Source organism: Heteronotia binoei, chromosome 12 (assembly GCF_032191835.1).
Source record: "Heteronotia binoei isolate CCM8104 ecotype False Entrance Well chromosome 12, APGP_CSIRO_Hbin_v1, whole genome shotgun sequence".
NCBI classification, from domain to species: Eukaryota; Metazoa; Chordata; class Lepidosauria; order Squamata; family Gekkonidae; genus Heteronotia; species Heteronotia binoei.
The window spans coordinates 22,560,616-22,632,466 of NC_083234.1; the positions used below are offsets into that span (position 1 = coordinate 22,560,616).

Consider the following 71,851-nt stretch of genomic DNA (forward strand, 5'->3'; position numbering starts at 1 on the left):
AATGAGTTCCTGCTGTGCTTTTTCTACACACACACACACAACCATGATATTAAAAGAATTGAAGCTGATAGTACATTATGATGATATAAGCATTAACCTACTTATTCTGTGTAGCGACCAAATGTGGCTTCATGTCAACATGAGCTCAGAACTAAATGACTACAAACTGTGTTACAAATGGTAAAAATACCAATCTCCTTCCCACTGCTCCTCATAGCTGAACCATCCAAAAAGAGTATGATGCAATGTAAGGAGTGATAGCTGGGGTGGTGAGGAGGGGCAAAGAGGGCAGGAATTGGAGGTAAGTTAGCCATACTCTAGTTGGGGCCTGGAGATTTCCTAGCATTAGAATTGATCTGCAGTTGTAATATCAGTCCCACCCTCCCCCACTCCGAGAAAATGGCTGTTCTGGAAGGTAGACTCTATGGTCATATACCCCGTTGTGGTCTCTCCTCTTCCCAAACCCCACCCTCTCCAGCAGGGCCAGCCCTAGATTACCTGGCACCCTAGGCAAGGCTAGCATCTGACACCCCCCTGCACTGATAATGTCACTGAGTCACATAGGGGCACCCAATTCGGCATCCCAGAAGGCTGGCGCCCTAGGTGATCACCTAGTTTGTCTAGTGGCAGGGCTGGCCCTGCTCTCCAGGCCTCACTCCCCAGATCTCCAGATATTTCTCAACACAGAGTTGACAACCACAGCATTCACAAATACATTCTCCTGATGACACTCTCATAGTCTGAACTCCTAGGATGATTGATGGAAACCCTATCATTTTGCAATACAAAGCATGTTTCTTCCAAAGTGAAATCTGGCTCCTGAAACAGTTTGAAATGAACTGGCAACACTAATTGGTGGAAATCAGCACCCACTCTACGATGTATTAGGGGGAGTGCCTATTGCTTTTGGAAGAAGTCAAGCCTTGGCTCAAGTTTGAAAGAGACCCTTTCCATCAGGTTGTCCCTAGTAGTTTGAAATCATTATTTCATCTTCATATCCTTTCAGAGGACGGACAGAGCCTCACTATCTTCCAAGTGGCAGCTGCAATAGCATGCATCGATTTTCATACATTTGTTCCCCACCACAGACAAAGGAACAAAGTGCATTTCTATTGGTGAATTTACCTGTTGAAAGAAAATGATTAACAAATACGGATTCAGTTTGTGGACATGCAGCTGGTTACGACAAGGCAAACACAGGGAAAGCAGAGCTTGTGACAATTAAAACAGCCTGGTTGGATCTGATATAGTTTTTGTACGGCAACAGAGATGAGTCAGGAACCCCATACAATATTTTGTTACATCACTGCAGATAATCACAATTGTTTTTAAAACAATGACTTTTGTTGGCAAACGCAATGTAGTTGTTTTTAATGGGTTCATCCCCTTTTAGGGTGGGGGTGGAGAGCATTTAGCTAAATTCTTTTCCCACTTGCAACTAGCCCAGGTGCTTCTGGCACTGGCAGTACTCTGGAATCCTGTAGCTGAACAATGGTGACTTCATAACAAGGTCTGAAAGGTTATGCCTAAAGACATCACTGAGAGTGTACAAGGATGGTGAGGGGTCTGGAGACCAAGTCCTGTGAGGAAAGGTTGAAGGAGCTGGGGATGTTTAGCCTGGAGAGGAGGCCGCTGAGAGGTGATATGATTACCATCTTCAAGTACTTGAAGGGCTCTTATATAGAGGATGGTGTGGAATTGTTTTCTGTGGCCCCAGAAGGTAGGACCAGAACCAACGGGTAGAAATTAAATCAGAAGAGTTTCCGGCTCAACATTAGGAAGAATTTCCTAACCGTTAGAGCGATTCCTCAGTGGAACAGGCTTCCTCGGGAGGTGGTGGGCTCCCCTTCCTTGGAGATTTTTAAACAGAGGCCAGATGGCCATCTGACAGTGATGAAGATCCTGTGAATTTAGGGGGAGGTGTTTGTGAGTTTCCTGCATTGTGCAAGGGGTTGGACTACATGACCCTGGAGGTCCCTTCCAACTCTATGATTCTATGATCTCCAGTTTACTGCAGCCTTCCACAAATAGACCAGGCCTTCCTGACTGGCTCCAGAAGAATAGTGAGTGAGTTGTTGTGCCAGAGCATTTCTACAGCCCCTTAAGTGGCAAACCCAACCAATGCTGCTTCTCCCCTCCTCTTCCCATTCGTAGCAGTGACTCATCACTGAAAAATCTTCTTCTTAAGGGCCCAAACAACAGGTAAAAAGGGCACCCATGCTTGAATCATAGCCCATATAGAGTTGCCAGCTCTGGGTTGGGAAATTCCTGGAGATTTGGGGATGGATCCTGGAGTTTGGGAAGGGAAAGGACCTCGGCAGAGGCCAGCCTCCCAAGATGCTACTTCTCCAGGGGAACTGCTAGCTACAGCTTGGAGACCTATGGCAATTCTGGGAGATCTCCAGGTCCCATCTGATGGTTGGCAACCCTACATTATGGGTATTATTTCCAAGACAGAAATAGCAGGCAGGACTGTAGTGTTCAATGCTCCCTTTACCCCTTGATTCTCCCCTACAAACACATCTCCCTTGGCTCTTTTTATCATATCTTTTCCTGGCCTGTTCTGATACCAGGGGAGCGACCATTGGTGGAGGGAATCAACCGACATGGGGAAAGCCAAACATGTTCTTCTTGTTGATTCTACTATGTAGGTCTCCGTCCTGTATTCATGTTTCCTTGGCAAATGAGGTATGTCTCCCCATTTTTTCTCCTAAAGAAAAATAAGGTTCGCCTCACCTTGGAGTAAAACCAATATAATTCTCTCCTCCACTGCTATAGTGGGCAGTAAATAGGAAGGATGTACCTCTTCAATTTTGCTGGTGTGATCTTGGATCAGTCACAAGTTCTCTTGGAGCTGTTCCTCTCAAAGAGCAGTTCTCTCAGACTCTCTTAGCTGCACCTACCTCACAGGGTGTCTGTTGTGGGGAGGGGAAGGGAAGGGGATTGTAAGCTGCTCTGAGACTCCAAGTGAAAGGTGGGGTATAAATCCATTGTCCTCCTCATCCTCTTTTTCTTCTTATTCTTCTAATATCAGAAATATAGGCTGCAGTGCAAAATGTTCAGAGACCTGCTTGTTGGATCAAACAACTTTGTTTTGGACTAGGCAGTATCCTAAGTGGAAGTTTTGTGTTGCCTCTCTTTTTATTTAATGCCTTTGGCATAGTTTGCTAGTCTAAAAAATTGATTGATATATTTAGAACAGGATACTGGTAATGTGCAATCAGATAGTGAATTTCTGTTATTTTTTGGTGTTTTTCAGGACTGGGCTTTCCTTGTTTATTTATCTCTCTGTATCTTATCCCCTGATTTACTTTTGTGGTGTGAAAGTGCTTTTGTAGATCCCAGGCCTTTTCCATTAGCTCTCCCAAAGGCAGTTTGCATAGATGCAATGTTCAGCCACATGTGTGACTGTGGTTGCCAACCCCCAGGAGGATCCTGGAAATTCCCTGGAATTATGAATGCTCTCCAGACAGCACAGATCAGTTCCCCTGGAGAAAATGGCTGCCTTGGATAGTAGTCACTATGGCATTATACCAGCTGAGGTCCCTTCTCTATCTCCAGCTGCACCCTCCAGGCTCCAAACTCAGATTTCCAAGGATTTTCCGACCCACAATTGTCAACAGGCCTGTAGCTATGGGGATGCTGGAGATCCAGACCCCACCAGTCAAACCCCTGTTCCACCTTTCTGGCCCCTCCAATTAGTCCCCTGTTGCTAATGTATTAGGACTGTCTCAGAGCTGCTGTCATTTGAGTGTCATCCTCAGCTGCCAAGCAAGCCAGATTTGGCATGACTCCAGGCGGGGTTTTCCCTGCCTGGGAGGTTCCCATCCCGCCGGCCCAGATTGGGCTAGCAGGGGAAACCTCCCCTGACGTCATCGGTGTGATGACATCACCTGGAAGTGATGTCATCACGCCAGCAACGTCGCATGGTGGCCACTCTAGGCATTTCCGAGAAAACTCTATGGTTTTCCCGGATGCTCTAGCCATTTGGGAGGGAAAACTCTATGGTACAATAGGTACCATATGGCGACACTGGGGACTTGGCAACCCTAGCTCTGCATCCCCCTTTGCTTCCTACTCCACCCTGCAGAGGTGAGTGGCTGCATAAAGTCCTGCCCAGGAAAGCCCCGGTGTGGGCTAGCATACAGGCCCTGAGCCCTGGCACCTGGTTGCCAGAGGCACTGCTGGGGAGGTGATAGCATTTGCCTTCAGTGGTGTGGTGATCCAGGGATGGCAGCTCAGAGATGGGGATGCTTGCCCCCACCCCCAAGGGGAAAAACTTCTCACTGCCCCCACAAAAATGTGCCCCACTAAATGAAAATCCCGGCCCTGGCCCCCACCAAATGAAAAATCCTGGCTATGGGCCGGGTTGTCAATCTTACATGGGATGTTGAATTTATTCTAAGGTGCACCTTTAGTTTATGAGGTCCATGGGTCCTTTTGTAGAAAAAGAGGTTCCAGAGCTCATTAGAACAACTCATTCGCCTATCCCACACACCCCCTGACATCACCAGAATGTGTACTAAATTATATTAGCTCAGCATGTACCTTGAAATGCTTCTTGAATTAGAATTGTCATCATAAAACCTTACTCTCACTATACTTTTTAAATTGCTTTCTCCTATGTGGCCACGGTGGCCTGATGCTGATTTCCATCTGTCTGCTTTATGTGCTTATTTTCTCATGTTTTTGTGTGGGGAAATATTATAAAGTTTGTCACATCTTACAAATCAGCAAAATTCTCTCAGGGGGTCTGAACAATGGAGCGCAGACGCAAGTATTTTTTTGCGGGGGGTGGGGGGAGAGAAGGAAAGAGCACAATAAAATTTAGAGCTTCCGGTGCTCCGCTCCTGTGAGCTCCTGCCCAAAATGAGGCCTGATTAGGTTCAACAGCGAAGCCAAGAAACCTGGCTAGTACCCTTGCATAAACTGAGTGCATTCTAAACCATGCAGGGCTTCAACAGCAACTGTTCCTTGGCAGCAGATAGATGTGGAAATGATTCCTGAAGCTGAGACGTTTTACAAATCACTGACCTGAATGGCCACATGTCAAGGTGGCGCCATGTCTCAGCTCAAGTTTGGTGTAGTGGTTAAGTGTGCGGACTCTTATCTGTAAGAACCGGGTTTGATTCCCCACTCCTCCACTTGCACCTGCTAGCATGGCCTTGGGTCAGCCATAGCTCTGGCAGAGGTTGTCCTTGAAAGGGCAGCTGCTGTGAGAGCCCTCTCCAGCCCCACCCACCTCACAGGGTGTCTGTTGTGGGGGAGGAAGGTAGAGGAGATTGTGAGCTGCTCTGAGACTCTTCGGAGTGGAGGGCGGGATATAAATCCAATATCTTCTTCTTCTTCTCTCCAGTCAGCACATATATTCATTTCTGATGGATAGTGATACAGACAACTTGGATGTAAACTCAGTGATGAACACAGATCGGGTTTATTGTTCATAATAATAATCCTGCCTTTCCTCCAAGCACCACAAAAGGGCATCAATAGGGTTATCCTATAATAATAAATAATTCTGTGAGGTAGACCGAAGTATTCAAGGCTAAGTGAATCTGACCTGAATCTTAATTTATTTTTTTAATTTATCTTATTCCATTTCTATCCTGCCCTCCCCATAAGCAGGCTCAAGGCAGAGGCCATCATAAAACCACACAATAAAAACCATTAGATAATTAAAATGCATCTTGAATAATCAGCATATCAGCATTAGCTTCCAACACCAGCTGTCTACCCCAGGGGTGTCAAACATGCAGTTCAAGGGCCAAAGCAGGCCCCTGGAGGGCTCTTATCAGGCCCTTGTGCTTTCTTTCTGTCATCAGCTTTCATCTCCCTATATCTTACTTCCTTCTGCATAACAGCTTGCTTTGCAAGGCTTGCTCAACTGCACAGGAGCTACAGAGCAAAACCTGTGTTTTCTCCATTGGCTGAGGTTCCTCCCTTGGGGAGGAAGGGGGGAGGAATAGCTGACTTTGCCAGGCTCTCTCAATTGCATAGCAGAGCTACTGAGCCAAGCCTCTCTTCCTTCTATTGGCTGAGGCTCCCCCCCTGCAGTTCCCTGGGGAAGGAAAGAAAGAGCCAGAGCTTTCTTTGCCCAGTTTGCTGGGAGAAATACAAAGAAAGTATCTTTAAGACCAATGAGTGCTAACATTTTAAGCATGTTTTAAGTTTTTAAAAATATATATATTTGTGTTTGTCTGTGTTCTGTATAAAATTTATATCTCTGCTACCTAATGTTAAATAGGTACACATATGGCCCGGCCCAACATGACTTGGCCCAACCCGATGTGGCCTGGCCCAACAAATAAATAAGACCTTGTCAGATCTGGCCTTCATAACAAATGAGTTCGACACCCACGGTCTACCCTGTGGTTTTCTGGAACTCCCATAATATGCTTAAACTTGTACTGTAAAAGATCTGTTCACACAGTGTGACAAATGATGCTTACTGATGTATGTACATGTGGAACAATAAGTCCCAAGTACATGGTGCATGCACTTTTATGACTTCTGTAAATCTGCACTAATTGCACTCTCAGGTTATTTTTTTAACTATATCTCCTATCAGTCATGCAATTGGGAAGTCCATAATAGTATGCCACTACATTCCTGACAAATCTCAACAATGTTGCTGCAAACCGTTCTTTCCCTAAACTAGCATCATTAGACAATTCTAGACCAAAGGTGTCAAACCCATTTGTTACAAGAGTTGGATCTGACATAAATGTAACTTTGTCATAAATGTAACTCTGACATAAATGTAACTTTGTCAGACTGGCCATGTGTGCCATAAAATGCACTGCCAAGTATGAAAGATATACACTTTATCAAGGACACAGGCAAAATCAATTAATGAGACTATTTTTTTAAACTCAAAATACAAACAGGCTGAAAACACTCATACAGTATTTTCTTGCATCTCTTACAACATCTTCCTGGTGCCCACTTTCCCCGTCCATTACTCATTAATACTGGGACAGTATCCAGGTACATAAAGCCCCGCCTTTCTCAACTGTCAATAAAGATAATGACCAGTTGCTCATGGGACAGATAAGAGCCCTGGATGGGCTGGTTCCAGCCTGTGGATCTTATGTTTGACACCCTTGATCTAGACAGTATCTGCAGTGCCTGATTTGCCTTTATATAAAAATACAAGAACTCCAATATATAAACTTCAAGATAAGTGGATTTAAGATAATTTGGGAACTGCTGGCTTCATCTCTCTGGAACAGCAGAAGACCTTTTGGGATCTCTTTTTTTGATTCTTCTTGTTACAGTTTTATATCTTTGGAGTTTCAAGAAGGTTTGATGTTTCTGGAAGAGATCCACAAAGGCGATGTTCTTGACTCACTCTTCATCAGATCCATTTAAGAGGGCAGCACGAACGTCCTTTTCACCCCGCTTATTCCTCAAATGAAGCTTGATTTCTGATTCTCCGCTGTTTGTCAAAGAGTGCTTCTGGATGCAACTGAAATGTAGGAACAATGACACAGTTTTTGCCAACCACATGGCAGTGCTGTTCAAATAACTAGTAATGTCTTGCCAACAGGCAACTGCAGACTTGTTCAGCAGCTGTTCATATTGCTGGATTCAATCTCAACATTTCTCTTATTAGTTTACAATCTGATTGGGAGTGTTGAATGGGATTAATTGGACTGCTGAACAGATTAGCTAAGAAGTCTGTGGCATCCATAATCATAATGTCCTGCAATCGTAGCCTGCTGCCACTACCAAACTGCAGTGAGTGACACCCCAGATAGTCTGATTCTAGGATTTCTGAATCAAGTTCTATTTTAGGGACTGGGTTTGTCAGAATCCTGGCTGTTTCACCAACTGAAGCCCTCGTTCTGGACTTAGACTTTTAAAATGCATCACTCCAGCTAGGGTGTGGTCACACGTCACATTAAAAGTGGGTGTGTAGCGCTAAAATTTGAACCGCTGAATATTGATTCGATGCAGGGTTGTTCAGACGAGCATCCAAGAATGAGACTCATTCTGTTGTTGAACGATCAGACATCCAATACTATCACACTCTTTTCTTGAAGCATGCGTGATCAGATGGTGATTTCTGGGAGGGGGGGAGTCCATTGAACATGCACCAACTGTTTGGAGGTGGGAAATCAAACGTTGCTTCAGAGGCAGGGGGGAAGGGAGAAAGTTTCCAGAATTAACATTGCCGATTCAAACCAAGGAACTGCCAGGAATTACTTTCCTAGAAATTGGCAGTGACAATGATATCTGGAAATCCTCCACATTGGAAAAAAAAAAGATTTTTTTCCTGTTCTGAATAGTGGGATAATGTCCCCCCCCCCTCCGATCCTGTATTGATTGGAGAAGCAGAAGCGTCACCTCAGATTCCCGGATGATCTGGCAATGCGCATCTCTGCTGGGGCTTTTTAAAAAAAAAAAAGTTGGGAGGAGCGGTAAACATTCCAAGGGGCAGTATCACACGTGAGCTGTCCAAACAGGAAAAAGCTGATCTTGTGCCGCTTTTTTGAAAAAGGGCCAGACTTTCTGCGCTGTCAAATTAATGCGGCACTGATCCGCAGCAAGTCTAAATGACCCTGGATGATGCTCAATTGCCAGATGTTGATGTCTGGACGAACATATTTAATCCATCAGCGAGACGGAGCTGTGTCGCCACTAATGGTACATGTGACCGCACCCCTAGTGTCTCAAAATTATATATATATATATATATATATATATATATATATATATATATATATATATATATATATATATATATATATGGAGTTCTGGCTGGCTTGGCATCAGGGGGTGTGGCCTAACATGCAAATGAGTTCCTGCTAAGCTTTTTCTACATAAAAAGCCCTGTGTGTGTGTGTGTATATATATTGTGGACCTTTAATTAAGAACTGTGAGCGTTTTCCCACATAGCTTACCTCGGAGCGACCTCTTCACCGCGCAGCGTCTGCGCGTATTTTGCACCAACTGCTCCGCATAACCAGGAAGAGCCGCAGCTTTTGCGTTGCAGATGTAAACCGCTAAAAAACAGTTTACATCTGCGACACAAAAGCCGCGGCTCTTCCTGGTTATACGGAGCAGTTGGTGCGAAATCTGCGCAGACGCTGCGCGGTGAAGAGGGACGTCGCTCCGAGGTAAGCTATGTGGGAAAATGCCCTGTGTTTTTACAAAGAATCTTTGAAGATTGATAGAGCTGAAATAAAAACAAAAATGAATTCAATTCCTACCTGGAATAGTAAGAAATATGTTTAAGAGAACCAGTACCAAAAGTTTCAATTAACCAAATTCTAAGCAAAAAATGGTGCCATTTTTTTTTTTTAGCTGATCTCAAAAAAGTGTGATTTGCGTTAATTGTACTAAGTACTCCTTATCTCCTGTATACATCTTAGGCTGTTGTTGTTGCCTCCTGGAAATAGCAAACATACAGATAAGCCCAAATGGATATGTGACAATTGTCTCAGATGTTAATAGATATACTGTATAATAGGCTGCATCCAGACCAAACTTTCCGCTAATGGAAGGGGAACTGTAATTCCTGCCAGTTTCCCCTTCCTGTTGCAGACTCCTGATGTGACCATGAGGAGCAATGGCCTGCCAGGGGTGCAGCAGGTAGTGTCTCAATAGTATAGCAGTCAGATACGTTTGTGTATTTTTTGAAAATGTAGTTCTAATCTCTGGCTTGATGGGATGAAAATACCCAGACTGACCCTTCTGGACATGGAGCAAGTGCCGCTGTGGGTGTGGTGGGGAGGGATTTGCAAATTTTCTGCATTGTGCAGGAAGTTGGACTAGATGACCAGGAGGTCCCTTCCAACTCTATGATTCTATGACCCCTGCTTCCAAGTATAGCTTTTAATATCATTCTGTGGGCCCAAAACCCACCCAACAGCAAAGGCTTCTCTTGTTCTGCATTAGTTTAAACACTTATTTATTAAAGGGGATTGCATAGGCAGACATGCCCCTTTTTTTAATAATTTTTTTAAAAATTATAATTTTATCAAATATTTCTTTTCTCCAGAGATTTTGAAATGATGGTCTTTATCTAGACTGCCTCTTCAGAAGTCCAGCCCTTTTTGGACTTTGCCCACAGAATTACATGTTTCCTCAGCTTATTAATGGTGCACAGTTGAATGGCGCTATAACAATGGGGCATCGTTTCCAAGACTGGCCATCTCCAGCCACTGTCTTTCATAGCCAGCCATATGCAATGCCTTCTTGCCTTGCCAAGAAAAAAGCCAATAAAAACAGGGGTCTGCAAAACTCACCAGGAGACCAGAGTGTAGTTCACAGCCAGAATGAGGAACGCAAGGGCATAGTGCCAGCAGAAGCACATGGTGATGAACATCACATTGGTAGGATCATTGACATCCCAACCTGGGCCTCCCCATGGTGGGTAGAGCACAAAACCTATCTGGGTAGAAAAGAAATGCAGTGTCATTCTACACCTTGGGACTTCGCCAGTTGGCAACTGTTTCTTAAGAAAATCCAAAGGCAGCCCACCTGATAAAACCAGGTTCCTTGCAGGAGGGCCAGGCTGGAGCGAAAAAGTTCCAGGACGATGTTATCTCGCAAGAAGACTTCCAGCAGGAGGCTGGCGGCCCCACCAAAGGTGGTGATGAGCAGCAAAGAATGGATGTGTTGATCCATCAGCGGCCGGTGCATGACGTGGAAGTAGAAGAGGAAGCCTGGAATGTACGCCACATTCTTCATTTTTATTTATTAATCTGCTTTTGTAAAAAGTATTTAACTCTCAATGGTGGCATTTCATTTTTGCTGGTGAAACAGTACAGAACTTGTGGTTTTTCAGCAGCAGTCTTTATAGGATGGGTCTTAACTAGTGGGTTGGGCTGCTGTTTTTAAAGATCCTACTTGTACTTTTCTCTGACCTGGATGGCCAAGGTTAACCCAAGCTCATCTCAGAAGCTAAGCAGGGTCGGCTCTGGCTAGTATTTGGATGCAGAGGTGGAATTCTACCAGAAGCTCCTTTGCATATTAGGCCTTGCAAGCTCTTGGAGGATTGGCTACATTAGGGGTGTGTGTCCTAATATGCAAAGGAGCTCCTGGTGGAATGCCATCCCTGGATGGAAGACCTCTGAGCTCCATGAGCAAATGTGGTGAGGGGGATCATAAATAGCTTCATGTGAGTCCACTTGTTAGCAGAGAAACTCATCAGCATCTTGTTGCTACTCTATGGATAGGATTAAGGCCAAAAGACAATTATAACTTTTCACAGATCTGCCACAGTAATCTATCTGCAAAGCCTACAGACAAGGTGATTCCTTCTAATCACGTATGCGCTGATAGAAACACCTGGGCTACCTTCACTGAACAACATTCCACATCTGATAGTCTATAGTAGCACCAACCTTCAACAAATACTGCGACAGAAAACATCAGGCGATCCAGTCCTATGGGCACTTTGGCTGAAGTATAGGTGAATATGTCCACTAATCCTGAGATGCCAAAGAACAGGTACATGGTTGTGTGTTGCCAGTTCATCAGCTTCACCCAGGTTTTAGGGTTCCCGCCATAGAGATGCAAGTGAGGACCATCTGGAACAAACTGTTCAGCCAGCATCCCTGAGTGACGGAAGCAAAGGTTAAAGAAGGACATCCCAGGATCTAGGAGTGAACACCCACCTGCTTCCTGGGAAGAGCTACAGAGACACCATCTCCAGCGCACCCAGGATGGAGCTCTGGTCCCCAGTTTGGTACAAACTGTAAACCCTTGAATACAGAAATGCATTTTGGGGGGACCTAGTAAGCCTCTTTGAGCCCCTGGGAGGGATAGTGCAGCATATGACTCAAAAAAGCAAACACACAAGTAAATCCAGCAGGTTACTTATGAGATTTATACTTGGCTTTTCAGACAGCCGTTATTTCTGAAAGGGGATTGTCTAGATTAGGGATCCCCAATATGGTGTCATGGCTGCCATGGTGCCCACCAACAAACTCCTTTCCTCGTGCCTGTCAAGCAGGGCTTTCTTCTGGTAGAAAAAGCCCAGCAGGAACTTATTTGCATATTAGGCCACATCCCTGACATCACCATTGTTTCACATAGGGTCTTTTGGTAGAAAAAGTGCAGCAGGAACTCATTTGCATATTAGGCCACACCCCCTGACACCTTGCCAAGTGCAAAACAATGGTGACATCAGGGGATGAGGCCTAATATGCAAATGAGTTTCTGCTGGGCTTTTTCTACAAAAAAAGCCCTGCTGGGAGCCAGTGTGTGATCTATAGGGTTGCCAAGTCCAACCCCAGAAATATCTGGGGACTTTGGGGGTGGAGCCAGGAGACTTTGGGGGAGGAGCCAGGAGACACTGGGGTGGAGCTAGGGGGGAGGGGGGAAATGGCGCCGGAGAGCGTGGCGAGCCGCCCCGCAGCTGCCGCCTCTTCTCCGCTCGCCGTGGCTGCTCCTCCGAGATGGGCTCAGCCTGAGCCCATCTTGAAGGAGCAGCCACGGCGAGCAGAGAAGAGGCGGCAGTGGCGCAGCGGCCTCGTCCGCTCCGCCTCTGGGGTAGAAGTGGAGGGGGGGTGGAGGCGGGCCGGGGGCATGGCGAGCCGCAAGTTTGGGTCCTAGAAGGGCCCAGATTCGCGGCTCGCCATGCTCCTGGCCTGCCTCGCCCTCCCCTTCTCTGGTTTTGCCTGCTCCTCTGAGATGGGCTCAGCCTGGGCCCATCTCGGAGGAGCAGCTGCGGGGAGGGGGCGGCAGCGGCGCGGTGGCCTCGCCCGCTCCAGGATCGGGCGGCTCGCCATGTTCCCCGGCGCCGTTTCCCCCCCCCCCGCTTCCGTTTTTTTTGGGGAGTGGGGGAAGAGGGCGGAAATCCTGGGGTACCCCGCCAGGGCGGGAGGGTTGGGAAGCCTAGTGATCTAGTGGTTAGAGTGTTGGACCCAAATGAGGAAGACCCAGGTTCAAATCCCTGCTCTGCCATGGAAGCTCATTGGTTGACCTTGGGCCAGTCCCACACCCTCAGCCCAACCTAATTGACAAATTTGTCACGAGGATAAAATGGAGAAGAGGAGAATGATGCAAGCTGCTTTGATTTCCAGTGAGGAGAAAAACGGGGTATAAATAAAGTGAAATCAGTAAACGATGACCCTGTGGTTTCAGATCACTTCTGACCTTAAAGTCTTTAAGCGTCTTTGAGTTATATAATCCAGAGGGAAAAGTGGGAGACAAATATTTTAAACAAAAAAAGAAGGCAAACCTTACCGATTACTGCACAAATTATTTTGACAGCCCCTTCAATGACTTCCAGGTGATTGAAGCAACTGTTTCCATGTCCATTTTTGTTCAGTCTCCTGTTGTGGTATTTCAGTGAGTATTTCACGGACCACCAATAGCCAAAGAGAAAGAAGAAAGAGCCAGGAAGAGCGTGGCCCTTAAAATTTGCCATTCAGGTCAACTCCCAGAAACCTAAGTGGGGGGAGAAAGTAATCATTGCAAGCACCAGTTAGGACCTGCCAGTCTCCTGGCAGAGCTTAGAGATCTCCCAGAACTGCAACTGATTCCAGACTACAGAGATCAATTCACCTGGAGAAAATGGCTGCTTTGGAGGGTTGTTTCCATGGCATTATAACCTGCTGGGCAAGCCTCTGCAGATTCTCACCTTCTTAGGCTCCATCCCCAAATATTCAGAAATTTCCCAACCTAGACTAGATTCTATATGCAGAAAAAAAAATGTTCTACAGCTCTCTCCCTTCCCCAACCTCTGCTGTTCTCAGGCACCACTTCCAACTCTCCTGGGATTTCCTAAGCTGGAATCTGTACCTTGAACCCTCTAAAAGAGTGTAAATAATTGTGCAGTGAAATTTGATGTTTAAGGGAGCTTTGTGGGGAAACTCTAGTGATGTAAGCATAATGAACAATCATTTTCTGTTTGTGACTCTCAGGACTTCCAGACTTTGAACTTTTCAGGCCACAGGGGTCTCCGACCTGTGGGCACCTTTGGGATTCTGACACAGGGTGGTGGGTCCAACCACAAAATGGCCGCCACAGGAGATGGAGGCAACCACAAAATGTCAGGGAGTGAGGTAAGGTGTAACTGAAACTCTTCAGCATTTCAGGCAGAAGCTGTGTTTAATAGGATGCCTTTTAAAACAAACGTATTGTTTAAGATCCATGTGGCTGTCGTGGCAGCTGTTGCCAAAGCAATGTCTTTTATAAGACATTGTCTTTTATCGTAAGTGTCCTGTTGAGCCAAAGCCTGATTTGGCCTTTCTTTCTAAAAGCATGTAGAAGGCACATGGAGTCACCAAGTCTGGGTGTACTTCATGTACTTGTACTAGGGTCTCTGCCTACCTATGTTCTACCAGTTTGCTGTGGCTTGGTTTGCTGGGATGGCTATTAGAAGTACACAAGAAGAGCCTGCTAGGTCAGGCTGATGGTTCATCTCAACATAGGATTTCTCACAGTGGCCAGATGCTTCCAAAAGGCCTACAAAGCAGGTGTGGAAACCAAGGTCTCCTCCTGCTGTTGCTACCTAGAAACTGGCTTGCAGACATACATTGCCTCAGAGGTACACTTAAGGTTATCAACACTGGCTTGGGAAATTCCTGGAGATCTGAGGGTGGAGAATAGGGTTTGGGGAGTAGAGGGAGGTCATTGGTTGTTGTAGACTTTCCGGGCTGTGTGAGACCCAGGGTTTTTGTTTTTTTTTAGCAGGAACTCACAGGAACGCAGCTCCGGCTGGCTCAGTGTCAGGCGGTATGGCCTAATATGCAAATGAGTTCCTGCTGGACCTTTTCTACAAAAAAGCCCTACATGAAACAATGGTGACATCAGGGGGTGTGGCCTAATATGTAAATGAGTTCCTGCTGGTGAGACCTGATGGTTTGCCAGCAACTGTGACTGGCTTCCTCAGAGGTGTAACCCAGAAAACTGGAGTTCTCTCTGGGTCAAATTGAGAAGAAGTTGGTAGGCAGGTAATTTATATCTGCTCAGACAGGTGGGGTAGGGCTGAGTCATTATCTTGTGGAAGCTTCCTGGGCTGTGACATGCTAATGGAGGAGCTTACCTGAGGAGGTTCTTTTGTATATGGATTGGCTATAGAAATTCTAATCTTATCTGTACTGCTGTTGTAAAATGTAGGACATTTTGTGTTTTTCAGGACTTGAAGCCCATTGAAATCCATAAACACAAACACACAGAGAAGCCATTGAAATCCATAAACACAATTTCAATAGGAAGGAAGAAAGTTTAAAAATGAATAGGGCATGGCGTCCAGTCCTGAAAAACACGAAATGCCCGTGAAAGCCTTTGCCAACATATAGAGGGAGTTCAGTGGGAATATGCTACCACCAGAGCTTTTTTGTAGCAGGAACTTATTTGTGTTTTAGGGCACAAACCCCTGATGTAGCCAATCCTCCAGAAGCTTTCAGGGCTCTTAGTACAGGGCCTACTGTAAGCTCCAGAAGGATTGGCTACATTAGGGGTTTGTGCACCCTAATATGCAAAGGAGTTGCTGCTACCAACCCCCCCCCCCCAAAAAAAAAAATTAAAAAAAACCCTGGCTACCATTCTAGGATTTCTGTTTCTCCTAGACTCAATTGTATACTATAAAGTCCTCCCTCCCTCATCAAGGTAGGGATGAAGCAAGCAATGCACAAATGATGACCTTTTAGAACTATCCTTTAAAAGAAAGAGGATGTGTTATCCTAGCCTGTTTTGCCTGTAATTCTGCATCTGAGAACAATGTAAAAGTGAAATGTTTCTGATGGATTTTAAATACAAAATCTGTTTAGTTCTTTTGTGGGAGGAAAATTTTTTATCAAATGGGGAAGGACTTTGTGTGCAGTCAGCCATAAGCTTCCCTGGAGTGGTGGTGCATGTTGCAACCAACTATCATGTAGCTCCTGAAATAGCCATTGGTCATGCTGAAGGGAGCTGGGAAATTCCACCAAATACCTGAGAGAGCAGAATAACCATTAACTTTTGTTGTTCTGTGACAGAACACCTTTTTGGCCTGAATAAAAGCAGACTGATCCAAATCTGAATGAGTTGTTTTAACTGGTGTTTGGCAAAATGGGCCTGCTGTGGCTTGCAGGCGCTATTCCACCCTGCCCTCCAAGTAGGGTTGCCAGGTTTGTGTTGGAAAATACCTGGAGTCTTTGGGGGTAGATCCAGGAGAGGGCGGTGTTTGGGGAGGGGCCTCAGCAGGGTAAAATGCCATAAAGTCCGCCCTTCAAAGCAGCCATTTTCTTCAGGGGAGCTGATCTCTGCCAGCTGGAGATCAGCTGTAAAAACAGGGAATCTCCAGGATCCACCTGGAGGCTGGCAACCCTACCTCCAAGGTTTTTGCAACCCCTGGTTTAGAGAGGCGTTTCTTTCTCTCTGGTAACCTGCCACCATGGCCTGAATTGTATGTATTTTTTCCCTTAATTTGAAACTACAAAAACAATGTCTGGAACCTAAGAAAGCACCTTAGCCTATGAGCTTTTGTGAGTCACTGCTCACTTCTTCAGATACCTGAACATCTATGGCTGGTTTTAAAAGAAATGGGTGTGCCATAACACCCAAATGTTTTTTTTTTTAAAGTTTTATTGATTTAAACTTCAAAAAAGAAGCATTGCAGAAGACACATAAAAAGAGGGAAAAGGGGCCTTGACAGAACGGGAAAACAGAAACCAGTACAAATATATCAATTATAATTCCACCTCCCAATAAAATGCTCAAATCATTCTACCAACAAGTATAAAAATTTCCTTAAATATTAGCTTCCTTTCTTCTTTTACCAGAATAAAAAAAAGAATATTTTTAAATAAACTAGTAAAGCAATGTAAATCTAAACAGTTCTTCTTAAACACAAATTAAATATAACCAGTTAAGAAAAAAAGATTTTTTCTTTCAAGACTGTCTCAACGTCAAATTTATCTAATTTAACTCACGCCTATAATAAGTACAAATTAAGTTGTTGATTTAGCAAACGCCTTATTAAAAGAAGCACATAAAAATCATTTCTTTGTCCATAGCAAATAACATAAAATACAACTGAATATTTTGTCTATCTCCATCTAAACCATTTCTCCAGATAACATATTAAAAGCAAGTCTGCCAAATTATCAAGTCTACCAAATTCCATAGCAATTATGCTATCTGCCTTTTCACCCTTGATCTTATTCTTACATCATTATAAGCAGTCTCACTAAATAGGCAAACTGTCAATACATCTACTATATAGAGAAATATGTTAACTACAATCATTAACATTACTTCTTCAAGATCTCCCTTATTCTTTTAAAGTTTAACATCTGTTCATTATTAATGGTTACATATTTGTTTATTCAGGAAATGAAAAAAAAGTATTTCTGACTTCCAGGGTTGGAAAATGCCGAGCTGAATTGCTTCTCAGAAGGGGAGCAGGCTGGGGCTTCTGTTCGGGGTAGTGGAGGGCAATTTAATGCCTACTGCCTACTTTTCTCAGTCAGAGATCAGTCCAAGATATGCACAGGAAACTCTGAGGAGATTTATCTTGGCTAAAAGGGAGTCCCGTGGGGGGGGGGGCTCCTTTGAAGCTTTGAGGGGTCTCTGGAGACGAGTTGCATATTCAACATCTGCAGAAGTTTCCAGAGTGATTTATTTGACATATGCTCGACAGGATCCTAACCTTCTTTGGGACTGCTAAACATCTAAAGCTATACAAGACCGGTATTGGATCTGGATAACTGCAGAAAAAGGTACTGATGACTATCTTCATTCTGGGACTATTTAAAGTTAAACAAAATAAAATCAGAAGGTGGGAAATAGAGATTCAGAAAGCTTGGAAGAAGAAGGGGAGAAGGGGCGAAATTTGAATTTTGTAAATTTAAAGGACAGTGCTAAAAAGTGGAAAGGAATTTATTGTTTTGTCTACTTGCTGTTTTGGTGAAAAAGCCGCATTGTCACAGATTTGCAGCTCTTACAGTCAACACAGGAAATACGTCAAACATCGCGAGATCTTTTTACCAGTGAAAACAGGATTTGGTGGCAAGAAAAGCAGGAAGTGTTGGATGGAAAAGGGAAATCATTGAAGCAGTTAGCCTACTGTAGGACTATATCATAGAAAAACATCAGCGGCCATTGCTAGGAGGTCAACATTTAAACAAAGTTTTTAAAGTGTTCGGGACATTAAACATTGGTGAAGCTGTTATTTCGTTGATTCCAAAGGAAGATAGAAATGTTACAAACGTAAAAAAATTATAGACCAATTTAATTATTAAATAATGACTATAAAATATATACAAGAATCTTGGCAGAACTGTTTAAACAATATTTGATACATTTTATAAAGGAAGATCAAGCGGGGTTTCTTCCCAAAAGGCAAATAAGAGACAATATCAGAACTGTTGTAAATATTGTAGAATATTATGAAAGACACCCAGAAAAGGAAGTAGCATTATTCTTTGTGGACGCAGAGAAAGCATTTGACAATTTAAATTGGGATTTTATGTTTGCAGTAATAGAGAAAATGGAGCTGGGAGAAAGCTTTATAAGAATGATAAAAGCAATATATACTGAACAACGTGCACTGTTGTTTATAATGACTCTTGAAATATTACTGATGCAAATTCAAGAAGATAAAGAAATAGAAGGATTAAAAGTAAAAGGATTCACTTACAAATACAGAGCATTTGCAGATGATATAATGTTTATAAATGAAAACCCATACAAGTCACACCTTTGTTGTTAGCCAAAATACAAGAATATGGGGAATTGGTGGGACTTGGTATTAATAAAGAAAAATCAAAACTTCTATGTAAAAATATGCAAATAAATAAGCAACAAGAATTGCAGAGACTAACAGGCTGTGAAGTTACCTCCAAGGTAAAATATTTGGAAGTGGAGATAACAATGAAGAATATTGATTTGTTCAAAAATAATTATGAGAAGCTATGGCGTAAAATGGATGAAGATATGTTAAAGTGGAATAAACTTAATTTGTCACTGTTGGGTAGAATAGTCGCAATTAAATTGAATATTCTACCAAGAATAATGTATTTGTTTCAAACTATTCCAATTGTGAAAGACAGTAAGCAATTTAATAGATGGCAAAGAAAAAATTCAGAGTTTGTGTGGGTGGGGAAGAAACCAAGAATTAAAATGAAAATTTTAACAGATGCAAAAGAGAGAGGTGGATTTCAATTACCAGACTTAAAATTATATCATGAAGCAGTTTGCTTAGTATGGATAAAATAATGGATAATGTTGTTAAACAAAAAACTCTTAGCGTTGGAAGGTCATGGAAATAAATTTGGCTGGCACGCTTATATGTATTATGGGGGGGGGGGGGGAAAGATAGACGGCTTTTTCTCTCACCATTATATAAGAAACAGCTTGCTAAATACATGGATGAAATATAAGAAATATGGAGATGAGAGAAAACCGTTATGGATACTGCCAGCCGAAGTGATAAAAATAACAGCTGAGATGGGTGAAGAAAAGTGGTTGTCATATAATCAACTATTAAAAATACAAAGTGGCAAAATAGAATTGAAAACTGCTGAAGAGCTGAATAATAAATATGATTGGTTTCAAATGCAACAAATAAAGAGCTTGGTGGAGAATGACATTAAAACTGAAGGAATAAGAAAAGAGCAAACAGAAATGGAAAAAGTTCTGCTTGGAGACAACGAAAAATTAATTTCAAAATTATATAAATTATTTTTAAAATGGTCTACAGAAGATGAAGTAGTGAAATCTCAAATGTTAAGTGGGCAATTAATATAAATAAAGAAATACAGATGGAAACTTGGGAATATTTGTGGAAGAACTCTATGAAGCTTTCAATGTGTCATAGTATTAAAGAGAACTGTTTTAAAATGATGTTTAGATGGTATATGACTCCTAAGAAATTGGCAAAGATGAATAATAAGATGCCAGACAGATGTTGGAAATGTAAAAAACATGAAGGTTCTTTTTACCATATGTGGTGGACATGTGAAAGAGCAAAAAAGTATTGGCATATGATTCAAAAAGAAATTTCTAGGATCTTGGGATATGAATTTAAGAAAGTTGCAGAGACTTTTCTGTTGGGATTACAAATGGAAAAATTTCCAAAAGAAGATAGAACTATGATTTGGTACTTGCTTTCAGCTGCTAGGACATTATATGCGCAGTTGTGGAAGCAAGAAAAAATACCAGAGAAATGGGACTGGATTGTAAAAGTTATGACATGGAGTGAAATGGACAAATTAACAAGAATTTTAAGAGACCATGATTTAGAAGTTTTTAAGATGGAGTGGAAAAAGTTCAGAAGATATGTAGAAAAAGAGTGAAAAATATATGGACATTGGACAATTTTTGATAATGATTAAGTCTTAGAAAAAAAGAAGAATATTAATTTTTGTTTTTATTAGTTAAGGGTATCTTTAAACATTAGTATTTTAAGTAAATAACACCGGTGGAGGTCAAGTAATGGGGGGAGGGGTGGGTAGAAAGTAATATATGGGATAGATAAAAGACGTTATTAATGATGCAAGAAATATAATTTGTTACCTTATGTTACCAAATAAAGTTGTTTTAACCAAAAAAAAGGAAATAAAAAAAAGAACTCAGATTCCAGAGTCCTTCTTCCCAAAGATTAAAAACTTTTAAGTTCCTTTGATTTCTGCAACCAAATTGTATCCGAGGCAGCCCATTTAATCATAGTTTATCTTTTGGTATCACATTTCACTTCTTAGTCAGAGTTCCTTGTTCAGCCATTCATCAAAGCAGAAGAAAAAAATCCAAAATCCTTTTTTCGAATGGCCTTCCAAATCCAGATTTGTTGATTGGAGTGCAGCTTTTCTCTTCTTAACATGGCCTGCCCCCTCAACCACAGGGGGAAGAATTCATCGCCATTTTCCCCTCTTCGCTTGATTTTACTGCAGCTTAATTTCCAGTCTAGTTTTGAAAGTGCGTCAGAAGAGACCATCTTACTTTTCCTTTGTTTGCTTCACAAAATATCAGTTTCCCCTTTTACTTTCACTGCCATCAATACACTCTCTTTAGTACTGGACCCCTGCAGATTTACTGTTTCATTAGCTGTCGAATCTTCTTCCCTCAGATCATTAGCTGTCAGCATAAAATAATCTCTGAGCTGCATAAATGAGATAAGATCTTCCTTCAGAGAGCTGAGATTTGCGCAAATATCTTCCATGTGCCATTTCATTAACGGTGCCATATCAAAACTCAGTCTCTTAAATCAGATTGTACATTCACTTCAAGCTCCTGTTAGTCCCCATTCTACAACAGTTTCAACTGAAGTTTTAGAAACCATTCCTTTCAGATACAATCAGGCAATAAAGACAGAACTCTTTACTGTATATCTCCTTTGTGTTCAGATCATATTGCAAATTCTTGGTAATCTCTTTGATATATATCCAATTATAGTCCAGGTCAATTTTGATTATTATATTCAATCCAGTTCAAATAGTTAAGACTGCTTGTAGCGTTTCAAGGCCTTTTGAGGTGTTCTTTTGAGCTAGTCTTCTGTTGTTATGCAGAGTGACCCATCGGGGAGTAGAATTAGAAATAACACCTACTTGTTAGGTAGAGCCGTCGCTTTAGAAGTGGGAAAAATGCTGCTTTAAAGATGTACTGGGGAAAGTGAAAGCATAAAAGCGGACGAGAGTTCTTCTTTATCTGCTGATATGCCAGCTTTCATGGTCGCAAAGCTTCAGGATGCACAGAAAGCATAGAGTGCAGTTGCCTGCTGCCCCCCCCCCCCGCGTAAAAGTCCCATGCCGAAGAAAAAGCCCTCTGGGCTTTTCCTATGGGGACATCACTTTTGTGACAACCCTCCAACAGCCAGACTCAGAGTTGCCGCAGGAGATGATCTGCAGGCAACTCTGAAGCCAAGATGACGGATCCCAGAACAACACCCGATTGTTTTGATGCACATCCTGCCAAGAGACTGTTAGGACAGAATATGGAGAAACAGAATGGTGTCTAGTTGGCAAAGATGTTAAACGAGATGCATTTTATCTCCCTATCTCTTCAATTGATATGTGGAACTTATAATAAGGAAAGTTGAATTACATTTTTTTTTTGTATTTTTGTATTTTTTATGTGCATGTGAGTGTGTTTGCACCTGGAAGTCATGGTGACCTCTGGCAACTGACCTCTACTGGGGACATGGAGGATATCCAGTAGGGTTGTCAAGTCCTCCATGGCCTCCGACTATTGTACCATAGAGTTTTCCCTCCCAAAATGCTAGAGTGCCTGGGAAAACAATAATGTTTTCCCGGAAACTTCTAGAGCGACTGGCACACCCCATTGTCGGCATGATGATATCACTTGAGGGTGACATCATTGCGCTGGTGATGGGGGAGGTTTCCCCGGTCACACAACAAGGGCCAGCAAGTTGGGAACTTCCCAGATTGGAGAACTCCCGCCCAGCCTGGGGGCTTGGCAGTCCTAATATCCAGAGAGGTGGCTGAAAAAAACCTGCCCCTGCCTCCTGACTCTGTTATTTCAAGGAGGTCTCCCATCCAAGGATTTGCAGAGCCGACCCTGCTTAGCTTCTGAGATCTGTCAAGATCAGGCTTGCCTGGGCTATCTAGGTCAGGGCCAGCTGGATTACATTTAGATGAAGGTGGTGTGGAAATTGCTAGCAGGAACATTACAAAAATGATACCACATTGGCAGAAAATAGTGAAGACCTGATATGACTCCTGATGAAGGCTGAAGCAGAAAGTGCTAAAGCAGGATTACAGCAGAACGTCAAGAAGAGAAACATAATGATTACTGGAGAATAACGCCGTTTCAAGGCGTAATAACGCCGTTTCAAGGCTGATGAAGGAATAGTAATTATTCAACATTATCTGTTCCTTGGCTTCATCATCAACCAAATGGAAGATTGTAACCAAGAAATCAGAAGGAGATTAAAACTGGGGAGGACAGCCATGACGGAGCTAGAAAAGATTTTTATGTGTAACAATGTCTGTCTGTCAGTCAGTCAGTCAGTCAGTCAACACTCTTATTGGCATAAATTAAAATCAAGACAAAGCCAATATTCAGATATACAGAGTACAATAAAAAACCAATAATCTCTCTAGCACTTTAATCTTATATTCCCTGATTCTCATAACAATCAGAAAAAACCTTGGTACTGAGAGAGTGATATGGGAACAATGATCCAATAAAAGAAGGGAGACAAGCCTCACTTCTGGGTGGCTGTGCTTGTTATGCAAAATAGGGCTAATTAGAGCATCCCATTTTTGGACTTAAATTTCACATCAAGGCAAAACATAAGCAATTGATTCTGATTCCTTACTATTAAATGGGCAGATTCTTTTGTGGTAAAGCAAATTCACAAGTCTCCCATAGAGAACCGCTGATGGGAAGACATTAAATCATGCTAGCATAAAAGCATGATGTAAATGAGGGACTGTAAACTGTGACTGATTTCCCACTCACCTTGTTTTGGTCTCATGGCTCCTTTTCCCTGCGAGGCTGCTGCTGGATTTCGCACAAGCTGCCTCAAGCCTGCGAGTTGCCCCACCCCTTTTCAAGTTCCCTCCATGGCAGACAGAAACAAGATTTCAGAGGCTCCTGCCTGCTGAGGAGGGAACTTGAAGAGAGGCGGAGCAACTCACTGGTCCGGGGCAGTTTGCTCGAAATCCAGCAGCAGCCCTGCAGAGAAGAGGGGAGTGAGAGCTGTGTAAGGTTAGTGGGAAATTGGTCTGTGTAAAATAGGCAGCTGAAAGCACCTGTCTTGATGTCACAGTGAATTGCAGAAGGGAACAAGTTTTACCTGCAAGAGACCAGAGGGTTTGTTTTTCAATGTCAAGGTGTCTCTGTTTCAGGGATATAAATACTTGAAGCTCATCTAACATAAAAAGAGAGTCCAGAGGTATGCCAATTGACTGTATTTTCCTCAAGATGAACAATGTGTCACTGACAACCAAGATCAAACTAATTTATGTTGTCGTATTCCTCATTGCTATGTATGGGTGTGAATGTTGGAGAAATTGAGAAAACCAACAGGACTTGATGGCACTTCACACACACACACAGTATTTTTATCCCCTTGTTTCAAGAGGACATGGGCGAAAACAATCTCTTCGGAAAATGAGGGTTTGCCTCCCTATGAGGGCAAGAAGATATAGTTTCCACTGATTTCCCACCCTTTCCTTTGTAAAGCATTTCTTAAGTGAATTTTTAAAATACTATAGTTTTTTTAAAAAAATAACCAAAGTGATTGTTAAAACATCTTTTGGAGTATTTTTTATCTTTTGTCACAGTTTGGGTCAAAACTATTCCAATGGAAAAACTGATAGATTTCTGGCGCTTAAAAAAAAAAATCCCATGTACTTCTGTGTTTGCAGAAAGCAAACTGTAGGTGATATCTGGACACTCTCTAGGATATTATTTACTACTGCAGAAATAACAATGCCTTACAAGGACAAAGTTAAAAAGCTCCTTCTCTGTCCATTGCCCCCATAAGTACAACTGAAGCCAGTTCATCCCAAGTATAGTTAGAGTGTTTCTCATTTGCAGGGTTGTGACCCGGTACCGGGCCACATAAGCCTCAATACCAGGTCACAAGAAAAGCCAAAGCTAGCCCCACCCCCAGCAAAGCATGAGCTCTGCTTTGCTTCCTTCCTTTCCTGTCTCTCTGTTGTGCAGAGAAAAGCTAGGCTTGAAGACTGACACAGGCCGCAAAGCCTGAGCTCCGTTTTCATTCCTTCCATAGGTACCATAAAGTTTTTCCCTCCCGAATGGCCAGAGCATCTGGGAAAACACCTAGAGTGGTCGTGCAAGGCGTCGCAATGACATCACTTCCAGGTGACGTCATAGCACATATGACATAGGAGGAGTTCCCCCTACCAGCCCAACCTGACAATTTTCTCACCAGCTGCAAAGGCAGATGGTCACTCATACTGGCCAATGTCCATCTATCTTTAAATCTTAAGCTGGGCACAGATAAGATCCGATGAGAACTTTCTCTCTTATCTGAATTGTCCCATCTCCACTGAACAAACATCTTTCCAGCCAAATACTCCCCCCACCCAAGATTCTCCTAAAATAAACTCTCTCTTTGACCTAGATTCTATCCTACAAGCTTATAGACATCCAGTGATTTTTAAGTGCTTGAAAAAGTGTAAAATGATTTAGACCTTTTCATGGTTTTTTTCATAAGGGAAGCAGTTCTACTTTTTCCGCAACCCAATATTACTCTGAATGTTTACACAATCATCCATTTGGATTGACTTGTCTCAAACTAGAGGCTCTTCAGCTCCCATTGGCTTTTCCCCTGGAATTAATTTAAAAGCTGCTCTGCTACCTTTTTGATAACGATCACCAGCAGTCTGGTTCCCTTCAGTTTCAAGTGAAACCTGTCTCTTTTGTACAGGTTCAGCTTGTCCCAGAAAGTTCCCCAGTGCCTAACAAATTTAAATCCTTCCTCTAGTACCACTTTTTCATCCACATGTTGAAACCCCTGATTACAGCCTGTCTAGCTGGCCCTGGGCATGAAGTCAGGTAGCAATTCTGAGAAAGCTGCCTTTGAGGCTCTGATCTTTAACTTTATGCAAACTAAATTTTTCCTCCAGGATCATACAACTATATGTCTCTGTCATAATGTTAATATGCACCATGACTGCTGACTCTCCCTGGAGGGTAAATCTGATAAACGCAAGATAGTGAGTAAAGGTAAAGGTAGTCCCCTGTGCAAGCACCAGTTGTTTCATGTTTTTACGGCAGACTTTTTAGGGGATGGTTTGCCATTGCCTTCCCCAGTCATCTACACTTTCCCCCCAGCAAGCTGTGTACTCATTTTACCCACCTCAGAAGGATGGAAGGCTGAGTCAACCTCAAGCCAGCTACCTGAGTTTACTAGCCTAAAATAAGGCTGAAGCCATCAAAGCAGTGGCAAACTTCCTTTACTGTGCTTACAAGAGGAGAAGTCTGTTTAGAATGTTTAATTAACCAACTTTTTTTTCCCTGCTTCCTTGATTTAATACTGTTGTTATGCCAATAAAGGTTTTGTGACTGTGTGACTGCTGACTCCTCTCCAGCACTCTCTATCAAACTATCTAGACAGGGCATGATGTCCACAACCTTCACAGCTCCCTCTCTCAATGTTCCTAATAATCCAATCGTCCACTACCAAAAGGCCCACCTCCCCACAACCTCCAGAATGGTATCTTCTATATGAAAGGATATTGGCCCATCATCCAAGGAAGAGATCAAATCTAGGGATGGGCGTGGATCCCGAAAATAGTTGCTTGTTTCGTCTCATGTTTTGTTGGTTTGCCCAGTTAGGTAGTTTGTTTTGTTTCGGATAAAAGAGAAAGTTCTCATTGGATCTTATCTGTGCCCAGCTTAAGATCTAAAGATAGATGGGCATTGATTTCATGGTTTGTTTGTTTTCTGAACAAATTGTGGTTTGTTTGGTTTGGGAGGGCTAGAATGTGCTGTTGTGCCACAAACGTGCCCAGTGTGATGTCACCTGGAAATGATGCCATCGTGCTGGGCACATTTGCCAGGGCGACATGCCTGTTGTGATAGTGGCACTTCCAGGAGATGCCATCATGCTGGGCGCATGCAGCACGCAAGGAGTTTGTTGTTAGTTCTGGGTTTAAATAGAGGACATTAGTTTCTCAAGTGGTTTAAACATCATTCTAGTTTGCCATTAGAAAAAAAGAATACATTAAAATATAATGGAAGATGGGTTAGTATATGCAATAAGGTAAACAGCCAATATCCCATATTTGAGTATGTCAATACCAACCCCCCCCCCCCCCCCCCCCCAGTATTCTGATACACTGTTCTAAAAGAGAAATACATTCTAGTTTGCCCTTAGGAAAAAAAGGGTACATTAAAATATAGTGGAAGATGGGTTAGTATATGTAATGAGATAAACAGTCAACATCCCTTATTTGAGTATGTCAATACAAAAAAAAACATATGAACATATGAAGCCACCTTATACTGAATCAGACCTTTGGTCCATCAAAGTCAGTATTGTCTTCTCAGACTGGCAGCGGCTCTCCAGGGTCTCAAGCTGAGGTTTTTCACACCTATTTGCCTGGACCCTTTTTTGGAGATGCCAGGGATTGAACCTGGGACCTTCTGCTTACCAAGCAGATGCTCTACCACTGAGCCACCGTCCCTCCCCATTATTCTGATACACTGTTCTAAAAGAGAAATACATTGGAATACTGTGGATGTATAGCAGTGAGAGTTAGTATAGCATATGTAATGAGATTAAAAAACCAATATCCCTGTTCAGTCCTGGGGAGGTGTTTGTTCCAAGTTTCATAATAATTTCTCTCTCCATTCTGTTTTTGAAGTTCCTTTGCAGTAAAACAGCTACTTTGAGGTCACCCATTGAATGCTCAGGAAGGTTAAAGTGTTCTCCCACAGGTTTCTCAGTTCTGTAATTCCTGATGTCAGATTTGTGTCCATTTATCCTTTGGTGTAGGGTTTGTCCTGTTTGCCCTATGTAGAGAACTGAAGGGCATTGTTGGCATTTAATGGCATATATAATGTTGGAAGATGAACATGTGAATGAGCTTGAGATGATGTAGTTAATGCTTTTAGGTCCAGTGACTGTATTGTCACTAGAGCCTGGGGAGGACAAGGACCTTACATAGGGGGATTCTACATTCATGTTTAAGCCAGATTTTTATTTATTTATTTTATTTATTCATGATTTGTATCCCGCCCTTCCCACAAGTGGCTCAGGGCGGCTGTGAATTGAAGCTGGTTTATATAAATCCGGAGTATTCTCGAACCATCTACACTGCTGGGCCTGATCTGAACACGAGGGCTGTATTGATGCATTTTATCCACAAGGTGGTGCCATTGCTCTCAGAGCAGCTTACTCCATCCTCCATAGCATCCATTTTTTCCAAGGGAACCGCTCTCTGTAGTCTGGAGATGAGCTGTAATTCCAGGGGATCTCCAGGTCCCAACTGGAGGCTGGCATCCTTAGAATTTTGTTTACAGTTCATTTAAGAAAAAGGATGGTTGCTATTGCTGTGTTTTCATGAGGTATTGCTGCAATTCTTTTGGCAGGAGGAAGAACTGATCATTCCATATTCAAACTAAATATTGCTAAATATTGCAAGGGCAACAATCAGCAGCAGGCCATTGTTATCACTTGATTCTTTCTCTTTTTCATTTCCTCTTTTTTAAAAAAAATCTTTTTCTGTTTCAAAATTTTAATAACATTCATTTAAAAAAAAAAGAAAGTGGAATGAAAGGAAAGGAAAGTGTGGAAAAGGTGATAAATTATGAAGAAGAGAGGGAAAATAGTTTCATTTTGCTACAGCATCTAACAGAGGGCTACCCCCTTTGCAAGATCTGAATGAGCCAACAATACTATGGAGATGGGTGGAAGGAACATAAGAGGAAAACAGACTGCTGGAAATGGGATGCCGGCCTCCAAGTGAGACCTGGGGATCTGTTGGAATTACAGCTTTTCCATACTACAGAGATCAATTCACCTGGAGAAAATGGATGTTTTGGAGGATGGATTCTATAGCATTGTACCCCACTGAGGTCTCTGCCCCCACCCTGAGGCTCCATTCCCAAATTCCCAGGAGTCTTTCAACCTCGATCTGGCAATCCCACCCCTGCCCCACTTTCTCTATATTTAGGACTGCTGCCATTCCATTTTTGTCTGATGAAGTCTGCTTACAGCACACAAAAGCTTACATTCTGAATAAAACTTAGTTGGTCTTAAAGGTGCAACTTGACTTCTGCTTTCCCCAAATCTTCAGACATCTCCCAACCTGGACCCGGGAACCCTATTAACTACTCCCTCTTTCTCCCAGATCAACTTCCAGTATCTTCAGAACAACTCTGTCAAATATGTCTGGCAGAGAGTGTGTCACTCAGCAACATGCCATGGGAGAATGAGAATTTGAGTAGAGACACAATGACAGGTGGCTTAAAAGCTCTTTTCTTTCACGTTGCTTTTGTGGAGATTGCCCTGACCTTGGATAACCCACACTAGCCTGGTGTTCTCAGATCTTGTAAACTGAATAGAGTCAGCTCTGGCTGGTATTTGAATGGGTGACCACGGAGGAATACCAGGGCTGTGACAAAGAGGCAGGCACTGACAAACCACCTCAGTTTGTCTCTTGCCTAGGAAACCCTATGGCAGGGGAGACCAAACTTGCTTAATGTATGAGCCACACAGAATATATGTCAGTGGGGTACAATGCCATAGAGTCCATCCTCCAAAACATCCATTTTCATCTGTTTTTATTCTTATTTTGCTTCACACCTGATTCTGTTACAGAGTGGATAGGGGAGATAGTCCGCTTATAACACCCCTCTGCTGGCTTCTGCTACTATTTGCCCCAATCCCTTAGGCTTGCCAGCCTCCAGGTGAGTCCTGGAGATGTCCCAGAATTACAACTAATCTCCAGGTTACAGAGATCAGTTCCCCTGGAGAAAACGGCTACTTGGGCTATCCAAGGTCAGGGCAATCTCCACAAAAGGCAACGTGAAAGAAAAGAGCTTTTAAGCCACTCCTTTTACATTATTATTTTGTTTTTAAAATAAAAAATAACAAAAATAAATAAAGTGCAGGAATTCTTCACATGCTGGAGGAAAGCTTTGCTCAATGGAGCGTTGGCCATTTTTTTCAATGGCTGCACTTCAGAAACAGCCACAACTTAAAGGCGTTATTATGATAAACATTGCTATTTGAGCGTTTATAGGATGGGCTTTTTTCCCTGGAAAAAAAGGCCCCTGAACTCTCAAGAGGGAAACGAAGGAGAAACACACAGGTCCTCTCATGGACTTTTAAATGTACTGTGAGAATTTTGTTTCCACAAAGAGGTTCTGGAACACTGTTTCACTATGTTCCCCCAGGGAAAAAGCCCTGGGATATACCACGAGACTCCATGCAAACTGTTTGCTCATTTAGCTTGCTCAGGAGTTGACAACCATAACAGCAGCATGAGATTTCTTGGAATGGTTTACTTTGTCCTTTTGCCATCCCATTTTTCTGCATGTTCTCTCCTGGCATTTTTGTCAGAACCCAAAGACTGTTAGGTCTTTTGGAAAAGTACTTGGCATATTGTTTGCTCAGAAAGCATGAAGTACAATAGAACCTCGTTAATCTCTATCAAAAGCTCTCAGATGCTGTTGCTGCAATGGAAACAATGAAACAAAAGGACATGGGTTTTGTGTCCCCTGTTTCCCCCCTTCCTTGAGTATGAAGCAGCCCAAAAATGCAGGCTAGTTTTCAAGAGGTGGAGATATTTCGAGAACAAATCCATCTATTTTGCAGGCTGCAGTTTCTCTGCTTGTGTTTTGTTAGGGGACTTTGAACTGTTGTCTGTTCCTCACTGTGCCAGGCTATGCATTTGCTTAATCATTGATCTTTTGTTTTTGGTGCCACAATCTAAATTCACTCTTGTAGTTTAGGAACAGTGCTTCATTTCCAGCAGGAGCGCTGTGTACAAACCCTGCCCTTTAGTCCCGTGTGTGCAAGAGGCAATTATAGTTCTCAGTGAATCAAAACTGGACTTTGCAACACACTGTAATGTGTTGGCAAATTGGTGGCATTGAAATTATAAAATGAGCAGTGAAGCAACGTTAAAAGAGAAGCTGGAAGCAGAATATATTATACATTTGAGAAACTATAGGAGGGGGGGGGGAAGACTTCTGCTTTCCACTTAAACTTGGGCTGGGAGTTGGACATGTTTGTTAGGGTTGCCAATTCCAGATTGGGATGCAACAATATAATGCTTCAATACAGTAACTATCAATCCCCAGTTGGGGGCTGTAAGGTGATAAGATCACCATCTTCTAGTACTTGAAGGGCTGTCATATAAGAGGATGGTGTGGAATTGTTTTCTGTGGCCCCCAGAAAGTAGAACCAGAACCAGTGGGTTGAAATTCAATCAAAAGAGTTTCCAGCTCAACATTAGGAAGAACTTCTTGACTGTTAGAGCAGTTCCTCAGTGGAACAGGCTTCCTCGGGAGGTGGTGGACTCTCCTTCCCTGGAGGTTTTTAAACAGAGGCTAGATGGCCATCTGACAGCAATGAGGATCTGGTGAATTTAGGGGGAGGTATTTGTGAGTGTCCTGCATTGTGCAAGGGGTTGGATTAAATGACTCTGGAGGTCCCTTCCAACTCTATGATTCTATCAACTCTTAAAAAATAACAACAGTACAGCTGTATAATCACAACAACAGAAGAAAATTACAAGTCCGTAGCCATGATGAACACAGGAATGTGTTCTTTCATAGATGTAATTTGCTTCTTTGTGAACTTTATTTACTCATTCTGGAAGTGTAGTGGTGTAATTCACACAAGTGGAACTGTAAAATTATAAAGATTTATATGGAATTGTAATTCTCATTGTGTAATTGTTATTGTGATTATACAGCTGTACTGTTGTTATTTATAAGAGTTGATAGTTACTGTGTTTAAGCATTATATTGCTGCATATCATATCTGCACATGGCTTTTTCTATGTTAATTAACCTTGGCTGTGTCCTGTTTTTCTCAATCCCCAGTTGGGGGCAGGGGATCTCTTGGTCTGGAGGCCCTCCCCCTGCTTCAGGGTTAGCAGAAAACAATGGGAGGGGGGGATGTCCCCTGGACACTCCTTTATACCCCATGGAGACCAGTCCCCATAGGGTAGAATGAAGAATTGATCCGTGAGTATCTGGGGTGGGCTGGTTTTTTTTTTTTAGGTAGATGGTAGAGGCAACAAATTTTCAGCATAGCATCTGGTGCCTTTCCTCAATCCTCCCTCCAAATTTCAAAAAGATTGGACCAAGAAGGTGCCCCCCTCCTCCATTATTTCCCTATGGGAATCGGTCTGGAAGTCATGGTGTGAATCCTTTGAGTGTGGTTGGAACCTGTTGCCTGAAGCTCTTGATAAAGTTTTGGCTGTAAGAAACGGCCCCGAAACATGGGAAAAACTAGCTGGCAAACACGTTGAAAGCATGGATTTATGAGAGAGAGAATGAAGTCATGATTGAACTCTGCAACACACTACACTCCTTCATTAGACTAAATTGGATTTTTTGTGGATTAATTTCCTGCACTTTGAATCATTGGAGGACTGTTTCATTATGGTGACTGTATTTACCCATTTATATTGCAGGAACCTCTGGTGGTCCTCCTTGTTCCTCTTATTTTCTATGCAGCCTTTCCTATGGAGACGTTTATAAATTTGCATTTTTGTACATTATTTGTGTAGGGTTATTTTTGAACACAGTTGCTATTGGGTTCCCAAATGGGGACTGGCAACCCTACAGAAGGATATGTAGTTAAGGAACTTTTAATGGTTAGAAGAGAGGTCATCTGCCTTGCGGTGGAGTCTAGGAGGAATGACCAAGACCAATTTCCCACTCACCTTACGCCACTCTCAAGCTCCTCTTCTCAGCGGGGCTTCCCTCCGATTTCACGCTATCTGCCCCGGGGTTGCAGCTAGTGTCAGCTTTTTTGCACAGCAAACAGAAACCTTTAAAAACCAGTTTCTGTTTGCCACATGAAAAAGCCAATGCTAGCTGCAGCCCTAGGGCAGATAGTGTGAAATCAAAGGGAAGCTCTGCTGAGAAAATGAGTTTGAGAGTGGAGTAAGGTGAGTGGGAAATCAGTCCAAGATTGATTGCAGTTAGGGCCCCCAGCTCCAAATGGCATAATGTGTAAAACACAGTGGTTTCCTTCATAAGAGGCAGGGATCATTTCTTTCGAGGACATTGAATTATCATTCCAAACTCCATTATGTGCAACAATCTTTTTTTGCTTTGTAGACAGGTTTGGTGGGTGGGAATAGAAACAGAGGTTATATCTATAAAGTATAAAAATGAATATAGTTATATTATCCTTTAAATACTTCACAGAGAACAGGAAATTTCAATGACCCCAGCAAAATGGATGCAAGCTGAGGTCCCACCTATCTATCAACATGGCAAAAACAGAACATATAAGGAGGGTATGAAGTTCCAATCTAGGATCAGCATAGAGGTAGTACATAAACAACTAGTTTCTTTAAATGAAACTAAGTCCTCAGGGCCAGATGAATTGCATCCAAGGGTTCTAAAAGAGCTTACGGATGTAATTTCTGAGCCTCTGGCTATTATTTTTGAGAATTCTTGGAGAACAGGAGAGTGTAGAGGTGCAATGAATAAGCCTCTAGAGGGCTTAGTGCTGTGATAGCAAAAAGAGTGTTTTGCATAGAAGCTTTATTTAGTGTGGGATGAAACTTGCTATGTTTGTGTCATGTACGCATGCGTTTGCTGTCACCAGGCAGAGTAAGTACGATGATTTATAGGTTGATGTTGTGGAATGCTGTGATGTCATAGAACTAATAAAAACAGTGCAGAGGTGTGAAGGAGGAGTTACATTCCCCACGCAAATCTCCAGTGCACTTGGAACTCCTCTCAAGACGTCTTCCCTGAGTTTTTATTGCCTCGCAAATCTTCCTATCAACATCGCAAGTGTTAGGAGCAGGTTCTCCAACAGGAGAGGTGCCAGAAGATTGGAGGCGGGCGAATATTGTCCCCATCTTCAAGAAGGAAAAAAAAGATGATCCTACCGACCCGTAACTACTGACCCGTCAGCTTGACGTCTATACCTGGAAAAGTTTTAGAACAAATCATCAAACAGTCGGTCCTAGAACATTTAGAAAGAATGGATGTGATTACCAAGAGCCAGCATGGTTTTCTCAAGAACAAGTCATGTCAGCCTAACCTGATCTCTTTGTTTGAGAAAGTGACTACCTTGCTGGATCAGGGGAATGCTGTAGACATTGTTTATCTTGATTTCAGTAAGGCTTTTGATAAAGTTCCACATACTGTCCTTGTTTACAAGTTGGTAAAATGTGGTTTGGATCCTGTTACCATTAGGTGGATCTGTAACTGGTTGACAGATCGCATCCAAAGAGTGCTTGTGAATGGTTCCTCATCCTCTTGGAGAGGAGTGACAAGTGGAGTGCCCCAAGGATCTGTCCTGGAACCTGTATCGTTCAACATCTTTATAAATGATTTGGATGAAGGAATAGAGGGAATGCTTATAAAATTTGCAGATGATACTAAATTGGGAGGGGTTGCGAACACAGAAGAAGACAGAAACAGGATACAGGATGACCTTGACAGGCTGGAAAACTGGGCTAAAATCAATAAGATGAATTTTAACAGGGATAAATGTAAAGTTCTGCATTTAGGTAGGAAAAATCCAATGCATGGTAATAGGATGGGGGAGACTTGTCTTAGCAGTAGTATGTGCGAAAAGGATCTAGGGGTCTTAGTGGATCATACGCTGAACAAGAGTCAACAGTGTGATGCAGTGGCTAAAAAGGCAAATGCAATTTTGGGCTGTATCAACAGAAGCATAGTGTCCAGATCACATGATGTGATGGTATCACTTTACTCTGCTCTGGTAAGACCTTACCTGGAGTATTGTGTTCAGTTTTGGGCACCACATTTTAAGAAGGATATAGACAAGCTGCAATTGGTCCAGAAGAGGGCAACGAAGATGGTGAGGGGTCTGGAGACCAAGTCCTATGAGGAAAGGTTGAAGGAGCTGGGAATGTTAAGTCTGGAGAGGAGGCGGCTGAGAGGTGATATGATCACCATCTTCAAGTACTTGAAAGGCAGTTACATAGAGGATGGTATGGAATTGTTTTCTGTTGCCCCAGAAAGTAGGACCAGAACCAATGGGTTGAAATTAAATCAAAAGAGTTTCCGGCTCAACATTAGGAAGAACTTCCTGACCGTTAGAGCGGTTCCTCAGTGGAACAGGCTTCCTCGGGAGGTGGTGGGCTCTCCTTCCTTGGAGGTTTTTACACAGAGGCTAGATGGCCATCTGACAGCAATGAAGATCCTGTGAATTTAGGGAGAAGTGTTTGTGAATTTCCTGCATTGTGCAGGGGGTTGGACTAGATGACTCTAGAAGTCCCTTTCAACTCTATGATTCTATTGACTATCACAGATATAAATAGAGATCTCCTTCTTAAGATGTTCATTAGTTGTTTTTACAGTTACTGATTGGTTACTGAGGATGCCGACAGCAAAGACTGGTGAAACATCTGAAGAGAGACATTTTTATCAACAAACATGGCAAAAAGGTAAAGGTAGTCCCCTGTGCAAGCACCAGTCATTTTCGACTCTGGGGTAACGTCGCATCATGACGTTTTCATGGCAGCCTTTTTTATGGGGTGGTTTGGCTTGAGGTTGACTCAGCCTTTCACCCTTCCAAGGTTGGTAAAATGAGTACCCAGCTTGCTGGGGGGAAAGTGTAGATGACTGGGGAAGGCAATGGCAAACCACCCTGTAAAAATTCTGCTGTGAAAACGTGAAAGCAACATCACCCCAGAGTCGGAAATGACTGGTGCTTGCACAGGGGACCTTTCCTTTCCTTGCCATTGCCTTCCCCAGTCATCTACACTTTCCCCCAGCAAGCTGGGTACTCATTTTACCGACCTCGGAAGGATGGAAGGCTGAGTCAACTTTGAGCTGGCTACCTGAACCCAGCTTCCGCCAGGATCAAACTCAGGTCGTGAGCAGAGGGCTCCGACTGCAGTACTGCAGCTTTGTCACTCTGTGCCACGAGGCTGCTAAACATGGCATACAAGCCCCCAAATTTAAGATTGTAATGACACCAGCCGTGAAAGCTTCAAATCAAAGAAGTCATATCCCTCTTCTCCTGATAGACAACAGTCCTGCAGGGGGAACAAAACTGGGGTTGCCAATCCCCAGGTGGGGGCAGGGGATCCCCCAGTTTGGAGGCCCTCTCCCGCTTCAAGGTAATCAGAATGCAGGCGGGGGGAGGGAAATGGAAACTCCATTATATTCTATGGAGACCAATTCCCATAGGGTACAATGGAGAATTGATCCATGGGTATCTGGGGCTCTGGGGGGCTCTTTTTTGAAACAGAGGCACCAAAGTTTCTGTATAGCATTCAGTGCCTCCCCCCAAAATACCCTCCAAGTTTCAAAAGGATTGGACCAGGGGGTCTAATTCTATGAGCCCCCAAAGAAGGTATCCCTATCCTTCATTATTTCCAATGGAGGGAAGGCATTTAAAAGGTTTGCGGTCCTTTTATATGTAATGGTCAGAACTTTCTTTAGAGTTCAGTTATGCTTGTCACAACCTTGCTCTTGGCTCCACCCCAATGTCTCCTGGCTCCACCTCCAAACTCTCCTGGCTCTACCCCCAAAGTCCCCAGATATTTCTTGAATTGGACTTCGCAACCCTAAACAAAACCCTGTCTTCTCTTATAGCTTACTTTGCTACAACTAGGTGATTGACTTCAGAATTTTTCTCTTGCTTGGCCTTCAATATGAGAAGTCAGAAATGCTGAACTCAACCAGGCCCTCTACTTTCCTTCTTAAGGGATTTTTGCAATTAGTAGAGGCACAGGACTGGCCTGTTTTGAATCTTATACTTAAGTGGCTTGAGCAAATTTGCGGTCAAAGGAATGGCTTGCTCGAAATGAAAATTAAAAATAATTGAAAATAATTAAATAAGTGAATGAAAGTTTAATACGGTCAAAGACCAATCAATTAAATACAAATAACTTAATAAGATACAGTCAGGCAATACTATAATGGGAATAAAACATACACAGTATAAAATATAATTAGGCAATACTATAATGAGAATAAAATAGAGAGAACAGAAGAGCAACTGGCCATCCAAAAGAACAGCTTTCTTCCAATAAAAATATTGTAGAGAGCCTTAAAGTCCAGCAAACTTCAGAAGGCTTGTGCATCTGGTTTTAGCTCCTAATAGAAGTACATGCACTTAAGTGTTATTGAGTGGTAAGTTTTTTCAACAGTGTAAATTCTCAAGTATCATGTATTTCCATTCAGCTTTGTGGCATGCCTTGTTAGTATTTTGGTTTATTCCAGGATGAAAGAACTTGAAGATGGTGTAGAAAAGCATTACATTGGGTTGTTACAAAAAGGCTGGTAACCCTGGAAGAATTGTATGAAAGATTACTCCTGAGGAAGTCTATTGACAAAATGAGCTTACATCCAGGTGCTCATAGGACTTTTTTTTTGTCATATTGAAATGTGAAAATGGATCTCTGTCATAATATGAAGTACAAAAAGATATTTGCAAAGGTTTTAAAATTATTTTAATAAATATTGTCAGCCAGCACATCACAGTAGTTGTTTTTGTATTACTTATTAATTGTGGTCCCTTTTTGTTGATTATACTGCCTGTATTTGAGGATTCGGCACAGAATAGAAGCATAACATTTGTTCATAGTTCTGCATTAGAACTGGGCTTACTAGAGGTTAAATTTACAAGACACATGCATAAATAATTTGTAACCCTTTAAGAATGTTCTGATGTGGGAATTGTCATAGCTGGAAGCACATGAGAGATTTTTCTATGGAATAACCTTTTCAGAAGCATTATTTCCTATTTGGAAGATTGCTACTAATTTGTTTATTGGTTATAGTCTTAATGTTTAGAAAGTAATTACAATTTCAATTGGGGTTCCATTAGATTTTATGGTAGAAATATAGGTTTTGGTATGACTTTGAAATGTTTTGACCTCCCATTGAGAAATATGTGAAATATAGCCCAGTTCAGCTCTCAAAATTATTATGTAAAAATTATCATGTTAAAGGCCCATTCAATTGGATGTATTGTATGGGGTTTCAGCTGAGAAGAATTTTGGTCATTGTTATACCTTTAAGAAACAAACGTGTAACACACAGCTACATGGAATTATCAGAATGGTCTAAGTAGAGTTAGGGTTTCAGTCTCTTACATAGGCCATTGCCAGCAGACTCTTAAGAGATTTTTGCATTTAGTAAGTAGAGGCTAGGGTTGCCAAGTCCAATTTAAGAAATATCTGGGGACTTTGGGGGTGGAGCCAGGAGTCTTTGGGGGTGGAGCCAGGAGACATTGGGGGTGGAGCCGAGAGCAAGGGTGTGACAAGCATAATTGAACTTCAAGGGAGTTTTGGCCATCACATTTAAAGGGACTGCACAAATTTTTAAATGCCTTCCTTCCATAGGAAATAATGAAGGATAGGGGCACCTTCTTTTGGGGCTCATAGAATTGAACCCCCTGGTCCAATCTTTTTGAAACTTGGGAGGTATTTTGGGGAGAGGCACTAGATGCTATACTGAAAATTTGGTGCCTCTATCTCAAAAAACAGCCCCCCCCAGAGCCCCCGATACTCGCGGATCAATTCCCCATCATTCCGTATGGGAATCGTTCATAGAGGTGCATGATGGCTCTGGGGGCGGGGCCTCCCCCGCCGGCCAGCTGGCTGGGGGAGGGGGGGAGCCTGTAAAACTGGGGGATCCCCCTCTGGGACCTGGGGATTGGGAAGCCAGTAGAGGCACAGAACTAGCCTGTTTTGAACCCTACACTTAAGTGGCTTCAGCAAATTTACTGTCAAAGGAATAGCTTGCTTGAAATAAAAATTAAAAATAATTATCTGGAATAAATAAAAATAATTGGGAGTGTATAATACAGGGGGTTCTATACATTAATGAGGCGAGGTGGTAGTGAACATAGCTCTTATAGAATACAGCATGGTATAGCGCTGCCTACGAAGACTGAAGACTAGGGCCGCAGGGCCCGCTATATATACACACCCAAAGTTCCCGCGCTGCCTGTGACTGGACCATTCAAACCAGTCGGGGGCGCTTGATTGGAGCAGGGCTCTGGATTTGGATCCTGCTGCCTATTGTTCCCGAGTCCCCCAAGCTCTGTTCTTCAGGCCCCAGTGAGAACTCCAGTTTATAGATACAATTCTAAGCACATATACAACAGAGGGAATGGAAACCATTGACTCATATGAGCAAAATTAAAGGGAAGCCGGTGAGGTTGTTGCTAAATTTGGTCCTCGGTGGCCCCAGTGTCTGGACTCAGAGTAAGCAGGATGGCTAGCCTCATCTCAGGACCAAAATTGTAACCAGGATTGCCAGTTTTGACTCAGGAAATATCTGGGAACTTAAGAGGTGGAGCCAGGGGACTTTGGGGGTGAAGTCAGGAGCAAGATTGTTACAAGCACAATTGGACTCTGAAGGGAGTTCTGGCCATCACGTTTAAAGGGCTCGTGCACCTTTAAAATGCCTTCCTTTCATTGGAAATAATGGAGGATGGGGGCACTTTCTTCTGCTGCTCGTAGAATTGGATCTCCTAATCCAATCTTTTTTGAAATTTAGGGGATGTTTTGAGGAGAGGCACCAGATGCTATGCTGAAATTTTGGTGCCTCTACCTCAAAAAACAGCCCCCAGAGTCCAAGATATACACGCATCAATTCTCCATTATACCCTATGGAAACCAGTCTCCATAGGGTATAATGGAGTGCCAAGAAGACATTCCCCCCCCCTTTCTGCTAACCATGAAACAGGGGGAGGGCCTCCAACCTGGAGGATCCCCTGCCCCCAACTGGGGATTTACAAAGCAAGAATAAATGCAACCAGTTCATTGGAACAACTTTCAACCAAAATACAGTGGCTCTTCACTGAGCTCAACATACATAGTCATTCCAGATCAATTTCTTGGAATGCTATACTGTGAGGAAAAACCCCTTACAGAACATCGTAGTCACCAGCCTGGTTGCCAGAGCGCCTGGAGAAGTAACTCACACACGTTTGGCCAGAGAGTGTGGGTTTGCCTATCTAGGCATGGAAGGGACTTGTACAGTACTAGCAGCCACACCGCTACTTTAGCACTCGAACACCGGTGAAAGAGTGCTAACCAGGAGAACAGATGGTTTCCCCGTCGTTCCGTGTGACATCCATCTTGGCCGTGAAGCAGGAGAAGTTGCACTGCCAGGAGCTATCCAGGCAAGCGGTTTTCAGCACTGACCATGGAATCCACCGTGGGAGGCTAACACTACACGCAGCTGTCTTCCTACCATGCCAGACTCCATTCCAGCAAAGCAAATGGCTCACGTACTCGCCAGATGTCACCTTTACAGCAATCAAGCTTATCCCGGGTGTGGACAACTGTCCAACCGCCACAGTCTTTGTCCAACGGAACTCTAGACAAAGACTGGTGCCAATGGAAGATTGAGGAGAAGAAAGACCATCTCCACCCTGAGCCAAGTGTCTTTGTGTAGACTGGGTGTTACCTTAGGCAGCAATCTGGCCATCTATTGTCACCATTGCATCTAAATTCAACCACTCCCATGTACCTCCACCCCAGTAGTTTCACCTTTTCTTTCCCTTGACAGCTACCCTGGAGCACCCCACCTTGGCCCATTGTTACCTAGAGGTCCAATCAGGTATCTAGTGCCAAGACCTCATTGGCCAGGAGCAGGCAGCCAATTGGGTGTCCCCTCCAGGCCAACCATTGGCTACTGCACAAGTCCAGCACTTATGGTCACTGCAGAGCCTCCCCTTTTTCTGAGGTCATGCACCAGCTGACCACTTTCCTCCTCCCTCGTACCTCCCACCCCCTGAGGGCTCAAGGTTGTCCTTATAACCTGTGGCTTAATAATAATTCCTTCCTAATAATTCCCAGCATGGCGTTGGCCTTTTTTATCGCAATCGCACCCTGTCTTGACATTTTCAGTGAGTTATCTACCACGACCCTCTGTCTCTGCCAGTTCACACCCCATCAACTTGTATTTGTAGCTGGGATTCTTGGCCCCAATGTGTATTACTTTGCACTTGGCCACATTGAACCTCATCTGCCACGTTGATGCCCGCTCACCCAGCCTCAACAGATCCCTTTGGAGTTCCTCACAATCCTCTCTGGTTCTCACCACTCTGAACAATTTAGTGTCATCTGCAAACTTGGCCACTTCACTGCTTACTCTCAACTCCAAATCATTTATGAACAAGTTAAAGAGCATGGGACCCAGTACTGAGCCCTGCGGCACCCCACTGTTTACTGTCCTCCACTGCGAAGACTGCCCATTTATACTCACTCTCTTTGATTGCTTATGTGTGTGCTTGTAATCCTACATATTTTTCCAAGTAAACTTTTAAAACTATTTTAAAACTGGACTCTTCCTTTTGATACTAGACCTTTGTATTGTTGGTGAGAGAACCCGTTCCAAAAATAGCTCTACCTCTGGTCCGCCTCCACTAATTCCCCCCATGAGAGAGGAGACCTAAGCATTTCCAGCAACAGCTTGCTGCTTGCTACTGGTCAGCAGCAGCCCCCCTATGACAGCCAGTGTGACGTAGCAGTTGGCGCTTCAGAGCAGGGTTTCCTAAACCCAGGTTCTTACTGTGAAAGCTGACTGGGTGATTTTGGACCAGTCACAGACTTTCAGTCTAACCTACCTCCCAGGGTTGTAGTGCAGATCAAAAGGGGGTGAGGAGAATGATGTAAGCTGCTTTTGTTTCCCTTGGGAAGAAAGACTGTACTTTTCCTAGATAGAGGCTTCAGGGAGGGAGGAGGAGTTGGAAAGCTGAAGTCAGAGGGGCAGATAAATGTAGGTTGATGGCTGGCTGAGGAAATAGGGTTGCCGACTCAAGGTTGGAAAATTCCTGAGATCTGAGGAATGGAACCTGGAAAGGGTGAGGTTTGAGGCGGGGTGGGACCTCAGAGGTGCAATGTTATAGACTCCACACTCCAAACCAGCCATTTCCTCCTGGGGAACTACTATTGCCAATCTCCAGGTGAGGGTTGGAGATCACTCACAATTACAACTGCTCTCCAGATGGCAGAGATCAGCTCACCTGGTGAAAATTGACAGCAACAGGAAAATCACAATTAAATGTATCACAATAAAACACAATGAAAAGAACACCGTGTGCTCAATGTAATACAATTATGAATACATGCCAATGTATAATTGGTTTGCAATGAAGCACTGTAACAACATCTTATAATAACTGCAACTTATTACAATACCAGTATGGCTCAGTCTGTAACCATGACGCAAAAATCCATGTGGTACTAATAACTCTGGAACAACTGCTGGTTGTTCAGACTCTGACTGAAGCTGAAGAAGGCATGACAATATGCATCCTAGGTATTAATGTTGCATGTTTCAATAGTTCATCTTCTTCTTGTTGCCTTTGTCTATACGGAACCACTGCTCACTAAATCTGATGCAACTCAAGTTTGTCACAGCATTAAATGTCAGCAGAACTATATACATCATATACTTCTAAATGTAAGACAGAACGTGGGAAAGCTCTGGGATCTCTTTCTTCTTTGGAATTTTGTTTACATGGGAAATACATTTTACAGGGCTGCTAGAATTAGAGCAGAGGCAGGAGACATTTTAAATGCCCCAAGCTCCAAGCAAAGCCAAAACAAACCTGTGTTGACCTGTGAATGTATTTCTGGGCTGGCAAATACAAAGATGCCGGAGAAATAAAGTTTGCACTTGGCACTCTGTAAGCAAACAGATCCCCCTGTGCACTCTGAAGACAGTAATCTTTTTTCGGAAATTGCCTGCCCCTGAGATAGAAGAAGTCTTGCTACAGAACATAGAACTTAGACATAGATCAGTGGAATAGTTTAATTGCAGGGCATGAATACTGCAAAACCACTCGGCATTGTTGCAGTTTAGATTGGCTTTTTTATTTATTTTAAAAAAATACTTGTGAAAGGGTTTTTTAATTGCAGTGTTTAATCTCTCAGGGTTTAAGAAAAGTGAAACAAATGTTTTAAAGAGGATAAAATCACACCGAAGCAGCGGCATTTGGATAGCATTTTAGGGGATTCAAAGTCTTCACAACTATCTTGAAATCACTGCAGCAACCTTTTAAGGTAGAACAGTCTTTCTCTGTTCATATGATGGAGGTGAGCTGAGGATGCATATGATGGGCAACCCAAAGATCACCCACTATAACGATAGCATTTGACCAAGTTAGCTTTTATTTGGTGGCAATCCTCACTGGAATTTTTAAATTGTGACCTTTTATTTTTTTTAAATGTGACTTTATTTATATTATTTTAGTGTGTTTTTATAATTGTTATATATATATATAAATAAAACAATTATATATGTTTTATATATATATATAGTAAGATGCCTTAAGTTCTGCAAAGGAGAAAGGCACCTATTAAAGGTTCAAATAAAATCGATAGCACAGATGAGAAATTAATCGTGATTCCTGGGCCAAAGGTCAGTCCCCAATTGACTAAACTACAATAGGTGAAATAACTTTCCTTTTTCCTGGCCATTGAAACTCTTTCTGAAACTGGATTGTACTTTCCTGTACAGAAAGAAAAACTCCACCATTTCTCTTTTGCTGCTTCCTGATCTCACCCATTACCAAACCCTCCACCACATCTGTCCAACCACATCTCTCCAACCAACAAATACCATTATATTGCCACTGAGATCAGCATTGCAATATTGGGAACAGTGAAGGTAGGGTATTTTCCCCAACTGAGTCAGAAGTCATGTGTAAGCTCCCACCTGTTTTCTTTCCTCAGGACTTAGGGATGCCAGCCTCCAGGTGGGGCCTGGGGATCCCCTGGAATTACAGCTCATCTCCAAACTCAGTTCCCCTAGAGAAAATGGATGCTATGGAGGGTGGACTTGACGGCATTGCACCCGAATGAGGTCCCTGTCTTCTTCAGGCTCCATTCTCATATCTCCAGGAGTTTCCCAACCTGGATCTGGCAATCCCCCCTCCCCCCCACCCCCTGCCAGTAGCCGGGGGGGGGGGCTGGCAACCCTACCTCTTTCTAATGGAATTGTTTTATTTGTTTATTCAAATCAATCCGGGGAGAGGAGAAAATTAGTTTTTTTGGAAGCCACCCCCAAGGGCCTGTCAGGACATACAGGGAGTTTAACGATACAATAATCACCATATCCTATTCTGTTTAATCACATTCCCTTCCAAGGCAAAGAGCATTTACCTGTACCAGGAACCTGCTTCCCGTTGCCAGCCACAGCAGAAGGCAAAGTTCTACCTGTTCACTTCCAAGCAGCAGGTGGTTTGCTCACCAGATAAAAGAACAGAAGGCACAAATAGCTGCGGGCCACACCCTCTTGTTAAACAGAAAAGAAATGTGGCCGGCCTGCCCTCCCCTCCAAGTGGAAAATGACTGGATTGAGAAACGGACACACCTGTGGCCAACACCTTGCTCTTGTCTGCCTCCTCCCCACTCTGTGCATTTGCATATCATTTTGCATCTCATTTTGATATCCCAACAGCCCTTGTGGAGCATCTCTTGTCATCCTTGTGGGTACTATTGATTCTCGCCCCCCCCCTTAGTTGTTTGGCTAGCACCTGGGCAAACACAAGGGAGCTACCTGCCTTCACGTACAGTGTGCCACTGATCAATACACCTGCTGGGCACCGTTTTGCTTTCAAACAAAACAGAGAAGCTGGAAAAAAGGGGTGTGTGTTCATTTAAGTCTCAGCTTCATTCAGGCATACAGAATTTGATGCTGCATCAGACTCACTTCCTGGTATTTGCTGCGATATAAGAGCAGAGATGTTTCTCCAAAGACAATGCATTTATTTATTTCTACCCCACTTTTCTATCACGCTGAGAGTCTGTGGGTCACCCAGTGAGCTTCCATAGTAGAAGTGGGGATTCAAACTAGGGTTGCCAAGTCCAATTTAAGAAATATCTGGGGACTTTGGGGGTAGAGCCAGGAGACTTTAGGGGTGGAGCCATGAGCAAGGTTATGACAAGCATAATGAACTCCAAAGGGAGATCTGGCCATCACATTTAAAGGGACCACACACCTTTTAAATGCCTTTCCTCCATTGGAAATAATGAAAGATAGGGGCACCTTCTTTTGGGGCTCATAAAATTGGACCCCCTGGTCCAATCCTTTTAAAACTTGGGGGGATCTTTTGAGGAGAGGTACTGGATGCTATGCAAAGCATTTGGTGCTTCTACCTCAAAAAACAGCCGCCTGAGCCCCAGATACCCGTGGATCAATTCTCCATTATCACCTATGGGAATTGGACTCCATGGGGAATAATGAGTGCCCAGCAGACATTCTCCACCCCCACTTTCTGATGACCCTGAAGCGGGGGAGGGCCTCCAAACCAGGGGATCCCCTGCCCCCACGTGGGGATTGAGAACCCAAAGAAAAACCATGACAAAATAATGAATACAATCATTAGTTCATTTATAGTATACCATTTTCACACACAGCTAACCCCGCAGTCACAATCCTGTTCCCTCCACAGCATCCGGTTGGATTTCCCACCATCTGTGCCGGAGTTACAGGAAGTTCCACGGCTTTTGCGTAGCAAACGTAAACCGCTAAAACCCAGTTTACATTTGCAACGCAGAAGCTGCGGCACTTCCTGTAACTCCGGCGCAGATGGTGGGAAATCCGACCAGACGCTGCGGAAGGAACAGGATTGTGACTGCGGGGTTAGCTGTGTGCGAAAACAGTAATTATTTATGTATGAAACTTCAAAGTACTTGATTAGCATGATCCAATCCAACATTTAGTATTTTAAGGTAAGTACACAGAATTCATTTACAAAATGCATCTCAGCACAATCACATCAAAACAAATAGCTTAAAGTGCTTAGTGCTACAAAGTGCTTGTAAGTCAAAGTGCCTGTGCAGATTTTTCTTCCAAGAGGAATATATCTGAAGATTCCCCAACGTCCCTCTGATGGAGCCTGGAGCCGGCAGGATGCTTGTCGCACTGTTTCCGCTATCACTAAAGGGCAAGGACTGAAGCTAATACAAGCATGCAGTATTACGCCTTGGGAATGATACTTTGTAGCACTAAGCACTTTAAGCTATTTGTTTTGATGCAATTGTGCTTAGATGCATTTTGTAAATGAATTATATGTACTTACCTTAAAATACTAATTGTTGGATTGGATCATGATAATGAAGTACTTTGAAGTTTCATACATAAATAATTATAAATGAACTAATGATTGTATTTGTTATTTTGTCACAGTTTTTCTTTGGGTTCTCATTCTCTCCGTGATTTTCTCTACTGTATTTCTTGCCCACCTGGGGTTTGGCAATTCTGATTCAAACCTGAGTCACTCAGGGTCCTAGTCTGCTACTCCTTCCACTGCACCAAACTTGGCTCCCCATGCTATAATGTCATGTGTCACTGAGAGCCAATCTACCCTTAAAAACTGCCCTGTGGGGGGAGCTCTTTTGCCAGTTCGGCTGCTCCGTGAGCACAGGCACAAAGGAACAAATAAAACTGTGTCAATGCAGAACAGAAATAACTCTGCTTCAGTGCAGTTTTCACACCAGAAAATTGCTGGGAGATAAGGAGCCCTTTCTCTCTCTCACAGCTTTGTTCTGAGCCCATTTGGGATCTCTCTGTCTCTTTTTTTTGGAAGCAGTTCTCCACTAGTGCTGGGTGGCTCTGGGAACGCAGAAAAAAGGGTCAGTAAGTGAAGAAGTAATTTAATGTCTGGTTTAATTAGGGTTGCCAAGTCCAACCCCAGAAATATCTGGGGACGTTGGGGGTGGAGCCAGGAGACTTTAGGGGTGGAGCCAGGAGACACTGGGGTGGAGCTAGGGGGGAGGGGGGAAACGGCACCGGGGAGCGTGGCAAGCCACCCCGTCTCGGAGCGGGCGACGCCACTGCGCGGCTGCCGCCTCTTCTCCGCTCGCCATGGCTGCTCCTCCGAGATGGGCTCAGCCTGAGCCCATCTCAGAGGAGCAGCCACGGCGAGCGGAGAAGAGGCGACAGCAGCGCGGCGGCCTCGCCCGCTCCGCCTCTGGGGTGGAATCGGAGGGGGGGTGGAGGCGAGCCGGGGGCGTGGTGAGCCGCGAGTCTGGGTCCTAGAAGGGCCCGGATTCACGGCTCGCCATGCTCCTGGCCTGCCTCCGCCCTTCCCTTCTTTGGTTTTGCCTGCGCTGCTGCCGCCTCTTGACTGCTCCTCCGAGATGGGCTCAGCCTGGGCCCATCTCGGAGGAGCAGCTGCGGTGGGCGTTGAGGGGGCGGCAGCAGTGCGGCAGCCTCGCCTGCTCCGGGATGGGGTGGCTCGCCATGCTCCCCAGTGCCGTTTCCCCCTCCCCCCGCTTCTGTTTTTTTGGGGAGCAGGGGAAGAGGGTGGAAATCCTGGGGCCCCCCGCCAGGGCGGGAGGGTTGGGAAGCCTAGGTTTAATTGTTTTAGCTATTTTGATGTTTTATTGTTGGTTTTAATGTTTTAGCTTGTTGGAATCTGCCCTGAGCCCTTCATGGGAAAGGGCGGGCTATAAATGAACAAAAATAAATAAATAAAATAAACATACTGTGCAGTTTGGCTATAAGCAGGGCTTTTTTTGAGCAGGAACCCACAGGAACACAGTTCCAGCTGGCTTGGCATCCGTGGGTGTGGCCTAATATACAAATGAGTTCTTGTTGGGGGTTTTCTACAAAAAAGCCCTGTGTGAAACAATGGTGACATCAGGGTGTGTGGCCTAATATGCAAATAGGTTCCTGATGGACTTTTTCTACAAAAATAGCCCTGGCTATAAGGATCAGCTGACCACAGGATTTGGGATCCCCTGTTTTTGCAATCCTCTTTGTACTTTCTGTAGCGGGGGGGAGTTCTTTGGAAAAACAGAAGTCCCAAGAAGCCTGTGTTATGTGGGGTTTTTTTAAAATAAATCTGTTGTTCTGCCTGTTGAATCCTGTGTGATTTCTTTTTTGTGGGCAGACCCCATTCTGCAAATAACACATTCTGTTGCCATATCTCCACAACTTTGCAACCTCTCTATGCCATTATAGACGGATTTTAATTTGCCATGCTGCGTTTAATGTTTACTGTTTTGCATTTTATCTTTTATTTGTTTCTGACTTTGCTCAAGACCTTTGGTCAAAAGGACGGTGAAATGTAGACAGGAAATCTCTTCCTATCTGATCTCACCATCAGCCAATGCCAAGCTTCTGATTCTGGGAGACCAAGCTTCTAATCCCCACTGTGCAACAGAAGCTTGTTGGGTGACCTCAGACTAGTCACATACTCTTAGCCATAGGGTTGTTGAATGAAGGAAAGGAGAACAAGGTAAACTGCTCCAGTTCCCTACTGAGGTAAAATACAAGTTGTAAATGAAGTGAAATAAATACAGTTCTTGGGACTGGGCTATCAGAAACCATTCCCCACAGGATCCTTGCAACTGGACAGACGTCTGCTTCTAAATCCTCCCCCACACTTAAGTGGTTCCAGTCAGGGCTTTTTTAGCAGAAGAAGTCCAGCAGGAACTAATTTGCATATTAGGCCACACACCCTGATGGGGACCATAGTTTCACACAGAGCTCTTTTGTAGGAAAAAGCACAGCAGGAGCTCCTTTACATATTAGGCCACACCCCCTGGTACCAAGCAAACTGGAACTGCATTCCTGCTCAAAAAAACAGCCCTGGTTCAGTGCTGCTGGGTCTTAATGACGTGCCTGCCAGAAGATCTGATGCTAAGTCCCAGCTAATGGACAATCAGCTGGGAGTAGCTTCTGAACCACTGCTGCTTGTCGCCTCTGGTTACAGGGTGAAAAGAACCAACTAAAAAGGTGAAGGTCGTCCCCTGTGCAAGCACCGCGTCGTTAGCGACCCATGGAGTGACATCACATCCCGATGTTTGCATGGCAGACTTTTTTTTTTTTGTTATGGGATGGTTTGCCATTGCCTTCCCCAGTCATCTACACTTTCCCTCCAGCAAGCTGGGCACACATTTGACCGACCTCGGAAGGATGGAAGGCTGAGTCAACCTTGAGCCAGCTACCTGAACCCAGCTTCTGCCAGAATCAAACTCAGGTCATGAGCAGAGAGTTCAGACCACAGTACTGCAACACGGGACAACCTACCAAAACCATAGTTTCCAGCAGTTCCTAGAGTGACACAGCATCACCTCTGGATTTTCTCCAGAAATTATGATACTGTCACACATGTTTAAAATTTGTCCCCCCCCCCAACAAGCTGGGTACTCATTTTACTGACCCTGGAAGGACAGAAGGCTGAGTCATCCTTGAGCCAGCTACCTGAACCCAGCTTCCACCAGGATTGAACTCAGGTCGTGAGCAGAGCTTTGACTGCAGCACTGCAGCTTTACCACTCTGTGCCACGGGACTCCTTAAGCCAGCTTGCTTGGTACCAGGGGGTGTGGCTTTCCTTATAGTCACACAGCAGCTGCAGAGAACTGTATGTTAAAAAAGAGAGAAGAGTCTAGACAGGCTCAGCATGGCACTGCCAGTAAAATGAAGGGAAGTAATTTTCTTGCATGAAAACAACATTGAGGCAGGTTGTTTACTGATGTTGCTGTTCCATGTGAGGTATTGGTAATAGAGCAGCAAAGTCGGGAGAAGAAGAAGAAGACTGCAGATTTACACCCCGCTCTTCTCTCTGAATCAGAGACCCAGAGCGGCTTACAATCTCCTATATCTTCTCCCCACTCGACAGACACCCTGTGAGGTGGGTGGGGCTGAGAGGGTTCTCACAGCAGCTGCCCTTTCAAGGACAACTCCTGCGAGAGCTATGGCTAACCCAAGGCCATTCCAGCAGCTGTAAATGGAGGAGTGGGGAATCAAGCTCTGCAGCTTTACCACTCTGTGCCATGGGACTCCTTAAAGAGCCAACAACCTGGTCATTAATCCATTGCCTGGTTGAAACTGGTGAAAAGGTTGTGAGCTGAACTGGTTGGTGTTTGAGCAACCTTAAACCACATGTGGTCACTACAAAATCTTGACATCAGTGTCCGATTTTATATATATATATCCCATTTCTATAAGAAACCCAGAAAAATGCCACACAGTAGGAGATAAAGCAACTCCCCATCTCACAGAAGAGCATCCCCGAATTTCCCAGGCTGCCAAAAAAAGAGTCAAACGATGTCTTCAAGGGAGGGCCTTCGCAGAGTTGACTCCTTGCAACAGCAATGAAAGTTGCTCAAAAACAAAGTACACGATATGTTCCTTCTCTTATGTACGCAACTATGCTCACTTTCCTCATAGTCACACAGCAGCTGCAGAGAACTGTAGGTTAAAAAGAGAGAAGAGTCTAGACGGGCTTGGGATGGCACTGCCAGTAAAAGGAAGGGAAGAGTTTTCTTGCATGAAAACAACATTGAGGCAGGTGGTTTACTGATGTTGCTGTTCCATGTGAGGTATTGGTAATGGAGCAGCAAAATCAGGAGACCCAGAGCGGCTTACAATCTTCTATATCTTCTCCCTCACAACAGACACCCTGTGAGGTGGGTGGGGCTGAGAGGGCTCTCACAGCAGCTGCCCTTTTAAGGACAACTCCTGCGAGAGCTATGGCTAACCCAAGGCCATTCCAGCAGCTGCAAGTGGAGGAGTGGGGAATCAAACCCAGTTCTCCCATATGAGTCCACATGCTTAACCACTACACTAAACTGGCTCTCTCCCCCCCCCCCCCCAGTGTGGTTTTTGTTCTAAGCCATTTGGGCTCTTTTTTTTAAGTGGTTCCCTGCAGCTGTCATGTAGCCACAAAGAGCCAGGTCCAGCCCTAGACTGTCTGGCACCCTAGGCAAGGGTAATTTCTGGCACCCCTCCCCCCCACACCGAGTCACATGTCTGCTGGAAACTCTATTATTCCCTATGGAGACTTATTCCCATAGGAAATAATGGAGAATTGATCCTCTGGTATCTGGGGCTTTGGGAGGCCCTGTTTTTTGAGGTAGAGGCACCAAATTGTCAGTATTGCATCCTCTGCCTCTTCCCAAAATAACCCCCAAGTTTCAAAAAGATTGGAACGGGGTCCAATTCTATGAGCCCCAAAAGAAGGTGCCCTTATCCTTCATTATTTCCTATGAAGGAAAGGTCCTCTGTGCAAGCACCAGTTGATTCCGACTCTGGGGTGACGTTGCTTTCATAACGTTTTCACAGCAGACTTTTTACGGGGTGGTTTGCCATTGCCGTCCCCAGTCAGCTACGCTTTCCCCCCAGCAAGCTGGGTACTCATTTTACCGACCACAGAAGGATGGAAGGCTGAGTCAACCTTGAGCCAGCTATCTGAAAACCCAGCTTCCACCGGGGATCGAACTCAGGTCGAAGGAAGGAAGGTATTTAAAAGGAGCATGGTCCCTTTAAATGTGATGGCCAGAACTCCCTTTGGAGTTCAATTATGCTTGTCACACCTTTGCTCCTGGCTCTACCCCCAAAGTCTCCTGGCTTCACCCCCAAAGTCCCCAGGTATTTCTTGAATTGGACTTGGCAATCCTAGTTGGTTTGATCAGCATTTCTTTCTACTTGTCAGGATCCCTAATTCTTTCTTCTGTTGTAAGGTCAGATAAAGAACAGACACTTCATGCTGGGGCACAATCTGGAGCTGTAAAGCCAGGAATCCCAAGGGGTCTGTACAACAGGAATTTTATACGGGCTAAGAGGTCAGATGAGGTTCTCAAGGAAACCGACAAGGACAGACAACTTAGCTGGAAACTGCTAAGCAGCAATTGCTTGGGGATTCCTTTCCAGCACGTTTTGTTTTCCATCACCGTCATTCTGTAGAGGTGTTTATAGCCTATCCAGATGGCCCATTAATGTGAAATTAAAAATGTGGGAAAGGGTAGATTGAGGAAGTTTTTTTCCACTTGGGAAGGTGGGCGGTGGGGGGGATTAACCAAAGGAATCATTCTGTTTTTCTCCCAAATGTTGTGTGGGGTATCCACCAACTGGCTTTCTTTGTACAGTCTGACCATTTATTCCAATTTGGCAACAGTGCTCAAAATACCTGACTCAGTTCTCCACCAATGTAGTATATGCTTCTGCCACTTGGTGATGGTGAAATTTGCTATGGGGCAGGGTGTAAGATTGTCTTGATAAGTTATTTGTGTGTGGAGTGCTGTCAAGTCGCTTCTGACATATGTTGACCCTATGAATTAATGTGCAAAGCCCTCTCCTTAACTGCCTTGATAAGCTGACTCATCATCATTACATGCCACCTGGAGGGCCATGGTCATCATTTCAATGTGGTTTTAAAAAGGAGAAATGGCAGGTAGGGTCCAAGCAGGGCATTTTTTTGTAGCAGGAACTCCTTTGCATATTAGGCCACACACCCCTGATGTAGCCAATCCTCCTGGAGCTTACAGCAGGCTCTGTACAAATAATCCTGTAAGCTAGGGCTGCTAAGCCCCCAGTCCAGGTGAGGATTCCCCTGACCGAGAGGTTCCCAACCCGCCAGCCCACATAAGGCCAGTGGGGGGAACCTCCCCCAATGTTGTTGGCACAATGACATCACCTGGAAGTGATGTCATTGCCCTGGCAACAACACTCACGGCTGCCCTAGGCGTTTCCGGTAAAACTCTATGGTTTTCCCGGATACTCTAGCCATTTGGGAGGGAAAAGCTCTATGGCGCCTATCGTACCACAGAAGATTCCCTCCCAAATGGCTAGAGCGTCTGGGAAAACTATAGTGATTTCCTGGAAATGCCTAGAGCGACCGCAAGTGCAGTCACAATGATGTCACTTTCGGGTGACGTTATCATGCCGATGATGTCGGGGGAGGTTCCCCCCACTGGCCCAATGTGGGCCGGTGCGTTGGGAACCTCCCAGGTGGGGGAAACTCCACCCGGACCGGGGGCTTAGCAGCCCTAGCTTCTTTGTACAGGGCCTACTGAAAGCTCTTGAAGGATTGACTACATCAGGGGGATGTGGCCTAATATGCAAAGGAGTTCCTGCTACAAAAAAAAGTCCTGGGTCCAAGTAAAGTACATCAGCTGTACAATAGATTCTATTGTATTAAGTAATAATAATTATTGTATGGCAGTGTATGTAGTATAGCCAGAAGATGCTAAGATTGTCTGGCAGCCAGAAGTTCTAGCTCTTTTGTGGCAAGCTAGGCTTACAGTGGGCTGAGAGAGCTCCAAGACAACCGTGACTGACTCAGGGTCATCCAGCTGGCTTCAAGTGCAGGAGGAATGGGGAATCAAACCCAGTTCTCCAGATCAGAGTCTGCCATTCATAACTACTACACCAAACTGGCTATTGTGTAGAGTGAACAGCCAGACAGTCCTTAAGTGGAAGCTGTCTGAAAGATTCAGGGCAAAATGTAGACTATAAAAATAGATTTATTAATTTTAAAAATGTATTTCCATAGACCAGGTTCCTCCTGGACAAGAATCTTGTTCCTAACGTCATCATAGTGCTACAAAAGTGATGTAAAGCAGGCGTGGCCAATGGTAGCTCTCCAGATGTTTTTTGCCTACAACTCCCATCAGCCCCAGCAAAAAACATCTGGAGAGCTACCATTGGCCACCCCTGATGTAAAGAATATTACTGGAAAATGTAGTAAGGCGCAGCTTAAGTTTTCTTAAGAGGGAGATGATAATTTCTACCAGTTCCCTCCTTTCACTGCAGCTCACTGAACACCCCCCCCCCCCCGATTTCCCCTCCCCCTGGGGTCTGTTGAGCTTCACAAACAGCATAGCTGACAATTGGCAGGTAGATCAGTGACTATTTCGTCATTGATGAAATAACCTGGGAAACAGCTATTAAAGCACAACACACCCTTCTCTTTTAAAATAAAAACAAAAGGTAATTATTAATTATGCTCAAAAGTCAATTACAAAATTCTCAAGTCTTTTAGGCAGTCTTGTTTGTCTTGTGTTCCTTCCAATTACTGGAATGGCATGAGAAGGACTGGGTGATGAAATTACTTCTGGTATTCTGTGCTCTACTTCCCAGTCTGCAGTATCCATCAGGCTTTCTAAACTGAAAGAAGAGTCAGCCTCCTCTTCATGTGATGCTTCCTGGACCTTAGACGATCTTGAGATGTTCCATTTTCTTCCATCCTTGAAGACAACAGAGTTCCCTCAGATGTCTGCTATCTGCAATGGGCTGGAAAACCTCAAATGTTCCTTTCTTGACCCTGTATGATACTTTGACGTTTTTCAGACCGCAACCACCATTCACACATGTCATGCCACATCTGATGATCACACAATTGTTGCGATAAGTTCAGCCTTCCTTCCTTCCTTCCTTCCTTCCTTCCTTCCTTCCTTCCTTCCTTCCTTCCTTCCTTCCTTCCTTCCTTCCTTCCCACGTGTGTTGAATTATTTCAACATTTCATCAGCCTCCTTGCTCCACCTGTCTTCCTAAAAATACATAGGCAGAGTGCGACCCCCTTACACAGGAATAGTCCATTGGCTTCACTGTTTACTCTTGTGCAAAGGGAGAGGGCTATCAAACAGCAACTCTGAAGCAGAAAATATAATTTATTTGCTCAATCACTTGGTCCCTGATTTTTTAAACTGGTAACATGAAAAGAATGTAACAAAAACAAGGGTTTTCCTTACTGGGAAAAAAGGTGCAAAAGGGTCAAGAGACAATCTAATGGGTGCTGGGAATAATCAGATGGGGAATGTTTGGGCACCACAATTTAAGAAGGATATAGACAAGCTGGAATGTGTCCAGAGGAGAGCAATGAAGATGGTGAGGGGTCTGGAGGGGTCCTATGAGGAAAGGTTGAAGGAGCTGGATATGTTCAGCCTTGAGAGGAGATGACTGAGAGGTGATATGATCACCATCTTCAAGTACTTGAAGGGCTGTCATAGGGAGGATGGTGCAAAGTTGTTTTCTGTTGCCCCAGAAGGTTGGATCAGAACCAACAAGTTGTAATTAAGAGTTTTGACGAAACGTTAGGAAGAACTTCCTAACAGAGTGGTTCCGTAGTATAACAGGCTTCCTCGGGAGGTGGTGGGCTATCCTTCTTTGGAGGTTTTTAAACATAGGTAGATGGTCATCTGACAGCAATCTTGATTCTGTGAACATACAACAATGGGAGATTCATGGAACAAAAGTGTACCCAGTGAACAAACAGTTAATAATTAACTAACAGTAATAAAAAGGAGGCCAACCAGCTTTGTAGAACCTATTTTTATTCCCTTTGTCAGAGAGGAGTCTGGCAGACTTCAATCTTCATAGCTGCATTGCATATACATGGACAAAAAACATTTCTAAACTTATAGTTCTGCTATAGATTCCTAAAACCAATTCTAGAATTACTCACCATCCACGCCAATGTATAGACTCATCCATGAGCACAATCAATAGTAGCATTGCATCTTAGTCACCCAAGGTGAAGCCTAACCTATTTGTGCTCTGTAGGCAATCTAAACAACCACACCTGTTGTAATATTTAAAGAGCCATGCAACTTTGTAGAGCAGAGGGAAGACCAGGGCTTTGTTTGTGGAAAAGGTCCAGCAGGAGCTCATTTGCACATTAGGCCATGCCCCTCAACATCACCATTGTTTTACACAGGCCTTTTTGGCAGGAAAACCCCCCAGAAGAAACTCATTTTCATATTAGGCCACACCCCTGATGCTAAGCCAGCCAGTTCCTGTGTGTTCCTGCTTAAAAAAAAAAACCCTGGGGAAGACTAACATTTAGACAAAAATATACTTATCACAGCAATTACTTTCTCATATTGCAGGAGACAGGAAAAATCTATACAATTGCCCAAACCAAATTTTTTGCTGCTGGCATGGAATTTTTTAAAAAAACCATCCAACCCTGCCCTTTCTGAGAAGCAGTCCTAAAGGAAGGGGGAAATGTTCCGATTCCCAAGAAGAGGCTTTCTTGCAAATTCATTTGCTATGAAAATAAAATATACAGTAGATACCAGTTTTAGAAGAAATGGGTCAGCAATGGGATGTTTACAAAATTGTCTGAATACAAGAAAAAAACATAGCAACATTGGGTAATGAAAACGGGATTTTAAGGCTGTCTGAAAACCACCTTTGACCAGAACGAAGTCCCCAGTTTTAACCTTTTGAGGTCCTGCTCCCTTTTTACCAACAATGTACTCAGGGCCCTTATTTGTAGAAAATGCTCAGCAGGAGTTCATTTGTATATTGGGCCACCCCGCCTGACACCAAGCCAGCCAAAACTGCATTCCTGTGCGTTCCTGCTAAGAAAAGGTCCTGAATGTACTGCTTATACTTACCTTGCTTATCTTTGCTAATCTGGTATTAGGCTTCCCTCCTTTCAGCGATTCAACGGGTGATACACCTGTCACAGAGCATGCAGTAGTTCTGTAAACCACCAAGGTTTCCTTTAAGGCTTCTGGATATGGTTTGACTTGATTCCTGGTAAGCTGTAGATAGACACTCCTTTACAATCCATTTATTCTTTCAATAAGACCATTGACGCTTGAGTGATATATAGAAATGGATTTGTGCTTAATGCCATTGGTATGAAGGTACATTTGCTTTTCAGCAGAGATGAGCTGTACTCCATTGTCCCTCACAAGTTCTCTAGGGAATCCTTCTCTGGAAAAAGCTGAAGACACCAATTTGATCACTGTTTTTGTGGTAACCATAGCAGAAAATGCAACTCCAGCCAATTTTAAATGGTAGTCCATTAATGTGGGAAATCTTTGGGCCAGCAGCTGATCTTCAAACGGTCCCATTATGTCAAGAACGAATTTCTTCCATTAAAAGTCTGGATAGTCCACTGGTGATAAAGGAATAGAAAAGGTTTTCTGTGTCTTGTCACTACTGTACAGATTCCCAACCACATCCTTAGCTTGTTTGTCCATCCCTGACCACCAGAAATCTTGCTGAAGCCACCTTTTAGTCAGTCATCTCCAGATGACCCTCGGGGGAAAGATGAATCAAATATTCTTGTAGTTTTGTAGGAACAACAAGAAGGTCATTTCTCAGAATCCACTCATCTACTATGGACAGGGCCTGCAGTAGCATTAGAAGGGAAGAAGATTTATACCCTGCCCTTCGCTAGCCAAAGGAGTCTTAGATGGCTTACAAATCTCCTTTCCCTTCCCCTCCCCACAACAGACACCCTGTGAGGTAGGTGGGGCTGAGAAAGCTCTCCCAGAACTGCTTTTGAGCTGAACAGCCTTGAGAGAATTTGTGGCTGACCCAGTCACATCAGCAGGTATATGTGGAGGAGTGGGGAATCAAACCTGGTTCTCCCAGATAAGAGTCTGCACACTTACTTAACCACTACACCAAACTGGCTCTCATTTGTATGACTGTAAGGTTTCCAGTAACATCTTAGAAGGCCAGTCTTTGACCATGTAAATCTTTACCTTATTCAGTACTTAGTCTTTTTGCATAGATTCAGCCTATGCTGAGGCTGTAATTATCACTACAGTCCCTTCTGCTCAGGATCCAGGCAAGAGGCCAGAACAACAGGGTCAGAAACATCTTTTTTCTCCCCTTCCCCCTTTTTTTAAATGTCCAGCCTGATGAAGAGTTCTGGAGAGCTCAGAAACTTGCACATTTGTTGTTTGGGTTGTTCTTAATTACATGGTTTTCATTTTTGGCTTTTGCTTTGGAAGGAGGCAGCTTCCAGGCCTGCAGTCTGGATGGTGATATGTATGTTATGAGTGCCCCCTTGTGTTAATAAAGAAGAACAGCATTTCTTTAATGGAAGCCCTGTCTCTCTGCTTGCTATGTACGCTTTTTACACCGAGAGAGGCAAAACAGGCAAAACAGGTGAATAGGTGTGAATGTGCAGGGTAATATTTCATCTGGAAACATCTGGCTACTGAAGAGCTTGGTAGCTTATTTTCTGGGAGGGTTTTTTTTTAATGCTGTGGCCACCATGGTCCAAAAGAAGCCTCTGAAGATTTGGGAGAGGACATGGAAGCAACATGTGACCATCAGCTTTGCACACATTTCCTTCTTTCAAGTGGAATCCCATTGTACTATGACCCCTTATCTCTCTATTGCTCAGTCTCCTCCAGTTCACACCCCATCAACTTGTATTTATAGTTAGGATTTTTGTCCCCAATGTGTATTACTTTGCACTTGGCCACGTTGAACCTCATTTGCCATGTTGATGCCCACTCACCCAGTCTCAACAGATCCCTTTGGAGTGCCTCACAATTCTCCACAGTACTCTAGCACAAATTATCAAACAGTCTTTCTGTGAGTGCAGGAGACCTTCCACACACAGGCTGTAGATCTAGTACTGTTTTCTGAGGAAACTGTAACACCCAGAAAGAGTTCAACCCAATTAGACCTCAGCCATTTCCTCTGCAGAAAACACTGTGACTGGATAGATTGAGGGTTACCAGCCTTAAGGTGGGGTCTGGAGTTCTCTCAGAATTACAGTTGATCTTCAGAATGCTATAACCAGTTTCCCTGGATGAAATGGCAGCTTTGAAGGGCAGGCTCTCTGGCATCTTCTCACTACTGAGCTCCCTCCCTAAGAATTTTCCAAGCTAGACTTGGCAACCCTAGTGAAGGTCCAGACACCACTGGTCTAAATGTGCCGCCATCCTCACTTTGTGGCATTTCTTATTTTCATTGCGCTTGCAGATGTACATCTGTTGGAAGTGGAGGACTTTTCATATTGGGTGCGGTCAGACGTCCAAAAAACCCCGCTACAGGCATGAGTTGAGCCCGCATGTATGTCGGATTTTACCGGGACGTTCACACATGCACATCTGTGAAGCGTGCTTAGCCCGTGCCCGTCCCACGCTGATGCGCCTTGCTCGCGGATTAATTTGCCACTGCTTTTAATCCGGAACAAGACGTTTCCTGAGCGCTTCCTGGGCGCTCTGGAGCGTCTGGACGGGCAATCGTTGCTGAGTTGCAACAGCGCTTCCCGCTTCCAGCTTCCCGCCACAAGCAAATGCATATCACTGCGCCATCGAAGGAAGGGGGGGGGCCTTCTGAAACGTGCAAGCCCGGCCTTTTTAAAAAAAAAATATTTTAGTTTATTGCGTAATAGCGATATATCGATATATCGAAATATGGAAGGGAGGAAGACGATTCTCTCGGAGCCCAAGGAAAGCGGGCAGCTTTGGCCGCTCTGAGGAGGAGATGGTTTCACTTTAAAAGCCGCCCTCGGGGAGGGCCGGGACTTCCCTGGGCTGGCGGCGACCACCCCGCGCTCCTGCCTCCGGCTGCAGAGTCTTCTCCAAAGGGGGACCGAGAGGCGCGGCGACCTTCCTTCACTTCTCCTCCTCCCTGTCATCGATGTTATGTTTCACGTGCGCTTTTCTAAACAGCAGTTTGCAACATCACGTCCCCCTCCTCCCTTCTAGCCGGGTGTGCGTGCGAGTCGCGTGTCCGGCCCGGGGAACGTGAGAACCTTTGGCCGCCACCATGGGGATGTGTTCCAGCCTCCGGCCCAGGCTGCTGGGGGGCGCCCACCCGCCGATCCCTCCCTACGTGCCGGGAGACGCGGAGGTGTCGGAGCGCGGCGGCGACCGGACGGCCACCAAGCAAGAGCTCAAAAATTCCATTTCGACACAGCGATATATCGATATATCGATAGAGCAGCGGGGAAACAAAAAAAAAGCGGTTTAATAGCCGGAAACCCCGCAAACCCTCCTGTTAGCGCCCAGCACTGCGCCTGCGCTAATGCGGATTGCCGCCATCTGAAAGAAGTTCCGGGAGGGCGCTGTGTGATCGAGCAGGGGACGGGATCAACACGGCACGCCATCGGAACTCCATGCTGTCTGATCGGGAAACAGGATGCGGCGGATTATCTGACATACGAAATAACGGCGCTTTAAAGATGGGTTGCTGATGGATTTAATGTAAGTGTGACCGCACCTGTAGTGTATCAGTAAATAACATGCGACCAGGCGCAGGGGCAACTGGGCTGTCCCAGGAGCCCCAGCGCAGGGCGCGAGTTCCCCCGCCAATCAACAGCTGTGGCGGGAAGTTCAACTGGTCAGGATTGGCCTGACCAGCCAGTAGGCTGTACCGGGAGTTGTATATAAGCGGGACCCGGCCCGCGTGTTCCCTCTCTTGCAACGTGCTCCTAATAAACCATGTTGCCCTACTCTCGTCTCCGCTTCGAGTACGTTACACTGGCGACGAAGGTGGGATCCTAGCCTCAGCGGCTACGACGGAGATCTGGGCAACAAGCGACTGCCGCCGCCATCATGGCCAACCAAGGCGGAATCACCGGCTACCTCGAGCCCTTCGACCCAACCAATCCAGAGGGATGGGAGTCCTACGCGGAGCGGGTCAAGTTCTACCTCCGGGCCAACAAGATAACCGACGCCGGAGCGAAGAGGGACGTTCTCATGAGCGTCTGCGGGCCTGCCACGTTCGAGATCGCCAAGGGTCTCTCGGCACCCGCCCGTCTGGCAGAGAAATCCTACGACGAGATCATCCGACTCCTCACGGGACACTTCTCACCACAGCCTTCGCGGGTGGCTCGCAGGTTCCTGTTCCACAAACGGGACCAGATCGCGGGCGAGTCCGCCGCTGACTACCTGGCGGCCCTCCGTAAACTCGCCGGGAACTGCAACCTCCCCCAACTGGAGGAAGCCCTGGCGGACAGATTCACGTGGGGCCTCCGCGACGAGAGGCTCCAGCAGAAGCTCTTCGCCAAAGAAGAGCTTACTCTCCAGGCCGCCTTCAGCGAAGCGGTGGCATGGGAACGAACCGCACGAACGTTTCCCCGGGCCAAGATGGAAGCTGCCCACCACAGAGAGCTGGACCAAGACGGCCCCGAGGAGGAGGAAGCCCATCAGCTACGCCGCCCAGCCGGGCCACCCAACAGAGCGACCCAACGCCCCCGAGCGACCGACCGACCACCAGCGTCGGAGAGAGCCCCGGCCACCAAGTGCGCCAGCTGCGGCGGCCCCCACGAGCGGAGAGACTGCCAATACCGGACCTGGGACTGCAGGAGCTGCGGAAAGACCGGCCACATTGCCCGGGCTTGCCGAGCCAAGCCCAACCGCAGGAAGCCGACCACGTACCACGAGTCCGCGGAGTCCCACGCGGTAGACTCCACGTCCCTACAGGTACTGAACTTGCCCCACGATTCCCCCGATAAAATCAAAGTGGCGGTCCTTATAGAGGGGAACCCCTGCCAAATGGAGGTGGACTCAGGGTCCTCCATTTCCCTTATTGCGGAAGAAACCCTAAGAGAACTGTGTCCCCGCCAGCGGCTGCAACTTCGGCCGGCAGACTTCATACTCCGGGACTTCCAGAAGAACCCGGTGCAAATTGCGGGGTGGGCGCGGGTACAAGTCGAGCGGGGGTCCTTCCACGGCCCGCTGGACATCCTGGTGGTTAAGCGCCAGCTGGCCACCCTGCTAGGTCTGGCCTGGTTCAAACCCTTGGGAATCCGCGTGGAGGGGGTGGGCCAGACCATAACGCCCCGGGGGTTCGGGGAGATTTGCAAGGAATTCCCCGAGGTATTCGATGGGTCCCTAGGGAGCTACCGGGGGCCGCCCATTTCCCTGCCCCTAGACCCCACGGTCAGACCGATTCGGCTCAAGGCCAGGAGGGTTCCGTTCGCCTTGAAACCTAAGATTGAGGCAGAATTAGACCGCCTCACGGCACAAGGTGTCCTGGAGCCCGTGGACTACGCCCCCTGGGAGACCCCCATCGTAACCCCACTCAAGCCAAACGGGGAGGTGCGGATCTGTGCAGACTACAAATGCACGATAAACCGGGCACTGCAGGATAACCCCTACCCAGTGCCGGTGGTGAGCCACGTCCTGGCTGCCCTCGCGGGGTCTAAAATCTTCGGGAAGCTGGATTTGGCCCAGGCCTACCAACAGCTCCCGGTGGACAATAAGACGGCCGAGGCCCAGACGATTGTAACACATAGGGGGGCTTTCCGGGTGAAGAGGCTACAGTTCGGGGTAAGCGTCGCTCCGGGGATCTTCCAGAGTATAATGGACGCCCTCCTTAAAGGGATCCCCGGAGTCCAGCCGTTCTTCGATGACGTTTTAGTCGCCGCCCCGGACCCCGAAGAATTCGGCAACCGCCTTAGAGAGGTGCTCCGCCGGTTCCAGGCTGCGGGGCTCAAGGTCAAGAGGGAGAAATGCCTGCTGGGGGTTCCGCGGGTGGAGTTCCTGGGGTTCGCCGTGGACGCAGCGGGAATCCACCCCACGGAAGAAAAGACACGGGCCATCGTGCAAGCTCCGGCCCCCACCTGCAAAGCGGAGCTCCAAAGCTTCTTGGGGGTCCTTAACTTTTACCACTCATTCCTCCCCCACAAGGCAGCCCTAGCAGAGCCCCTTCACCGCCTCCTGGATAAAAAAACCCCTTGGGTTTGGGGCAAACGCCAAGCCGCCGCGTTTCAGGCGGTCAAGGACGTTCTGGTGTCCAATGCGGTGCTCCACCATTTTGACGAGGGCCTCCCCGTCATCTTGGCTTGCGATGCATCGCCGTATGGGGTGGGAGCAGTCCTGGGGCACCAACTCCCGGACGGGAGGGAGGTGCCGGTAGCATACTACTCCCGCACACTGACACCAGCAGAGCGCAATTACGCGCAGATAGATAAGGAGGCTCTGGCGATCGTGGCGGGGGTCCGCAAGTTCCACGAGTATCTGTACGGGCGGAGGTTCACCATAGCCACGGACCACAAGCCCCTCTTAGGTCTGCTGGCCCCAGATCGACAAACCCCCCAAATTCTGTCACAGCGTGTGTTGAGGTGGAATCAATTCCTCAACTCCTACACTTACACACTGATACACCGGGCCGGCAAGGCTATGGGTCACGCGGACGCGCTCAGCCGCTTGCCGCTTCCGGAAATGGGTCCAGACCCCGCCCCCGCACACCAGGTAATGCTGATGGAAAGCCTCCCAGAGCCGCCCCTACACGCAGCGGAGGTCGCCAAGGCCACCCAGAAACACAAGACACTGGCACGGGTGCTCGACTGGGTGGTAAGGGGGTGGCCAGAGGGAAACATGGGGGAAGAATTCAAACCCTATAAAGTCAGGAGGGAGGAACTAGCAGCCCACAAGGGGTGCTTACTATGGGGAAGTAGGGTAGTGATTCCACCCCCACTGCAAAAGCGAGTTCTAGAATCCCTCCATGAGACCCACCCCGGCATAGTGCGAATGAAGGCCCTGGCTAGAAGCTACGTCTGGTGGCCGGGAATGGACGGGGAGATTGAGAGTTGGGTCCGCAGGTGCCAGACGTGCCAGGAGTCGCGGCCCGAGCCTCCCAGCGCCCCAGCCACTAGGTGGGAGTCCACCAGGAAACCATGGTCGAGACTCCACATCGACTTCGCGGGGCCATTCCAGGGGCAGATCTTTATGATAATCGTGGACGCCTACACCAAATGGCTGGAGGTCATCCCCGTAGGGTCCACCTCGTCCGCCGCCGCAATCAAGGCGCTACGCAGGGTCCTATGCACACACGGTATCCCGGACACCGTAGTCTCCGATAACGGGACTGCGTTCACCTCAGCCGACTTCCAGGCATTCCTCCAGCGATACCTGATTAGGCACATAAGGTCGGCCCCCTTTCACCCAGCCACCAACGGTCAGGCAGAGCGGATGGTCCGCACCACCAAGGAAGCCCTGGGCCGAATAGTACAGGGAGACTGGGACCACCGGTTAGCGGCATTCCTATTCGACAATAGGATCACCCCCAACCCGGTCACAGGGGTCAGCCCGGCCGAGCTCCTCATGGGGCGAAAGCTCATAACCCGGCTGGACAGACTACACCCCGACCGGGCGTCAGACACCCGCGAGAGCCCCGAGGTCCGGGACGCAGTCCGGGGGTTCTTCGCGGGCGACCCAGTTTACGCCCGGAACTACGCAAGGGGCCCCACTTGGGTGGCGGGCCGAGTACTACGAGTCACGGGGTCCCGCCACTATGACATATCAACTGAGGGGGGCCAGGTACTAAGGCGGCACATAGACCAATTGCGGCGCCGCACGCTACCAGAGGAGCTGGCAGACACCGAAGAGGCAAGATCCGGAGGGGAGCCCAGCGGGGACCAGCCGGAGGACGCGGCCCCAACACCCCCAACGCCGGTCCAGGTAGCACCGGAACCGCCAGAGCCCGAGGGACCCGCAGAAGCAGTCCGGTCGCCACCGTCCGCACCAGCCGCACCTACCGCACCCACCGCGGTGGCCACGCCTCCCCCACAGGACCTCCCTAGGCGATCTACCAGGGAGCGCCGACCCCCCGCCTATCTTCAAGACTATGTTCCTTAACCAGGGGGGGAGGGGTGTAGTGTATCAGTAAATAACATGCGACCAGGCGCAGGGGCAACTGGGCTGTCCCAGGAGCCCCAGCGCAGGGCGCGAGTTCCCCCGCCAATCAACAGCTGTGGCGGGAAGTTCAACTGGTCAGGATTGGCCTGACCAGCCAGTAGGCTGTACCGGGAGTTGTATATAAGCGGGACCCGGCCCGCGTGTTCCCTCTCTTGCAACGTGCTCCTAATAAACCATGTTGCCCTACTCTCGTCTCCGCTTCGAGTACGTTACAGCACCCATTGTCTCTTTGCCTCAGGCTACAGAGGAAGACTACAAAAGAGTCAGATAGATTGAGAGGCCAGGCCTAGGTTGCAGGGAGAGAGAAAGCGAACCAGTTGCCTGACCAGCTGAAGATGGTAAAAAGCTGTTCTGGCAAAGTCTGTGACTTGGGCCTCCATAGAAAGTGAGGCATCCAAGGTCATGCCCAAATTCCTCACCTTCACCATCAATGTTGAGATTAGAGAATCTCTCTTTCCTACTATAATTGAGTTCCTTAAATAAAAAGGACTCTTATTAGTTTGCAAATATAAAGAGGCTCAGGGCTATTTTTGTAGAAAAAGCCCAGCAGGAATGCATTTGCATATCAGGCCACACTCCCTGATGTCACCATTGTCTTACACAGGGCTTTTTTGTTTAAAAAGTGCAGCAGAAACTTATTTGCATATTGGGCCACACCCCCTGACATAAAGCCAGCCAGAACTGCATTCCTGTGCGTTCCTGCTCCAAAAAAGCCTTGAAGAGGCTCCATGTAACTTTTGCTTCTTGCTTTCACATACGCACTGCATGACCAGTTATGCACTGCATAATTCTGCTGTGTTAAAGCCTAGAGCACTTTGCTAACTATATACACCAATAGAATCAAGGAGCATGCAGTTCCTGGGAATACTTGCATCCAGGCACTGACCAGACCTCAATCTGCTTCAGTTTGTATAGGTTGCTTTATAGAGTTGCCATCCTTCACTGGCAATCCTTAGGTGCTTTTGCATGATGAGTCTGGGAATGAAGAGTATAACAAGTGCCATGGCATCACTTCCAGATGAATGGCTGGCAGTGATGTTGCTGAATCTGCGACAAACTAAGAATTCCCCCAATCTCTATGTAAATATGGTAAATACCATAGAGATGTGGGAAATTCCTAGAGCACCACACACACAGCAATGCTATTTCCATCAGCCCAACCAGAAGTGACATCACAGGGCTCACACTAATACCCTTCCCCATTTTCTGCAATTGCTGCTCTGTATAGCAAGGGAGGGCAACCTGGATACAACCTGGCAGCTCTAATGCTGAGTCATGGGACCTCCTATATCTTGAGACTGCTTTCTGGAAAGGGAGAAGGCAGTATAAGGAATAAGGCTGCAGTCCTTGCCAAAGAGTAAACCTCATTCAAATCCTGTGGGCCTTATATCTGACTGCACATTTCATGGAACTGCAGTGTAAGGTAAGAAGTATAAACTCGGTGAGCTCAGAATTCTAATTATTGGAACACAGGTTTCAATGCAAGTTTGAAGTCACCATGTTTGCCTTATTAAATTTTATACACTAATGGTTTGAAGCAGTCAAATAAAAGCTGCTTATGATCGATCTCTTTTGGACATTTGGAATGTCTACCAATTTCATTGTTGAACTTAGAACAAAGTTTGAGTCCAGCGGCACCTTTAAGTCCACCTTTGGTCCATCAAAGTCAGTATTGTCTACTCAGACTGGCAGTGGCTCTCCAGGGGCTCAAGCTGAGGTTTTCCACACCTACTTGCCTGGACCCTTGCCTGTAAAACATTGCTGGTCTTAAAGCTGCCGCTGGACTCAAATTTTGTCCTCTTGTTTCAGACCAACACGGCTGCCCACCTGACTCTAATATTAAACCTAATGATCTCTTCTGAATACATTATTGCTACTGCTGAGTTTAACACTAGAGGGTGCTTTGAATTCACAAATGTTTTCAAGTTCACCCAGTTCACCCTTCCTTAACAGTTTTCCACTGTGTTCGATGAGATTTACTCCGAGGTGGGAGGGCATGCAGTGGCAGTCGAAACCAGTGAGGCTCTCCATCTCAAGTGGTTTCCAAGCATTCTGAAATATCTGGACATGAGACCTCCTTCCTTCACCAGCCATACCTCCCTGCAGCCTGAAATGATAACCTTCCCCCTTGGTCATAAAAACCTTGCCCCACTAGTTTTCAGGACCGGATCTACATGGTTTTTGAGGGGGGGCAAAATAAAAAAATGGCACCCCCTTATGGGCCATTCTATCTCATGGTCCCATAGAACACAATGGACTCCATCCCCAATTTGGCGCCCCCCCCCCTCTGTCGGCGCCCGGGGCAAGCACCCCCCTCTGCCCCCCCTAGATCCGGCCCTGCTAGTTTTTCAAATGGACAGACCTAGCATACCAGTCTGCTACTCTCTCCTTGATACTCTGCTGTTTGGATACTTGGAATGGAACTTCCGGTTAAGATCATGCTCTGAAACTGGAGGAACTGCAGAACTTCTTTGCTGGGTTCAGGGTTCAGACTGAACTCTATAGCAGGGTCCCTAACCTTTTTGAGCCTGTGGGTACCTTTGAAGTTCTGACATAGCATGGTGGGCGGAGCCATAAAATGGCTGCCACAAATCGACTGCTGCAGGAGGTGAAGGAGGATTGCCAGGTCCAATTCAAGAAATATCTGGGAAGTGGGGACTTTGGGGGTGGAGCCAAGAGCAAGGTTGCAACAAGCACAATTGAACTCCACAGGGAGTTCTGGCCACCACATATAAAGGGACCGCGCACCTTTTAAATGCCTTCCCTCCACTGGAAATAATGAAGGATATGGGCACCTTCTTTTGGGGCTCATAGAATTGGACCTCCTGGTCCAATCTTTTTGAAACTTGGAGAGCGTTTTGAGGAGAGGCATTGGATGCTATGCTACAAATTTGGTGCATCTACCTAAAAAAACAGCCCCCTCAAGCTCCAGATACCCGCAGATCAATTCTCCATTATACCCTATGGCAGGAGTGGCCAACAGTAGCTCTCCAGATGTTTTTTGCCTATAACTCCCATCAGCCCCAGCCATTGGCCATGCGGACTGAGGCTGATGGGAGTTTTAGGCAAAAAACATCTGGAGAGCTACCGTTGGCCACCCCTGCCCTATGGGAATCGGTCTCCATAGGGATTAACGGAGTGCCCAGCAGACATATCATATGAACATGAACATATGAAGCTGTCTTATACTGAATCAGACCCTCGGTCCATCAAAGTCAGTATTGTCTACTCAGACTGGCAGCGGCTCTCCAGGGGCTCAAGCTGAGGTTTTTCACACCTACTTGCCTGGACCCTTTTTAGTTGGAGATGCCGGGGATTGAACCTGGGACCTTCTGCTTACCAAGCAGATGCTCTATGACTGAGCCACCGTCCCTCCATCCCATTTCCCTCCCCCCCTGCTTTCTTATGACCCTGAAGTGGGGGGAGGGCCTCCAAACCTGGAGGATCCTCTGCCTCCACCTGGGGATTGGCAACCCTAAGAGGAAGCCAACCACAAAATGGCTGGCACAGTGAAGATGCTTGTGCTGTGGTGGCAGCTGCTGATGAAGCAATGTTTTTAAAAACCTGCACAGCCAGTCTAACCTCCAAAAGGCGCACCTGGCCCCACACACTTTCTAAAAACACTTGGAGGGCACTGAGAAAGCTATCAGAAGGCACCATGGCTCCCAATTGGCAGCTTATTGGGGATCTCTGCTCTATAGAGTCTATTGGAGTTCACCCTGAAATGTAATGGATGTGTAAGTCTGCAGAAAGTGTCCTCCTCTCTCTGCCTCAAGCCATAAGAACATAAGAGAAGCCAGGTTGGATCAGGCCAATGGCCCATCCAGTCCAACACTGTCACACAGTGGCCAAAAACCCCAGGTGCCATCAGGAGGTCCACCCGTGTGGCCAGGACACTAGAAGCCCTCCTACTGTTGCCACCCCAAGCACCAAAAATACAGAGCATCACTGCCCTAGACAGAGTTACATCAATACCCTGTGGCTAATAGCCACTGATGGACCTCTGCTCCAGATGTTGATCCAATCCCCTCTTGAAGATGTCTATGCCAGCATCAATATAGCTTGAGGTCAGGCAGCTACAGGGCTTCTGGCAGGGCCCACTGCTGCTGACCCACACTTGCATAACTCCTTGCTGCTGTTTGCCATTTCATAGAATCATAGAGTTGGAAAGTACCTCCAGGGTCATCTAGTCCAACCCCCTGCACAATGCAGGAAACTCACAAGTACCTCCCCCTAAATTCACAGGATCTTCATTATTGAAAGATGACCCTCTAGCCTCTGTTTAAAAACCTCCAAGGAAGGAGAGCCCACCACCTCCTGAGGAAGCCTGTTCCACTGAGGAACAGCGTGCAAGGACTATGCCACCCATGCTCCCAGCTTCCCAGTGTTCATGGGGAAGCGCATGCTGGTGGTCGCAGTAGCTGCACACATCGACCTCTGCTTTCAGAGAAAGAATGGCTGTGAATGCAGATAGTGGAAGCCCTTGTGAGAAGGGAGGACACAGTGCCAGATTAAACCCTGGGCAGGCCCCTAGGCAGTCAAAAATCTTGGGGGCCCCCTCACAATTATCTCAGAGTTGGAGCGCCCGCCCCACCACCTGTGGCTCCCACTGCAACCTGCAGGCACCTTCTCAAAAGCCCCTTTAACAAAGCTGTGGGGGAGAAGTAGAGAGAGGCAAACTTGGACGTGACACCAGCAGCCACATAAGGCAAGTCAGGCAAAGAGCGGCTCAGTTGCTGGCTGTGCATGAAGGCTGGGAGGGCTGCAAGCAGGAGGGAAATGGAGGGGGAAGCCTGCCCGGGGTCCCTAAAGGCATGGGGGTCCATAGGCCAGTGCCTACTTTGCCTAATTGTTAATCCAGCCTTGGGGGGACGCACAGGTGGGTGGACGGAAAAGGAGGCATGAGGGGGGTCTGGTGGTCGGCAGAAGGGGATGCATGAGTATTGCCTGCCTTGGGCCTTCAAAACTTGGGACTGACATTGTTCCGCCCCTCACCCTGTTCCTTGGTACCTGCCTTTCTTTGCCTCCATTTCGCAGTGCTGAATCGCACTATGTGGCCCTTCAGCTTCCCCAGTGAGTCTGTAAGTGGCATTGGAAATAATGGTGCAGTTGTCTCCCATTGTTGTGTGGGGGGCTATTTTAAAACCTCAGTTTAGCCCTGAGGTCCAGGCGGGAGGGGAAGCATTCTGGCAAAGCCCAGCTGTCTGAGCCCAGCACAAATGGACTCTTCAAAGAACCACGGCGGGTGTCTCAGCGCCAGCCTGTCCTGGCTGGGAGGACAGGAGGGAGGGAGGAGGGCGTCTGGGCCAGACGGGGAATGAGTGGTCGGACCTGCTAATGGTGTTTTGACGTATGGCTTCAAGCACAATTTGCGCGGCTCGGAAGGGCTCAGAAACAGCTGTTTGGAACCCGATGCTGGATGATGGAAGAGAAAGAGGGTGAAGTGGGGGTGGGGGATGCAGATTAATGGGAAGTTTAATGCCTTCTCACACCATAACCCCAACCATCAGATAGTTTAATAGGAAATTAGCCTTCGAGGTAATTGCTCAACTCTCAGAAAGGAAATTTTAAGTGGGCAAGCCAAAAGAGGAGAAGTCGGTATACTGCAAAATTTGGTCATGTTAAGAGACACATTTTTAATCCCTCTTTACCCAATTTCTCCCGTAAATTCAGCAGATGGTTTCTTTTCTGTGTTTTAAAAAGGTATTTGAAGTCAGTTTCGAATCAATTCCATTTTGACTAAAGAGAAATTCCAACAGAGGAGGGGCAGGTGGAGAGGCTCTGCAAAAATGTGAAATTTCACTCTGTAGATGCTCAGAGGCAGAGGATGCCTTTCCAAACTTTCGTGTCCTCCTGCTAGAACACTACCCAGTGGTGGATAACATAAAACAGCTGGGAGGGCTGAAGTTACAAGAGGGTACATTGAGTTCTGTTCCAAGTGAAATCAAAGAGAAATCCCTCTTTTAAAAGAGAGAAAGAAATAAAGCAAATGGAAAGGAGCTTAAGAGAACATAAGAATATCAGTGAAGCCATGTTGGAGCAGGGCCTAGGGCAAAATAACTAAACAGTGCAATAAGGGAACATCACCAAATTTACAACTTGCCATGATATAAAACCTGTCATTGTTCCACCTTTGGTAGGAAGCTGCCATGTTGCATAGCTGTGAAGTTATAGTCAAAAGGACAAGTATTCATGAACAAGGAAAGAGAAACAGGATGGCTCCTTGCATGGATGGGGGAAAAAGGTAAAGGTAGTCCCCCTGTGCAAGCATCAGTCATTTCTGACTGGGGCGATGTCACATCATGATGTTTTCACGGCAAACTTTTTATTTATTTATTTAGATTTTTACCCCGCCCTTCCTGTAGGACAGGCCCAGGGTGGGTTACATCATAAAAACAATCAACAGTAAAAACAATAAGACCAATTTAATATGTATAAAATCTAAAACTACAGACAATAGAGACTAAAATGGTAGGCTCTGCCTCACAGACATGGCCTATTGTCCAAGTCCAGAAGATCTTATAGCATTGGTATGGAATGAAGGGGGGAGGTTGATAACAAGTGACGTCCACTACCTCAGCTGAAACCTGGCAAAAGAGCTCTGTTTTACGGGCCCTGCTGAATTGGAGCAGATCCCGCAAGGCCTGGATCTCCAGGGGGAGCTCAATCCACCAGGCAGGGGCCAGGGCTGAGAAGGCTCCGGCCCTCATTGAGACCAGATGGATGTCTCTGGGGCTGGGTATTACCAAAAGTTGTTGGGTTGCTGATTGCAAAGACATACGGTACTCATACAGGGAGAGGCGGTCCCGAAGGAAAACTGGAATCAAAAGGGTGCATCTGACCAGCCATGGATTTTTAGGGTCCTGTCTTGAACTGAAGAGAGCAATAAGAAGGAGGGGAAGGGGAAAGGATGGTGGCTCACTACCCTTTCTGTCAGAGGACCCAGGGAACTTTCCATCATGGGAAACTGGAGAGCTGAGACAGCCTGCCTCCTGTCCCCCATCCCCCACCCTCAAGCTCTGCCTCGCTCACAACATGCATCACTAATTCTGTCCTCTGAGTCAGAACATCTCTCCAAGCATCTCTCAACAGCCTGACCTGAAATTCACATACTTCTGGATATGCAGTACAGGGAAATGTCAGTTTTTATAAGCTACAGGTGAAAAGTTGGTACATCCTCAGGCTGTTTCTGATGAGACTCTGTTGAAAGGCAAATCCTGCTGATTGACCATCTTAGAAGAGGCTTTCAGAAAGCAGAGGAGAAACTATTTTAATGCCAGATGTACAGTTCAGAAACTTTGCTGTAGTTTACAGCTTTTTTTAAAAAAACAAAAACCCTGGTACATGGCAACTTTGTAAAGCTGGCTGCCTTGTAAGCCTTGAGTTTCTAAGTTATGCATTTGTGCATCTCTGTCTGTTAAATACTGGGTTTGATACATTTGAGTTCACACAGAACCGGCTTTATTGGGAACTACTTACTAAGACAACATGGCGAGGCCGGGACCCCGCTTATGAAAATGCATAAGAACCACCCCCCAACTTCCCATACCAAATCACGGCAGTCAGGTTCCGCGCCCTGACTGCTCATTGGTTACTATAAAGGAATCCAGATTTCAAACGGAAGTATTGCACAGTTAGCGTTCCCGCGGTTGCTCAGTTGCCCGCGAAAGTTTCCTGCCATGCATAACATAACACTGGCACATCTGCATGAGAAGTCAAACATTCACCAAGTACTCTATCACCTTGTTGGGAACAGCTTTCTCTCTTGAATGTCTGCATGCCCTGTTAAAGACCTAGGAGTATTGTAGAAAAATGTGGTGATCATAGACAAACCATTTCATCACAGTTTTATTATTCAATTACCACTAGACTGGCCCTCTAATTTGGGGGGAGGGCAAAAACTTCTAGCACTCTGTGAAGAAAACAGAGAGCACTGGATTGTTTTCTTTTAAATATGTCCATCCACCTATCGACTTTGCAGGTCGGGAATTTCCTGCTTCCCCTTCTTGCTGCAGCCCATCACGCCCCTAAAAAATTTGTTGAAGGGAACAGCATAGGACAGCAAAGTCATTGGATATATCAAAGATTTCAGGTTTTCACGGCTGGAAACATCATTAGGGTTTGTAGAATCTTTCGGGCTCAAGTGCCGTGTTCTACTGGAGAAAGTTTTCCTTCCA

General features: G+C 45.6%; 2 protein-coding genes across 2 annotated transcripts; one reads left to right on the forward strand and one right to left on the reverse strand.

The window, feature by feature from the left end:
- Positions 1-5,405: 5,405 nt before the first annotated feature.
- TMEM45B (transmembrane protein 45B) lies at positions 5,406-43,832 on the reverse strand. The gene is made up of 6 exons (XM_060250861.1): positions 43,692-43,832; positions 13,201-13,404; positions 11,355-11,567; positions 10,489-10,673; positions 10,254-10,399; positions 5,406-7,468 (listed from the first exon to the last, which is right to left on the reverse strand). Exons 2-6 carry the CDS (start codon positions 13,382-13,384, stop codon positions 7,348-7,350), a joined length of 849 nt encoding a protein of 282 aa, XP_060106844.1. The 5' UTR covers positions 13,385-13,404; positions 43,692-43,832; the 3' UTR covers positions 5,406-7,347.
- Positions 43,833-58,797: 14,965 nt separating this feature from the next.
- On the forward strand, positions 58,798-62,558 carry LOC132580705 (uncharacterized protein K02A2.6-like; the record flags this gene model as incomplete). Its single annotated transcript, XM_060251704.1, has 3 exons — positions 58,798-58,881; positions 60,873-61,673; positions 61,758-62,558. Coding segments are annotated over exons 1-3 (1,686 nt in total), but the record flags the coding sequence as incomplete, so codon positions are not given.
- Positions 62,559-71,851: the final 9,293 nt, after the last annotated feature.

What these genes read in the sequence shown, in the direction of transcription:
- TMEM45B (XM_060250861.1), bottom strand. Translation starts at nt 13,384, where the DNA reads ATGGCAAATTTTAAGGGCCACGCTCTTCCTGGCTCTTTCTTCTTTCTC. An exon ending in TGTCGCAGTATTTGTTGAAG is followed by an intron (nt 10,674 to 11,354) that starts GTTGGTGCTACT and finishes CGTACATTCCAG; the next exon opens with GCTTCCTCTTCTACTTCCAC. An exon ending in AAGGAACCTGGTTTTATCAG is followed by an intron (nt 10,400 to 10,488) that starts GTGGGCTGCCTT and finishes TTTTCTACCCAG; the next exon opens with ATAGGTTTTGTGCTCTACCC.